The sequence below is a fragment of the Lissotriton helveticus genome, chromosome 12, assembly GCF_964261635.1.
Source record: "Lissotriton helveticus chromosome 12, aLisHel1.1, whole genome shotgun sequence".
Classification (NCBI taxonomy): domain Eukaryota; kingdom Metazoa; phylum Chordata; class Amphibia; order Caudata; family Salamandridae; genus Lissotriton; species Lissotriton helveticus.
Genome location: NC_136073.1, coordinates 510666 through 582373, shown reverse-complemented (window position 1 = coordinate 582373; position 71708 = coordinate 510666). Strand labels below are relative to the sequence as shown.

The 71708-nt window shown below is 50.0% G+C and overlaps 1 protein-coding gene across 1 annotated transcript; it reads left to right on the top strand.

Annotated features, from left to right (window-relative positions):
- The first annotated feature begins 40020 nt into the window (after positions 1-40020).
- SLC39A3 (solute carrier family 39 member 3) lies at positions 40021-61039 on the top strand. The gene is made up of 3 exons (XM_078671248.1): positions 40021-40154; positions 52006-52540; positions 59855-61039. The coding sequence occupies exons 2-3, from the start codon at positions 52334-52336 to the stop codon at positions 60608-60610; spliced, it is 963 nt and encodes a 320-aa protein (XP_078527374.1). The 5' UTR covers positions 40021-40154; positions 52006-52333; the 3' UTR covers positions 60611-61039.
- The last annotated feature ends 10669 nt before the right edge of the window (positions 61040-71708 follow it).

The following is a 71708-nucleotide window of genomic DNA, read 5'->3' as shown; positions in this document are numbered from 1 at the left end:
AGCTTTTCCTTAATGGTATTTGAAGAATTAGATATGCTGCTTCTTGAGCACTAATTTCTGTGCAGTTGAGGAATTTGTTTCCTATGTGTTTAAGTTGATCTTTGACATTACTATTGCTTGGTACCTCTTTAGCAGCTTGCGCTAGAAGTTTGCTAATTCCTCTTTGAGATTTACTGATATATGAGATAATGTAGACAGCACAAGCATAAGGGTCCAGTATAAACTGCAAGTCTATGTTTGCTCGCCAAGCTTCTAAAAGAATACTATTGTAGTTATTGATGAAGCATTCGGCTGGTGTTCGTTTAAAAAAAATCGTTGTTTTTTGTAAGCTAGTTTGTATTGAAGTAATATATTCATTATCATCCATTTTAATGAAGTCTAAAAATTCGTCAAAAGAAAGTGTATTAAAAGTAGTACTATTCATAGCTTCATGTATTATTTTAATATTATCTTGCCATTGCTTATTTGTCGCCTCAAGTGTTAATGGCTCTAATATAAGCGTTGTTGACATTGGGTATTTAGGATATTGATATTTGCATGTCCTTTGATGTTTACGCCTGCAATTTTTGGTATGACCATGCCTTTGTAGATTTATTAACGGTTGTAAACTAGGGTTCTCAGACTTATGACAAGTGATATATTTGTCAATGAAGCTATTGACTTCTTCCACTGGTGAAACACCATACAGTGGTGCTTTGTTTACCCAGAGTAATGCATGTATATGTGGAGAACCTCTTTGTTGGAATTCGACTCTGTAAAAGTAGTCTACTATTTCCCCAATAGGATTAGTGCCATTCATCAAAACACAATTAAATAATTTCCTAACTTGATAGTCAAACTGTCTTGCACATGTTATCAGATCTTCTTGTATTAATTTACTTTTAGTTTCCCAAGACATGTTTAAGAATTCTTCCTCTGTGCATTCCTTTAAGTTTCTAACTCTCAATAGTATATTTATTAAATGGTGCCATTTTGTTTCGGCAGCAGATAAAGTCAAAAAGAAAGTAGGTATGCCAAGTTGCCTTATCATTGCAAAAATATCTTTTTTGCAACCTTCCCAATATGGAGGTGAACTGCGTATAGTTTTTAATACTTTGTAACCCTCATTAAACTGTAAAACATTCTCAATATTATATTTTATGTCTTTAGCAGTTATTTTATTTCCATCTGTAAATTTTTTCCTGATGGAAATGTTGATTTTACCGTGGATCTGCTTAATATGTAATTTCTTCAGTTTAAAAAAGACATTACTAATAGATTTAGCGACTCTTCTATCATAACTTCTTAACTCTGTTTGGCAAATAGTACTATAATGTACCGGTATGTGCCTTTCCTTATTGCTTGGCCTTCGTTCACCACAAAAAATAGTAGGGAAAGCCAAAAACTCAGACTCTTTATCCTCATATAAACCTCTTGGCGTGTTATGTTCAGCTGGAGCTAAACTTAACACATTCACCGAATTAGTAGTAATAGTTTCATTTTTTAACATAGTATCCAAATTTCCAGCTTCTATGTTGTCTGAACTATCAGATGAATTGTTTGTCTCCGAAGTCTCATTGTGAGATTCTATTTCTGGAGGTATATACTCCCAGTCAGGGTTAATAGTAACACCATATTCATTAAACATTGTACTATTTTTAGCTAGCCATGTAGCTGCCTTTTTTACTGTATTTGGTCTAATATTTTCATAATGTGTATATGATTTATAGACTAATTTCCTTTTTAATTTCACTGGGATTGTCATGGCGTCATTAATTTGCCTTGGTAAAATGGTAACAGTTGTCATAACATCTGCAGGTACATTAACTACTGCACCTGATAACGATTTTTGAAAACCGCGTGGCAGAGTCCGAATTTGTAAGAATGGTATCCTAGGTGAAACTAATCGTTCTTCTAAATCGTATAATTCTAATTCAGCTGGTACATTTGGGAACCCCATGCCATTTAGAATTGAACATGGTGGTATTTTATCTTTGCGAATGTAATAATAGCAAGTCATACAAATTAAATTTGTTTTCTTCTTACTAATGTTACACTTTCTGAAAATTTCGGATTGGCTAACACTGCGTGTATTTTTCACCGTTGGTTTATGCCACAATTGATTGCAAAGAGTACAAATGTATTCTGGCCCATGCAATATTTCACGGTGGAATTTCCTAATAATTGTATGGATTTGTTTACCTCGTTTCTGCCTTTGACACTTCGTTAATTTTGCTCTGTTTTGATCAAGACCAATTTGTTTACTGTTGGTATTGTCTTCTTCAGCTGCATTAATTTGTTTCCCTTTTACAACTTTTTGTGGACATGTACTTGAATCCCTTTTTCTTTTCAGAGAGTGTTTCTTTGTTCCCTGTATAGATTTACTATTTCCTGGTAATTGTGATAAATTGCTATTGCCTGGCTTACTTTGATTCAGTAAATTATCTGAAGACATTGTAGTTGATGTTACAGTCTGATTAGGAGTACATTCAGTAGTATGTACCCAAATGTTTCTTTCTTGCGGTAGGTGACTATTTTTCTTGTGCACAGTAAGTGCTTTAGTAAAAGATTTCCTCTGAATGACTTTTATATCTATTGGTGTTAATTCAAATGGGACACATTGCTCAGCCTGATGTGTAAACTGATATGCTAGTTTCACAACATATTGAATCAGCCCTTCAAAAGAATGAAATGCAATTGTAACACATGTTCCGTTAGAATGAGGCATGCCTTCATCGTCCCTGCTATGTGAATCAAATACAAAGTATGTTTGCATATGTTTGAAAATTGCTATAACATATACATCCATACAAAGTATAACACCACAGTGCTTATTAAGAGTTACATTTAATGCTGTGCTAATATCTGGGTACGCTTTATCAAAACGTTTAAGGACATCACCGTAGTAAGCGTTCCGTAGCGTGAGTGAATATATCTCTTGATTGTGGTCTATATACCTTGGCAAGTCATCTGGATGCATAAGTGTTTCTTTGTTAATAGAATGCATTTGTAGATATAAAGCGTCCCCACGGTCCATGATATAATGCAGATCATTAGAGTTCCAAGTAGTTACTGGTTTGCATAAATTGTGCAAGACAGCAAAAACACTATTTGGTAAGCATTGCTTACCTTGTGATTTGCTATTAAATTTTCTATTCCCTTGATGGTAACTTGCTTTCAAGCATCTATGCATCTTAGATGTTATAATAAAAGTATGTTTGCACCAATTTTAAATTAAAAACCTTTTCCGAGTACCTAATTTATTGGGGGGACTGTAAGGTATAAACTTTTGACAATCTTTCCCCTAACTGGCAAAGTAGTATTTACCTTAACTTGTGTTTCTTTCGTTGTTGTTTTAATAATCTGAAAGGAGAAGAAAGAAATGTTGGTTATAATATATCTTTTGTAAGTCTTCACGTGAAGTACTTAACATTTTGTTAATGCAAATCTTTTAAAAGAAAGAGCGAAGGAATCTGTAAGCTGAGAGATGTGGCATAACAGAAGGCTTGGTAGTGCGGGCACTGCTGCTTGGGGTATCTGCGAGATTTGTTTAAGTAAATGGAGAGGGGGGAGAGATTTGGAAGAGAGAGTGAAAGAGGCAGAAACGTGGAGAGTAAAAGAAAGAGCGAAGGAATCTGTAAGCTGAGAGATGTGGCATAACAGAACGCTCGCTAGTGCGGGCACTGCTGCTCGGGGTATCTGCGCGATTTGTGTAAGTAAATGGAGAGGGAGGGAGAGAGTTGGAAGAGCGAGTGAAAGAGGCAGAAACGTTGAGAGGAAAAGAAAGAGCAAAGGAATCTGTAAGCTGAGAGATGTTGCATAACAACGCTTGGTAGTGCTGGCACTGGTGCTCGTGGTATCTGCGAGATTTGTGCTGTACCTGCTCTGTGTGTGAGGGAAGCTTGCACTGTTGCTGCCTGTGCTGTACCTGCTCCGTGTGTGAGGGAAGCTTGCACTGTAGCTGCCTGTGCTGTACTCTGTGTGTGAGGGAAGCTTGCACTGTTGCTGCCTGTGCTGTACCTGCTCTGTGTGTGAGGGAAGCTTGCACTGTAGCTGCCTGTGCTGTACCTGCTTTGTGTGTGAGGGAAGCTTGCACTGCTGCTGCCTGTGCTGTACCTGCTCCGTGTGTGAGGGAAGCTTGCAGTGCTGCTGTACCTGTTCCATGTGTAAGGGAAGCTTGAACTGCTGCCGCATGTGCTGTACCTGATATATGTGTGAGGGAAGCTTGTACTGCTGCTGCTGTTCCATGTGTAAGGGAAGATTTGGAAGAGAGAGTTAAAGAGGCAGAAACGTGGAGAGGAATAGAAAGAGCAAAGGAATCTGTAAGCTGAGAGATGTGGCATAACAGAACGCTCGGTAGTGCGGGCACTGCTGCTTGGGGTATCTGCGGGCTTTTTGTAAGTAAAGGTAGAGGGAGGGAGAGAGTTGGAAGAGCGAGTGAAATTTGCAGAAACATGGAGAGGAAAAGAGAGCGAAAGGATCTGTAAGCTGAGAGATGTGGCATAACAGAACGCTCGGTATTGTGGGCAATGCTGCTCGGGGTATCACCAAGATTTGTGTAAGTAAATGGAGATTGAGGGAGAGAGTTGGAAGAGAGAGTGAAAGAGGCAGAAACGTGGAGAGTAAAAGAAAGAGCGAAGGAATCTGTAAGATGAGAGATGTGGCATAACAGAATGCTTGGTAGTGCTGGCACTGCTGCTCGTGGTATCTGCGAGATTTGTGTAAGTAAATGGAGAGGGAGGGAGAGATTTGGAAGAGAGAGTGAAAGAGGCAGAAACGTGGAGAGTAAAAGAAAGAGCGAAGGAATCTGTAAGCTGAGAGATGTGGCATAACAGAACGCTCGCTAGTGCGGGCACTGCTGCTTGTGGTATCTGCGCGATTTGTGTAAGTAAATGGAGAGGGAGGGAGAGAGTTGGAAGAGCGAGTGAAAGAGGCTGAAACGTTGAGAGGAAAAGAAAGAGCGAAGGAATCTGTAAGCTGAGAGATGTGGCATAACAGAACGCTTGGTAGTGCTGGCACTGCGGCTCGTGGTATCTGCGAGATTTGTGTAAGTAAATGGAGAGGGAGGGAGAGATTTGGAAGAGAGAGTTAAAGAGGCAGAAACGTGGAGAGGAATAGAAAGAGCGAAGGAATCTGTAAGCTGAGAGATGTGGCATAAGAGAACGCTCGGTAGTGCGGGCACTGCTGCTTGGGGTATCTGCGGGCTTTTTGTAAGTAAAGGTAGAGGGAGGGAGAGAGTTGGAAGAGCGAGTGAAATTTGCAGAAACGTGGAGAGGAAAAGAGAGAGCGAAGGGATCTGTAAGCTGAGAGATGTGGCATAACAGAACGCTCGGTATTGTGGGCACTGCTGCTCGGGGTATCACCAAGATTAGTGTAAGTAAATGGAGATGGAGGGAGAGAGTTGGAAGAGAGAGTGAAAGAGGCAGAAAGGTGGAGAGTAAAAGAAAGAGCGAAGGAATATGTAAGTTGAGAGATGTGGCCTAACAGAAGGCTTGGTAGTGCGGGCACTGCTGCTTGGGGTATCTGCGGGCTTTTTGTAAGTAAAGGTAGAGGGAGGGAGAGAGTTGGAAGAGCGAGTGAAATTTGCAGAAACGTGGAGAGGAAAAGAGAGAGCGAAGGGATCTGTAAGCTGAGAGATGTGGCATAAGCGAACGCTCGGTATTGTGGGCACTGCTGCTTGGGGTATCTGCGAGATTTGTGTAAGTAAATGGAGAGGGGGGAGAGAGTTGTAAGAGAGAGTGAAAGAGGCAGAAACGTTGAGAGGAAAAGGAAGAGCGAAGGGATCTGTAAGCTGAGAGATGTGGCATAACAGAACGATTTGCAGAAACGTGGAGAGGAAAAGAAAGAGCGAAGGGATCTGTAAGCTGAGAGATGTGGCATAACAGAACGCTTGGTAGTGCGGGCACTGCTGCTTGGGGTATCTGCGAGATTTGTTTAAGTAAATGGAGAGGGGGGGGAGTTGGAGGAGAGAGTGAAAGAGGAACAAACGTTGAGAGGAAAAGAAAAGAAAGAGCGAAGGTATCTGTAAGCTGAGAGATGTGGCATAACAGAACGCTCGGTATTGCGGGGACTGCTGCTCGGGGTCTCGGCGCGATTTGTGTAAGTAAATGGAGCGGGAGGGAGATATTTGGAAAAGAGAGTGAAAGAGGCAGAAACGTGGAGCGGAATAGAAAGAGCAAAGGAATCTGTAAGCTGAGAGATGTGGCATAACAGAACGCTCGGTAGTGCGGGCACTGCTGCTTGTGGTATCTGCGGGCTTTTTGTAAGTAAAGGTAGAGGGAGGGAGAGAGTTGGAAGAGCGAGTGAAATTTGCAGAAACGTGGAGAGGAAAAAAGAGAGCGAAGGGATCTGTAAGCTGAGAGATGTGGCATAACAGAACGCTCGGTATTGTGTGCACTGCTGCTCGGGGTATCACCAAGATTTGTGTAAGTAAATGGAGATGGAGGGAGAGAGTTGGAAGAGAGAGTGAAAGAGGCAGAAACGTGGAGAGTAAAAGAAAGAGCGAAGGGATCTGTAAGCTGAGAGATGTGGCATAACAGAACGCTCGCTAGTGCGGGCACTGCTGCTCGGGGTATCGGCGAGATTTGTGTAAGTAATTGGAGAGGGAGGGAGAGAGTTGGAAGAGAGAGTGAAAGAGGCAGAAAAGTGGAGAGGAATAGAAAGAGAGAAGGGATCTGTAACCTGAGAGATGTGGCATAACAGAACGCTCGCTAGTGCGGGCACTGCTGCTCGGGGTATCGGCTAGATTTGTGTAAGTAATTGGAGAGGGAGGGAGAGAGTTGGAAGAGAGTGAAATTTGCAGAAATGTGGAGAGGAATAGAAAGAGCGAAGGGATCTGTAACTTGAGAGATGTGGCATAACAGAACGCTTGGTAGTGCGGGCACTGCTGCTTGGGGTATCTGCGGGAGGGTAGGCCCTATCACGTAGTTGGGTCATTCACATCACTACAGGGAGTTTTGTTTTCTTTAGCACAATTTTTTGATCCCCTTTACTTTTACGGTTGGCAACTGCTGATGATGATACAGTGGGGAGTCAAGCGAGTACCAGTTTGACACATCCTCCATGGTGGTTGCTCCCGTGAGGCGTTGCCAATCCCCCTCCCCCTTTTTTCACTAGAAAAGGGTTGAGGGACGGTGAAGTACAGCACCAGGGATTAATGGGCACACACACATATGGCTTTAGGAATGTATAGTTCAAAGTAAATGTGACAATAGACACTGAAACTAGTAGTAGGAGCTAACACATCCACTACTAGGCTTATCTCAATTTATAGAAAGAAAGGGATAGTTCACCTTGCAATAAGGTCAGGCACATTGTTCAGAGCTGCCTGTGCTGTACCTGCTCCGTGTGTGAGTGAAGCTTGCACTGCTGCTGTCGGTGCTGTACCTGTTCCGTGTGTAAGGGAAGCTTGCACTGCTGTTGCCTGTGCTGTACCTGCTCCGTGTGTGATGGAAGCTTGCACTGTTGCTGCCTGTGCTGTACCTGCTCTGTGTGTGAGGGAACATTGCCCTCCTGCTGCCTGTGCTGTACCTGCTCTGTGTGTGAGGGAAGCTTGCACTGTTGCTGCCTGTGCTGTACCTGCTCTGTGTGTGAGGGAAGCTTGCACTGTTGCTGCCTGTGCTGTACCTGCTCCGTGTGTGAGGGACGCTTGCACTGTAGCTGCCTGTGCTGTACCTGCTCCGTGTTTGAGGGAAGCTTGCATTGCTGTTGCCTGTGCTGTACCTGCTCCGTGTGTGATGGAAGCTTGCACTGTTGCTGCCTGTGCTGTACCTGCTCTGTGTGTGAGGGAAGCTTGCACTGTTGCTGCCTGTGCTGTACCTGCTCTGTGTGTGAGGGAAGCTTGCACTGTTGCTGCCTGTGCTGTACATGCTCCGTGTTTGAGTTAAGCTTGCATTGCTGTTGCCTGTGCTGTACATGCTCCGTGTGTGATGTAAGCTTGCACTGCTGCCGCCTGTGCTGTACCTGATCTATGTGTGAGGGAAGCTTTCACTGCTGCTGCCTGTGCTGTAACAGCTCCGTGTGTGAGGGAAGCTTGCACTGCTGCTGTCGGTGCTGTACCTGCTCCGTGTTTGAGGGAAGCTTGCATTGCTGTTGCCTGTGCTGTACCTGCTCCGTGTGTGATGGAAGCTTGCACTGTTGCTGCCTGTGCTGTACCTGCTCTGTGTGTGAGGGAAGCTTGCACTGTTGCTGCCTGTGCCTCACCAAGATTTGTGTAAGTAAATGGAGATGAAGGGAGAGAGTTGGAAGAGAGAGTGAAAGAGGCAGAAACGTGGAGAGTAAAAGAAAGAGCGAAGGAATCTGTAAGCTGAGAGATGTGGCATAACAGAACGCTCGCTAGTGCGGGCACTGCTGCTCGGGGTATCGGAGAGATTTGTGTAAGTAATTGGAGAGGGATGGAGAGAGTTGGAAGAGAGTGAAAGAGGCAGAAAAGTGGAGAGGAATAGAAAGAGAGAAGGGATCTGTAACCTGAGCGATGTGGCATAACAGAACGCTCGCTAGTGCGGGCACTGCTGCTCGGGGTATCGGCTAGATTTGTGTAAGTAAATGGAGATGGAGGGAGAGAGTTGGAAGAGAGTGAAATTTGCAGAAATGTGGAGAGGAATAGAAAGAGCGAAGGGATCTGTAACTTGAGAGATGTGGCATAACAGAACGCTTGATAGTGCGGGCACTGCTGCTTGGGGTATCTGCGGGAGGGTAGGCCCTATCACGTAGTTGGGTCATTCACATCACTACAGGGAATTTTGTTTTCTTTAGCACAATTTTTTGATCCCCTTTACTTTTACGGTTGGCAACTGCTGATGATGATACAGTGGGGAGTCAAGCGAGTACCAGTTTGACACATCCTCCATGGTGGTTGTTCCCGTGAGGCGTTGCCAATCCCCCTCCCCCTTTTTTCACTAGAAAAGGGTTGAGGGACGGTGAAGTACAGCACCAGGGATTAATGGGCACACACACATATGGCTTTAGGAATGTATAGTTCAAAGTAAATGTGACAATAGACACTGAAACTAGTAGTAGGAGCTAACACATCCACTACTAGGCATATCTCAATTTATAGAAAGAAAGGTATAGTTCACCTTGCAATAAGGTCAGGCACATTGTTAAGAGCTGCCTGTGCTGTACCTGCTCCGTGTGTGAGGGAAGCTTGCACTGCTGCTGTCGGTGCTGTACCTGTTCCATGTGTAAGGGAAGCTTGCACTGTTGCTGCCTGTGCTGTACCTGCTCCGTGTGTGAGGGAAGCTTGCACTGTAGCTGCCTGTGCTGTACCTGCTCTGTGTGTGAGGGAAGCTTGCACTGCTGCCGCCTGTGCTGTACCTGATCTATGTGTGAGGGAAGCTTGCACTGCTGCTGCCTGTGCTGTACCTGCTCCGTGTTTGAGGGAAGCTTGCATTGCTGTTGCCTGTGCTGTACCTGCTCTGTGTGTGAGGGAAGCTTGCACTGTTGCTGCCTGTGCTGTACCTACTCCGTGTTTGAGGGAAGCTTGCACTGTTGCTGCCTGTGCTGTACCTGCTCCGTGTGTGATGGAAGCTCTCACTGCTGCTGTCGGTGCTGTACCTGTTCCATGTGTAAGGGAAGCTTGCACTGCTGTTGCCTGTGCTGTACCTGCTCTGTGTGTGAGGGAAGCTTGCACTGTTGCTGCCTGTGCTGTACCTGCTCCGTGTTTGAGGGAAGCTTGCATTGCTGTTGCCTGTGCTGTACCTGCTCCGTGTGTGATGGAAGCTTGCACTGTTGCTGCCTGTGCTGTACCTGCTCTGTGTGTGAGGGAAGCTTGCACTGTTGCTGCCTGTGCCTCACCAAGATTTGTGTAAGTAAATGGAGATGGAGGGAGAGAGTTGGAAGAGAGAGTGAAAGAGGCAGAAACGTGGAGAGTAAAAGAAAGAGCGAAGGAATCTGTAAGCTGAGAGATGTGGCATAACAGAAGGCTTGGTAGTGCGGGCACTGCTGCTTGGGGTATCTGCGAGATTTGTGTAAGTAAATGGAGAGGGGGGAGAGAGTTGGAAGAGAGAGTGAAAGAGGCAGAAACGTGGAGAGTAAAAGAAAGAGCAAAGGAATCTGTAAGCTGCGAGATGTGGCATAACAGAACGCTCGCTAGTGCGGGCACTGCTGCTCGGGGTATCGGCGAGATTTGTGTAAGTAATTGGAGAGGGAGGGATAGAGTTGGAAGAGAGAGTGAAAGAGGCAGAAAAGTGGAGAGGAATAGAAAGAGAGAAGGGATCTGTAACCTGAGAGATGTGGCATAACAGAACGCTCGCTAGTGCGGGCACTGCTGCTCGGGGTATCGGCTAGATTTGTGTAAGTAATTGGAGAGGGAGGGAGAGAGTTGGAAGAGAGTGAAATTTGCAGAAATGTGGAGAGGAATAGAAAGAGTGAAGGGATCTGTAACTTGAGAGATGTGGCATAACAGAACGCTTGGTAGTGCGGGCACTGCTGCTTGGGGTATCTGCGGGAGGGTAGGCCCTATCACGTAGTTGGGTCATGCACATCACTACAGGGAGTTTTGTTTTCTTTAGCACAATTTTTTGATCCCCTTTACTTTTACGGTTGGCAACTGCTGATGATGATACAGTGGGGAGTCAAGCGAGTACCAGTTTGACACATCCTCCATGGTGGTTGCTCCCGTGAGGCGTTGCCAATCCCCCTCCCCCTTTTTTCACTAGAAAAGGGTTGAGGGACGGTGAAGTACAGCACCAGGGATTAATGGGCACACACAAATATGGCTTTAGGAATGTATAGTTCAAAGTAAATGTGACAATAGACACTGAAACTAGTAGTAGGAGCTAACACATCTACTACTAGGCTTATCTCAATTTATAGAAAGAAAGGGATAGTTCACCTTGCTATAAGGTCAGGCACATTGTTCAGAGCTGCCTGTGCTGTACCTGTTCCGTGTGTGATGGAAGCTTGCACTGTTGCTGCCTGTGCTGTACCTGCTCCGTGTGTGAGGGAAGCTTGCACTGTTGCTGCCTGTGCTGTACATGCTCCGTGTTTGAGTGAAGCTTGCATTGCTGTTGCCTGTGCTGTACATGCTCCGTGTGTAATGGAAGCTTGCATTGCTGTTGCCTGTGCTGTACCTGATCTATGTGTGAGGGAAGCTTGCACTGTTGCTGCCTGTGCCTCACCAAGATTTGTGTAAGTAAATGGAGATGGAGAGAGAGAGTTGGAAGAGAGAGTGAAAGAGGCAGAAACGTGGAGAGTAAAAGAAAGAGCGAAGGAATATGTAAGCTGAGAGATGTGGCATAACAGAAGGCTTGGTAGTGCGGGCACTGCTGCTTGGGGTATCTGCGAGATTTGTGTAAGTAAATGGAGAGGGGGGAGAGAGTTGTAAGAGAGAGTGAAAGAGGCAGAAACGTTGAGAGGAAAAGAAAGAGCGAAGGGATCTGTAAGCTGAGAGATGTGGCATAACAGAACGATTTGCAGAAACGTGGAGAGGAAAAGAAAGAGCGAAGGGATCTGTAAGCTGAGAGATGTGGCATAACAGAAGGCTTGGTAGTGCGGGCACTGCTGCTTGGGGTATCTGCGAGATTTGTGTAAGTAAATGGAGAGGGGGGAGAGAGTTGTAAGAGAGAGTGAAAGAGGCAGAAACGTTGTGAGGAAAAGAAAGAGCGAAGGGATCTGTAAGCTGAGAGATGTGGCATAACAGAACGATTTGCAGAAACGTGGAGAGGAAAAGAAAGAGCGAACGGATCTGTAAGCTGAGAGATGTGGCATAACAGAAGGCTTGGTAGTGCGGGCACTGCTGCTTGGGGTATCTGCGAGATTTGTGTAAGTAAATGGAGAGGGGGGAGAGAGTTGGAAGAGAGAGTGAAAGAGGCAGAAACGTGGAGAGTAAAAGAAAGAGCGAAGGAATATGTAAGCTGAGAGATGTGGCATAACAGAAGGCTTGGTAGTGCGGGCACTGCTGCTTGTGGTATCTGCGAGATTTGTGTAAGTAAATGGAGAGGGGGGAGAGAGTTGTAAGAGAGAGTGAAAGAGGCAGAAACGTTGAGAGGAAAAGAAAGAGCGAAGGGATCTGTAAGCTGAGAGATGTGGCATAACAGAACGATTTGCAGAAACGTGGAGAGGAAAAGAAAGAGCGAAGTGATCTGTAAGCTGAGAGATGTGGCATAACAGAACGCTTGGTAGTGCGGGCACTGCTGCTTGGGGTATCTGCGAGATTTGTGTAAGTAAATGGAGAGGGGGGAGAGAGTTGGAAGAGAGAGTGAAAGAGGCAGAAACGTGGAGAGTAAAAGAAAGAGCGAAGGAATATGTAAGCTGAGAGATGTGGCATAACAGAAGGCTTGGTAGTGCGGTATTGCGGGCACTGCTGCTCGGGGTATCGGCGCGATTTGTGTAAGTGGGTGACTGAAGCAGAGTGGGTGAATATATATGTCTGATGCTTGTGGAATTCTGATGCTTGCATGTCTGCTGGGGTGCAGGGTCAATACAAGTCAAGCTCTAAGTTGGTGTGTGTCAGAACTGGTTGCCTCGGGGCCAACGAAGTCTGTTGCGAGGCGTGGGGGGCAGCCTTTGATGTGCGAGAGAGCTGCCGTGAAAGAAGTAAACAGCAGGCATGTAATTAGGGGGGAGGAGAAGTCGCGCTGGGGTGAATGGAGGGAAGGCAGAGAAGGGGAGGGGGGATGAATGCGAAACGGCGGGCAGGGGAGGGGGTGAGCGGCATGAGGGTGTGAAAGCAGCAGGGGCCTGGAGTGCGGCTAAGATAACTGAAGAAACGCGACACGGCAGGCAGGGGAGGGGGCGGAGCGGGGGTGTGGGAGGAGTGCGGCTGAGGGAAAATACATGCAAGCAGGCGGCTGGGGGCATGTGCACGCGCTTTTAAGCTCAATGCACATGCACATTAAGCTTGTATTTCACGGGCACTGCAAGGAATCGCCACGATTCCTTGCAACTTGGTTAAAGACTGTTTAAGCCCCAATAGTCTCGCAAGCTCGATGCGCATGCGCATCGACAGGCGAGACCTAAAAATGGTGTATAAAAGTAGGAGCCCTGCTCCTTGTAAATTGGATCCTGTGTGCGCAAAGAAGAAGCTCTGCCTGAAGAGAAGGACCCTGGAAGCTGCATGGAGAAGTACTGACTCTGACCCCAAGAGACTGGCCTGTGGTGGGTGCCTTGCTGCTGAAGGAGAGCAGGAGAAGAAAGACGGAAAGACTTTGCTTTTATTCAACTTGTGCCAAACTTTTACCAAGATCTCCAAGGGCTTGCTGTGGAACTTGCCCCCTGAACTGCGCCCCAGGAACAGTAGGCGCTACCCCCCCTGGAAAGAGAAGCTGCCGTGAGATCTGCATCTGCCTGGTAACCCTCCTGTGGAAAAGCTGAGTGCTCTGTGAAGGAATCACTGTGCCCTCTGAGAGGCCCTTGGCACCCCCGTCCCGTCGAGCCCCGCATCTGCTTCCTGGCAGGCCCCAGATAACATCGCCAGGACCAGCCTCGCTGGCCCCAGCACCGTGCCTGTCGCCTGCCTAACTGCGGACTGCACCGCAAGACCGGACTCTGCCTTTTGCCCGCCTGTTCCTGAAGGAGAGAGTGCCTTGAAGCCCCAGCCGCCGCCGTTCGTGTGCAGCAGCGGCGTGGGGAGAGAAGGAGCACTCCCTGTGCTTTGCCAAGGCTTGTTTGTGCCTCACTTTGCTGTCCGGGGCGCCGCCCCCTCTTTCTGGGATCCGAGGCGCTGTGCCCTGCTGACCCGACCCGACCCGCAACGTCGACCTCCCGAGCCGAGCCGTCGCTCTCATCAGCCCAGCAGAGGAAGACACCGCGACGCGGGATTGCCAGCCGACCCCTGCATGGTGACCTCGACCCCCTTCAAGGATCTCTAAGGTACTGTGATTGCCCCCGCGGTGCGAGCGTCCTGCCTTCCAAGCTCGCACCGCCCTGTGTGACCTTCTGTGCCCCGGGAGCCTCACAGCTGCAGTCTGCACCTCGGTACGAGCCCCCCTCTCCAGGAAGGCTCGCACCGCTCCTGGGCCCCCAGGCCCCCCTGACACTCCCCGTGGCCGGCGCCCCCTCCGCATCGAGTCCCACACAGCCGTGTGACTCAGACTGAGAGCCAGACCCGGTCGTGCCTTTCGCTGCTCACGCGAGAAGCGTGAGCTTTGGCAGGCCGGGCCCGATTTTCTCGCAGGAGGTGCACAGAGGCGCTGGGAAGCACACAGAAGCGCTAGAAAACACAGTACTTGGTGGAAACTGGGCAGAAGGCCCCTAAGAACACATTTTAATGACTATTTTGAAACGCTGAACAAAGAACTGTGGCAACCTAATTACAAGTAACTGGAACCATTTTTTTGTACAAAGACCGTATTTACAAGCCTGCTTAAAAAATATATATAAAGAAGATATTTTTCCCAGAATACAGTCTAGTGTCATTGTGTGGTGGGTTGATGATTATTGTGTGTGATGTTGCAAATGTTTAACCCTATGTACTCCAGAGTTTAGCCTAGACTGCTTGCGCCACACTACCTAGAGGGTGAGCAGGGGTTATTTCTGGGAGTAATCCTTTGCCCTGACTTAGAGGAGAGGGTCCCTGCTTGTCGCCAGTGCTGCACTGCGCCAACCAGAGACCCCCAATTCTAACATTCCCCCCCATACCCTTGATTCCTCGGGTTCTGAGGAACATTCGCCAGGACCGGGCCCAAGTCATATTGGTCGCCCCAGATTGGCCAATAAGGGTGTGGTACACGGACCTACTCCACCTCTCCTCTCACCCGCCGCTCCGTCTCCCTCTCAGGGTAGATCTCCTCTCTCAGATGGAGGGGCAGGTTCTACACCCCCACCTCCAGACATTACACCTTCATGCCTAGAGATTGAACGGGGCAACCTGATTTCCTTTTCTCTCCCTCACGATGTGGTGGATGTCATTCTTTCGGCCAGTCGTGACTCCACCAAGTCCATCTATTCGTATAGATGGTCTAAATTTGTTGTTTGGTGTAGGGGGAAGGCTGTTGACCCTTTGAGGGCTCATCTGTCTGATATTTTGCAGTTTGCTCTCTCTTTGGCACAGCAAGGATTTGCTGTTGCCACAGTCAAAGGTTACCTTTTGGCGTTATCGGCATTTCTCTGCTTGCCGGACCAGCAGTCTCTTTTGAAATCTCCAGTGGTTTTGAGGTTTCTGAAGGGCCTCACAAATAAGTTCCCTCCTTCTCCATTTATCGTTCCTCAATGGGACTTAAATCTGTCTTAACTTTCTTGATGGGTTCTCCCTTCGAACCCTTACACAAGTGTCCCATGAGGCTTTGTCTTTCAAGACGGTCTTCTTAGTTGCGATCACCTCGGCAAGGAGGGTGAGTGAGCTTCAAGCTCTTAGTTCTAAGCCCCCATTCCTGACCATTCATCCTGTGCATCAAGATTTGCTACTCCATGGCGGGTAAGGACCCTCCTGAGGGTATAAGAGCTCATTCTACCAGGGCATGGTCTGCTACTTCTGCATTGTCTAGAGGTGTACCTGTTGAGGACATTTGCAGAGCCGCGACTTGGGCCTCCCTCCACACTTTCGCGAAGCATTACTGCTTGGATACCGAGGTGAGGAGGGACGGCCACTTCGCGCGTTCTATCCTCCAAGATTTCCTGGTATAGCAGAGTGGACACCCTCCTCCGGGAGTGGGGACTGCTGTGGGAATCTATTCACAAGGTGAGGAATCCACAAGGCAGATGTATCTATCAGAAGAACAAGTTACTTACCTTCGGTAACGCTTTTTCTGGTAGATACAGTATCTGCCTGTGGATTCCTCACTGACCCACCCGCCTCCCCGTTGTCCACTCTGCTATTCCTGGTTTTAGTTGTATATATATTGGGTTTTTGATACCTTTGCTGCGCACTATGTGTGCTTTTCTGATGTGTATGTACTATGTACACTGTATATATGTATTTTTGCTGTCATTGGTCCGTCCGGGTGCCTCGAAGGCACGGAAAAAAGGGCGGAACTGATGTCATCACGCCGACGTGGGCCTAATAAGGAGTCGGTGACGTCAGACGGAGTCGCGCGCGATGCCGCGTTCCTATGACGTCGTTCACACCGGCGTGCTACGAAGAATTTTCCGAACGTTGCTGACGCAAGGGGGATATTCACAAGGTGAGGAATCCACAGGCAGATACTGTATCTACCAGAAAAAGCATTACCGAAGGTAAGTAACTTGTTCTTTTCGTTCCCTCCGCCATCGTCTCTTCTGTATCTTGTTATCTTCTCCACTCTCGCCTCATTTTCTTTATTTTCTCTCCCTATGCTTATCCGTCCTCATCTCCTTCGGTTCTCCCCACCCCTCTTTCTCATCTTCCGGTGTTCTTTCCTCGCCTTGCAGCATCCTTCTTTCCCTCTTCCTACATAAACCCCTTCTCTTCTCCACATCTGTTTTATTCTCTCCCTGCTCGTCATTTCTAGCATGTTTTCCGTCCCCATCGCCATATGTTCACCTCCTCTCTCCCCTCTCCATCCGCCCTTCTCATCTCTTTCTGGCCTCACCCCGACCTCGCACCTTATTTTCTTCAGGACAGTCTGGATGCTTCACAGCTTCTCTGGCCTCCCTGCCCCCTCCCCCCTGATCTCTTTCTTGCTCCTCTCCTTTCCTGCCTCCTTTTCCTCTAGTCTCCTTCCACTCCCATCCCTTTTGAGTCTCTCTCTTCCACCTACATCCTTGCCCCTATCTCATCCACCCTCTGCACTCCACCTTCTATCCTTTTCTCCTGGTCCTTCTATCCCACTCTTTATCCTCTCACCCCCATCTCTTTCCTGCCCGCTCCCCATGCTTCTCCATTTCTTCTATTTTCTTTTTTCTCTCCTTCCCCAGCTTCTGATCTTTCTGTACTCTCCCCTCGTCATCCTGCCTCATCTTATAGCCTTTTAGTTCTCCTCCGTCCATCTTCCACTTTTTCCATCGATGTTCACTCATCTCGCCGCACCCTTCTCTCATCTTTAGATCCCATGCCATCTCCCACTCTCCTTCCCCATCTCTAGTCTGGTGTTTCCTATAACTCGCAGGTATTCAGAGGGTAGGAGGCTTCTGAGTTTCTAAAAGCACTTTGCACTTCAGGAGGTCTAGCCCACACAAGAACAGTCATCCCCCTTGAAAATCATCCTTCATGTGCTGAATCGCGACTCTCCAGTTCAGGCGTTTGTGCTCTCTAGGGCCCAAGCATGATTAATTGTTGGCAAACTGGCCTGACCCCTACCTAGGCTAGTGACCACTCTGTGGCTAAGAGCCATGCCTTGTGGACTACCAGATCCTGTACACCTGTGCTTGCATACATGCAGTTCATAGTGGGCACTTCACACACACACACACACACACACTGCACCCTCACACATACTGCCCCCTCACACATGCACCCTCACACTCACTGCACCCTCACACACACACTGCACCCTTACAGACACCGCACCTTCACACACACTGCACTCTCACACACTCTGCGCACCCTCAGTCTGCGCACCCTCAGTCTGCGCACCCTCACACTCTGCGCACCCTCACACTCTGCGCACCCTCACACACTGTGCACCCTCACACAATCTATGGCCCTCACTCTGTCTATCTATCTATCGCCATCACTCTACCTATCAATCGCCATCACTCTATCGATCGCCCTCCCTCTATCGCCCTCCCTCTATCTATCGCACTCACTCTATCTATCGCATCACCATAGCATCACTATGCGCTACCACAGCATCACTGTACGCCACAGCATCACTCGTCGCCACCACATCACTCCGCGCCACCACAACATCACTCAGCGCCACCACAGCCTCAATCTGTGCAACCATTCAACAACAACTGGTTCAAATATGTTCTCTCAATGTTTCAAGCTTTATTACAAATGTCACAAAAAGATGTTAATATTTCACTTCTGTTCTTGGATTTTTGTCACAATAAAATACAATGAACATAATCTTCACAAAAGTATTTTACAAAAGCTATTGCCATTATAAATTACAATAACTTGTTTAAGTATTAATTATTTAAAAAAATAAAAGCCATTTTTATTTGTAATATCAATACATCTAAGTCACGTAAATAAAACACATATTGCATTACAAATGCTATAGGTGTCACATTTGCGAAAGTTAAAACTATTGGCATTGTAAATGACAAAACTATTAATTTCGCTATTTTCACAACCAACACATAAATAAACAAGCATTGGAAATGCAATAGGTCTCGCAGTAGAAAAGTTGGAGCTATTGGCTTTGTAAATGACACATTTTTAGGTCTCGCCTGTCGATGCGCATGGAGCTTGCGAGACTATTGGGGCTTAAACAGTCTTTAACCAAGTTGCAAAGAATCGTGGCGATTCCTTGCAGTGCCTGTGAAATACAAGCTTAATGCGCATGTGCATTGAGCTTAAAAGCGCGTGCACATGCCCCCAGCCGCCTGCTTGCATGTATTTTCCCTCAGCCGCACTCCTCCCACACCCCCGCTCCGCCCCCTCCCCTCCGTGTCGCGTTTCTTCAGTTATCATAGCCGCACTCCAGGCCCCTGCTGCTTTCACACCCTCATGCCGCTCACCCCCTCCCCGCCGTTTCGCATTCATCCCCCCTCCCCTTCTCTGCCTTCCCTCCATTCACCCCAGCGCGACTTCTCCTCCCCCCTAATTACATGCCTGCTGTTTACTTCTTTCACGGCAGCTCTCTCGCACATCAAAGGCTGCCCCCCACCCCTCGCAACAGACTTCGTTGGCCCCGAGGCAACCAGTTCTGACACACACCAACTTAGAGCTTGACTTGTATTGACCCTGCTCCCCAGCAGACATGCAAGCATCAGAATTCCACAAGCATCAGACATATATATTCACCCACTCTGCTTCAGTCACCCACTTACACAAATCGCGCCGATACCCCGAGCAGCAGTGCCCGCAATACCGCACTACCAAGCCTTCTGTTATGCCACATCTCTCAGCTTACATATTCCTTCGCTCTTTCTTTTACTCTCCACGTTTCTGCCTCTTTCACTCTCTCTTCCAACTCTCTCCCCCCTCTCCATTTACTTACACAAATCTCGCAGATACCCCAAGCAGCAGTGCCCGCACTACCAAGCCTTCTGTTATGCCACATCTCTCAGCTTACAGATCCCTTCGCTCTTTCTTTTCCTCTCCACGTTTCTGCAAATCGTTCTGTTATGCCACATCTCTCAGCTTACAGATCCCTTCGCTCTTTCTTTTCCTCACAACGTTTCTGCCTCTTTCACTCTCTCTTACAACTCTCTCCCCCTCTCCATTTACTTACACAAATCTCGCAGATACCACAAGCAGCAGTGCCCGCACTACCAAGCCTTCTGTTATGCTATGTTATACTATGCATAGATTAGTAAATATGACCATAGTTAGCGTGGAGTGGGTGTCATGTATTCCTATAGGTTCTGAATCGATCCCCCTATTCCTGACCCTATTCTGGTTAAACTAACTATCAAGTTAACTAACAGTCAGCCCATGAGGCAAGAAAAACCCCCATGATGCAGATACCGTTATCTGACGCAGTCACACTACGGCACAGGAACGTGTTATCTGATTAGGTCATAACGCTTGAGATCTAATTAGACAAGCGATATTCCTCCAGCCCCTGATAAGGCATACGGAGTTCTCATAACAAATCAAACCTATGACAACCTGGAAAATCCGTGCGGACATTGTTTTGATTTCACAGAGAACTTCAGTAAAAGAATGTGCTAACGAGCAAGTCGTATGACATCTTTATTGACGTATCTATGTCCATCCTTACGTCAATCTCGGCACCTTAAAGGTATAAATATTACCGATCTTGCCTTATGCAAACGCACGCGTGGTGACGAGACGGAGCAGCCATACTTGCGGAAGCCCAGAGCAGAGCAGACCCCGCTGGCAGCAGCCCCGCCTTTCTGACGCGCTGAGAGAAGCTGCTTTCTCCTGCCGAGAGACCCAGCACCGGCGCTTCCGGGTAGCCCTCGCAGGCAGCCTGGAATATCGAGACCAGAGAAAGAGATACCATTCCTCATTCATCCTAACTTCCAGGTACAGAACTGAATAACCCCTCACAGAGAATTCTTTAGTTATTCACTTGGCAAAAACCAACTTAACTTAAACTGTAACTTTCTATTCCCGCCCACGTATTAGACTTAGGTCAGGTACACGGGGTAGGCGTATCTAGAAACACCAGTTGAGTACGTTTAGTCTAATGTATATGTGTATGTAAATATATTTTATTCATTTTAAAACATCTTATGGCTTAGAAACCATATCAATGTTTTTACAGTATTATTTTATACTATTGCTTTTAATGTATGCACTTTACTTAACTATAAGTATTGCAATAATATCGATCCATTTCTCATGTATGAGAAAAGAGACTGATCAATAAATACCACCTTTTTATTGAACACGCCCGTCTCTTCCTTTTCTCTACAAACTGATGAGACTGAGAATGCACGTACTGACTGAGTAAAATAAATTGCCTTTTGTTCACACGACTCTCGAGATTTACTCTTGATTAGGGGAGAGCAAAGTTGTCATGTTCTATGGTTGTCAGAAACTAAATCCCTTCTTGTCTAATCAGGGAAGTTAAGTCCTCCTTGAACATTCGAGAAAGTTTCTAGTGAAGTCTGAGCTAAGCTGGCAAACCCAAAACTTTAAGTCTAGTATCGACAGTAGTAGACCTAGTTAACGTCTGGCCTAGGCCTTTACTGCTGTAGGTATTATTCCAATGCGCAGAGCCTATTGGGATGATAGGAGCTACACTACACTACCACACCAACCACATCAATCACAGCCCTAATGGACACAATAGGGAAGTACGCAGCAGCCTCTGGATACAAGCTCAATAAGGAAAAATCGGAGTGTAAGCCAATGAACGTACACACCACAAAAGAGGTTCCGGGGGACTCGGGTCTTGCTTGGCAAACAAAACCGCTTAAATATCTAGGCCTACTCTTCGGCAGAGACCTAAAGTCAACACTAGAACACAATGAAGAAGCCACCTTGAACAAGATAAAAGGAAAGACGACCTTTTGTCACCCAAATACATCAGCTGGTGGGGCGGGACTGAAACAATCAAAATGATGGTCACAACAGCCATCAACTACACACTCAGCATGCTACCCCTGGCAATGACAAAACTTTCACAAGAGACTGGACAAAATAATAAACAATTTTATCTGGAGAGACAAAAGACCAAGAATCAACCGACAAAAGTTGAGACTAACAAAGAACCTGGGAGGTCTCAACCTGATGAACTTCAAGAACTTCCAAACAGCATGCTTAGCAAAGCAAGCTATTTTTAGGCTGACTAACACGCAAGACTATGAACCAGAGTGGATGAAAGTAGAAAAGAATATCCTGGGGGGGCTCAACCCCATAGCACTGCTCACAGCAAACAAATATCCTCAGAGACTCAGCGAACTGTGGCGGTCAGCGACAACGAACAAAGTCACGCCACAACTGGCACAAACAAAATTCTGGCTCCTTCATAGGGCATACTGGACCCCGGCACAAGAGGCACGGAGACATGCTGGAACCGCGAAAAAGAGACCGGAACCCTAGAACACCTCATTTTCGAATGCCACAAAGTTAGGAAATTCTGGGCGAAAGTGAGCAATTTCATTAATGACATCACCAGCAAGAACATAACGATCAGTTCCGTGAGCCTCGCAACGGGCTTCATGACAGAATGCCTAAAAAACAAAGAGGAGAGAGACGTAGTGGACATCCTACTAACGGCAGCATTAAAAATAATTCTAACGAACTGGAAGAACACAGCCAGAGCGAATTTCAAAACTTGGATAAACTGGGTCACCTTCCTCAGAGGCGCAGACAACATTACCAGCAAGTTCTCGAAGGAACATAATGCCAAAGACGGAATGCAGGAACTTCTCGACACAAACCTGGAATCACGCCAGACGTAAGCCCCCCCCCCCCCTATCTTCGCATTACAATGTACTGTATGTAACTTCTGATGTGAAATTTATTTTTTAATAAAAACATTTGAGATAAAAAAAATTAAAAAAAGCACACACTAAAAGAAAAGGATCAACCCGAGTGATCCCAAAGCCTAACCTACATAGGTCGTGGCCGGGGCATAGCACAACAGCTATGCCTCTGCACCTCCCTAGTCCCCTCACCCGAAAGAGAAAAACACAGAAACCATCCCGAGAGGGGATGACTCACCACGAGCGAACGAGACACCGTCGCCAGACCAGCCAGGCCACTGGCCGAAGCACGCAAGCACACTCAAACGGCGTCAGGGTGAGGGGACAGCGGACAAAGAGGCCGCTCGGTGGGCGGGGGAGGAATATATCCTCTCCCACACCAGGCCGGAAGTGACGCGCGGGACCCTCCGGGGTCTCAAGGCGCTGGGCTGCCCCGTGTGCCGTCTTGTGGCACTACGGTGGCCGCCCTCTTACTTGTGTCCCTTGCGGGGACGTGTCGGTCAGCCTGCAGAGTGGGCCGTGTCTAGCCATTTGTATAAGTTCTTTACACGGTGTGGGACCTGCATTCTTGGACCTTGCAGCACGCAATCAATGTTTGTGGTACTAACTGGGAGAGCAACAGTAAAAAGTGGCCCACCAGAACCACAAAACCAGTCCACAAACCGCCCACATACTGCCCACATTCAGCCATTGCGGCCCTGAGCAAACTTCAAAGAGAAGTGATGTACAGGACGAGCAGCAGGAGAAGGGAGCAGGGGTTCAGGGGGGAGAAGGCGAGCTGCACCGGGACAGAGGGAAGTGTTGACCCGGGGAGGATTGATGGCTCGAGGGTGCCGTGCAGAAGGAAGAGGAATCAGAACGAATGAAACTAGACCCCTCCTTCAAGTGCAAAGCTGGTCAAGCCTCACCTGCCTGGCCTCGGTTTCCACCAGAGCGCTGCACGGGTCTTGAAAGCAAGCCCCACTCTCCGTGTGCACCTGGGCGTTGATGGAAGCGCCCCCTTCTGGTGCATGGCAGCAGCACAGAGCCCCCACCACGATCAGCCCGACTGCAGGTCTGGACACAGCAACCCTCCCGCTGTAGGAGGGCAGAGGTCAGCAAGGCCCTTCCCATTGGTCAACCAACTTACTTGAAAGCTCCTTTCTTGAGCTCGAAGGCAGCGCTGCGAGAAGAATGCACATTTTAACAAACATTTGCAACGCAATAGCGCTCGCATTTACGAGAGTTGGAGCTATTGACATTGCAAATAACAAAGCCTTTTATTCTTGGTTGTGTTTTAAAAACAACTACAAGGCATGGTTATCTACAATGCCAATAGCTGAAACTCTTGTAAGTGAGAGACCTATTGTTTTGCAAATGCTTGTTTATATGTGTAACTAGTCATGTGGAGATCAGCGAGGGCCTATGAAGAGAGAGGCAACTCTCTGTGATGCACCGACGCGTGCTCCAGAGCACGAGGGCTAATAACTTCTGAAGTGGCCCCCTGTTACAAGATCAACCGCTCACACCAATGTGAGAAACACCAGGGTTTCAGCTGGACTTTTTTGCAAAACATTTTTAGTAGCTGTATATGAATGTGTAATTGAGCTTGGAAACGACTGAAAGGGACAACAATTACGAACCGCATTAAAATACATTTAGAAACTGTTTTGCAGAATAAATGGCGCAGATCCTGGCTCAAGATAACCACACACCACTCCGGAAGCAGGGCCCGTAATGCTACTACGGCTCTAAACCCTTCCTGGTTTGTTTATCATTTTTAAAAGCTACATAGATGTTGTCCCCCATCCACCTAATTGGTTAATTGACCTGATTAACATTCCGTCCGCTCTTCTTCTTCAATCCTAAACTTTCCTTTGACAACCGAGCTGATGCATTCTGGGAGCTGTAGTTCGAGCTCACTTGGAGGAGCAAGACTGACCGCAAGACTAACATTAGTTGGAGCAAAAAAATATTGAACCCAATCAAAAAGAGAGAGAAGAACCGCTGATGAGTAACACTAGCCGGTTATCACTAACGTTTTAACCACACGTGTCACACTTCTCCCTCCGCATCCAGTAAGAGGACACCACACACCATCAGTGCACACAGGATAATTTATTTACAAACTATATACAAACAGGCAGCACACAGAGTGCGGCGGCTTCACCAGTCCGGCGGGATGGGTAGGAGGGTGACCCCTACCACTCGGGGGGGCAGTCCCCAGGCCTCATCATAGAGCGGCCCAGTGTAGGCGCAGGTCCCGTGGCGCCTGAGCCGGCTCCGGAGTCCCTGGGGCACCTGGAATGGAATGGAATGGAATGGAATTAGATTTCTTAAGCGCATGGCTGCCCAAGAGCGTCCCAGCGCTGATACACACAGCTAGCTTCCAAGATCCTCACCTCCGCGCTGTGCGCCACCACCAGCCAGCAGCTCCGGGCCTCCGCCTCGGTGATCACCCCTCCGGGGGCGCTGGCCCGAGCGGCCCCCAGGATGGTCAGCAGGGGGGCCCGGACGGCCTCCACGTCCTGCAAGACCTGGGGGTTGATGCAGAAGAGCACAAAAAATGCCTCTGTGCAGGAGGCCTCGCCCAGCGCCAGGTGGACCCGCTGCGGGGTGACGGTGCCGCTGGCGTCGGTCAGGTCGGCCTCATAGTGGCCCTGCAGGTGCAGCTGGGGCCGGTGCTGGTCCCGCAGCAGGCCCTCCAGCTCCAGGCACACGGAGCAGGAGAAGTAGTCTGCGGTGGCCAGCAGGGTCTGGAGCCGCCGCTCCCGTGCCACCGCCTGCTGTGCGCTCCGCGCCACCCGCTGGACACTGGCCAGCTCCAGCCTCTGCAGCAGCCTCTCGGCCAGGGCGAGCCGGGCGTCGGGGGGCAGCAGCTGGCAGCCGCAGGCCCGGAGCAGCAGCGGGGTGACCTGGGCGGCCAGGCGGGGGGCGGGCAGGCGGCGCACGGCCTCCAGCAGCTCCTGGGCCGTGCGGCGGAGGGAGGCCTCGCCCTCCGGGCTGAGGGGCGCAGCAGCATCAGTGAGGCGGCAGAAGACCCTGCGGCAGGCCTCCTCCAGGAGGCCCCGGACGAAGGAGCGCACGGTCAGGGGGACAGCGGGGGTCGCAGCTGCGGCCATGGCAGGGTCAGGGTCAGAGCAGAAGAAGCAGAAGCAGAAGCAGGCTTCGCAGCAACTTGTGGCCACAATCCGGGTCAGCTGGGCCGGGCCGGACCGGGCCTTTATCCACCCGGAGAGCGCCGCTCACAGCTGAGGCTGCTTGGAGGAGGTGCACGCCAGCCTATGCAGCCCTGCCATGTCTCACCGGCCACACTCGGCCCTTTACACCCCAAGCACTCTTCAATGCACCGCGTCAAAGGGGCCAGGAGGTGGCATAACGGCCGGACCGGGCCTTTATCCACCCGGAGAGCGCCGCTCACAGCTGAGGCTGCTTGGAGCAGGTGCACGCCAGCCTATGCAGCCCTGCCATGTCTCACCGGCCACACTCGGCCCTTCACACCCCAAGCACTCTTCAATGCACCGCGTCAAAGGGGCCAGGAGGTGGCATAACGGCCGGGCCGGGCCTTTATCCACCCGGAGAGCGCCGCTCACAGCTGAGGCTGCTTGGAGCAGGTGCACGCCAGCCTATGCAGCCCTGCCATGTCTCACCGGCCACACTCGGCCCTTTACACCCCAAGCACTCTTCAATGCACCGCGTCAAAGGGGCCAGGAGGTGGCATAACGGCCGGACCGGGCCTTTACAGACCCAGAGAGCGCCGCTCACAGCTGAGGCTGCTTGGAGCAGGTGCACGCCAGCCTATGCAGCCCTGCCATGTCTCACCGGCCACACTCGGCCCTTTACACCCCAAGCACTCTTCAATGCACCGCGTCAAAGGGGCCAGGAGGTGGCATAACGGCCGGACCGGGCCTTTATCCACCCGGAGAGCGCCGCTCACAGCTGAGGCTGCTTGGAGCAGGTGCACGCCAGCCTATGCAGCCCTGCCATGTCTCACCGGCCACACTCGGCCCTTCACACCCCAAGCACTCTTCAATGCACCGCGTCAAAGGGGTCAGGAGGTGGCATAACGGCCGGACCGGGCCTTTACACACCCGGAGAGCGCCGCTCACAGCTGAGGCTGCTTGGAGCAGATGCACGCCAGCCTATGCAGCCCTGCCATGTCTCACCGGCCACACTCGGCCCTTCACACCCCAAGCACTCTTCAATGCACCGCGTCAAAGGGGTCAGGAGGTGGCATAACGGCCGGACCGGGCCTTTACACACCCGGAGAGCGCCGCTCACAGCTGAGGCTGCTTGGAGCAGGTGCACGCCAGCCTATGCAGCCCTGCCATGTCTCACCGGCCACACTCGGCCCTTTACACCCCAAGCACTCTTCAATGCACCGCGTCAAAGGGGTCAGGAGGTGGCATAACGGCCGGACCGGGCCTTTACACACCCGGAGAGCGCCGCTCACAGCTGAGGCTGCTTGGAGGAGGTGCACGCCAGCCTATGCAGCCCTGCCATGTCTCACCGGCCACACTCGGCCCTTCACACCCCAAGCACTCTTCAATGCACCGCGTCAAAGGGGTCAGGAGGTGGCATAACGGCCGGACCGGGCCTTTACACACCCGGAGAGCGCCGCTCACAGCTGAGGCTGCTTGGAGCAGGTGCACGCCAGCCTATGCAGCCCTGCCATGTCTCACCGGCCACACTCGGCCCTTTACACCCCAAGCACTCTTCAATGCACCGCGTCAAAGGGGTCAGGAGGTGGCATAACGGCCGGACCGGGCCTTTACACACCCGGAGAGCGCCGCTCACAGCTGAGGCTGCTTGGAGCAGGTGCACGCCAGCCTATGCAGCCCTGCCATGTCTCACCGGCCACACTCGGCCCTTCACACCCCAAGCACTCTTCAATGCACCGCGTCAAAGGGGTCAGGAGGTGGCATAACGGCCGGACCGGGCCTTTACACACCCGGAGAGCGCCGCTCACAGCTGAGGCTGCTTGGAGCAGGTGCACGCCAGCCTATGCAGCCCTGCCATGTCTCACCGGCCACACTCGGCCCTTCACACCCCAAGCACTCTTCAATGCACCGCGTCAAAGGGGTCAGGAGGTGGCATAACGGCCGGACCGGGCCTTTACACACCCGGAGAGCGCCGCTCACAGCTGAGGCTGCTTGGAGCAGGTGCACGCCAGCCTATGGAGCCCTGCCATGTCTCACCGGCCACACTCGGCCCTTTACACCCCAAGCACTCTTCAATGCACCGCGTCAAAGGGGTCAGGAGGTGGCATAACGGCCGGACCGGGCCTTTATCCACCCGGAGAGCGCCGCTCACAGCTGAGGCTGCTTGGAGGAGGTGCACGCCAGCCTATGCAGCCCTGCCATGTCTCACCGGCCACACTCGGCCCTTTACACCCCAAGCACTCTTCAATGCACCGCGTCAAAGGGGCCAGGAGGTGGCATAACGGCCGGACCGGGCCTTTACACACCCGGAGAGCGCCGCTCACAGCTGAGGCTGCTTGGAGGAGGTGCACGCCAGCCTATGCAGCCCTGCCATGTCTCACCGGCCACACTCGGCCCTTTACACCCCAAGCACTCTTCAATGCACCGCGTCAAAGGGGTCAGGAGGTGGCATAACGGCCGGACCGGGCCTTTATCCACCCGGAGAGCGCCGCTCACAGTTGAGGCTGCTTGGAGGAGGTGCACGCCAGCCTATGCAGCCCTGCCATGTCTCACCGGCCACACTCGGCCCTTCACACCCCAAGCACTCTTCAATGCACCGTGTCAAAGGGGTCAGGAGGTGGCATAACGGCCGGACCGGACCGGGCCTTTACACACCCGGAGAGCGCCGCTCACAGCTGAGGCTGCTTGGAGGAGGTGCACGCCAGCCTATGCAGCCCTGCCATGTCTCACCGGCCACACTCGGCCCTTTACACCCCAAGCACTCTTCAATGCAGCGCGTCAAAGGGGCCAGGAGGTGGCATAACGGCCGGACCGGGCCTTTACACACCCGGAGAGCGCCGCTCACAGCTGAGGCTGCTTGGAGGAGGTGCACGCCAGCCTATGCAGCCCTGCCATGTCTCACCGGCCACACTCGGCCCTTTACACCCCAAGCACTCTTCAATGCACCGCGTCAAAGGGGTCAGGAGGTGGCATAACGGCCGGACCGGGCCTTTATCCACCCGGAGAGCGCCGCTCACAGCTGAGGCTGCTTGGAGGAGGTGCACGCCAGCCTATGCAGCCCTGCCATGTCTCACCGGCCACACTCGGCCCTTTACACCCCAAGCACTCTTCAATGCACCGCGTCAAAGGGGCCAGGAGGTGGCATAACGGCCGGACCGGGCCTTTACACACCCGGAGAGCGCCGCTCACAGCTGAGGCTGCTTGGAGGAGGTGCACGCCAGCCTATGCAGCCCTGCCATGTCTCACCGGCCACACTCGGCCCTTTACACCCCAAGCACTCTTCAATGCACCGCGTCAAAGGGGTCAGGAGGTGGCATAACGGCCGGACCGGGCCTTTATCCACCCGGAGAGCGCCGCTCACAGCTGAGGCTGCTTGGAGGAGGTGCACGCCAGCCTATGCAGCCCTGCCATGTCTCACCGGCCACACTCGGCCCTTCACACCCCAAGCACTCTTCAATGCACCGTGTCAAAGGGGTCAGGAGGTGGCATAACGGCCGGACCGGGCCTTTACACACCCGGAGAGCGCCGCTCACAGCTGAGGCTGCTTGGAGGAGGTGCACGCCAGCCTATGCAGCCCTGCCATGTCTCACCGGCCACACTCGGCCCTTTACACCCCAAGCACTCTTCAATGCACCGCGTCAAAGGGGTCAGGAGGTGGCATAACGGCCGGACCGGGCCTTTACACACCCGGAGAGCGCCGCTCACAGCTGAGGCTGCTTGGAGGAGGTGCACGCCAGCCTATGCAGCCCTGCCATGTCTCACCGGCCACACTCGGCCCTTTACACCCCAAGCACTCTTCAATGCACCGCGTCAAAGGGGTCAGGAGGTGGCATAACGGCCGGACCGGGCTTTTATCCACCCGGAGAGCGCCGCTCACAGCTGAGGCTGCTTGGAGGAGGTGCACGCCAGCCTATGCAGCCCTGCCATGTCTCACCGGCCACACTCGGCCCTTCACACCCCAAGCACTCTTCAATGCACCGCGTCAAAGGGGCCAGGAGGTGGCATAACGGCCGGACCGGGCCTTTACACACCCGGAGAGCGCCGCTCACAGCTGAGGCTGCTTGGAGGAGGTGCACGCCAGCCTATGCAGCCCTGCCATGTCTCACCGGCCACACTCGGCCCTTTACACCCCAAGCACTCTTCAATGCACCGCGTCAAAGGGGTCAGGAGGTGGCATAACGGCCGGACCGGGCCTTTTTATGTGCTGGTCTTGAAAATAGCAAAATTAATAGCTTTGTCATTTACATTGCCAATACTTTTAACTTTTGCAAATGTGACACCTATAGCATTTGTAATGCAACATGTTTTGTATGTACGTGACTTAGATGCATTCATATTACAAATACAAATGGCTTTTAATTTTTTTAAATAATTAATACCTAAATAAAAGTTCTTGTAATTTATAATAGCAATAGCTTAAACTATTGTAAATAACTTTTGTGAAGAATATGTTCAGTGTATTTTATTGTGACGAAAATCCAAGAACAGAGGTGAAATATTAACTTATTATTGTGACATTTGCATTAAAGCTTGAAACATTGAGAGAACATATTTGAACCAGTTGTTGAATGGTTGCACAGAGTGATGCTGTGAGGGTAATAGAGTGAGGGTCGATAGAGTGGTCGATAGATTGATAGAGTGAGGGTCGATAGATTGATAGAGTGACGGTCGATAGATTGATAGAGTGAGGGTCGATAGATTGGTCGATAGATTGATAGAGTGAGGGTCGATAGATTGATAGAGTGAGGGTCGATAGATTGATAGAGTGAGGGTCGATAGATTGATAGAGTGAGGGTCGATAGATTGATAGAGTGAGGGTCGATAGAGAGTGAGGGTCGATAGATTGGTCGATAGATTGATAGAGTGAGGGTCGATAGATTGATAGAGTGAGGGTCGATAGATTGATAGAGTGAGGGTCGATAGATTGATAGAGTGAGGGTCGATAGATTGATAGAGTGAGGGTCGATAGATTGATCGAGTGAGGGTCGATAGATTGATAGAGTGAGGGTCGATCGATAGAGAGAGTGAGGGTCGATAGATTGGTCGATAGATTGATAGTGAGGGTCGATAGATTGATAGAGTGAGGGTCGATAGATTGATAGAGTGAGGGTCGATCGATAAAGAGAGTGAGGGTCGATCGATAGAGAGAGTGAGGGTCGATCGATAGAGAGAGAGTGAGGATCGATAGAGAGAGAGTGAGGGTCGATCGATAGAGAGAGTGAGGGTCGGTCGATAGAGAGAGTGAGGGTCGGTCGATAGAGAGAGTGAGGGTCGGTCGATAGAGAGAGTGAGGGTCGGTCGATAGAGAGAGTGAGGGTCGGTCGATAGAGAGAGTGAGGGTCGGTCGATAGAGAGAGTGAGGGGCGATAGAGAGAGTGAGGGGCGATAGAGAGAGTGAGGGGCGATAGAGAGAGTGAGGGGCGATAGAGAGAGTGAGTGCGATAGAGAGAGTGAGGGCGATAGAGATAGTGAGGGTGATAGAGAGTGTGGGGTTGTGGGTGTGGGGTTGTGTGTGGGGGGTTGTGTGTGGGGGGTTGTGCGTGGGGGGGGGTTGTGTGTGGGGGGGTTGTGTATGTGTGGGGTGTGTGTGTGTGTGGGGTGTGGGGGGGTGTGTGGGGTGGGGGTGTGTGTCTGTGGGGGGGTTGTGTGTGCGGGTTGTGTATGTGTGGGGTGTGTGTGGGGTGTGGGGGGTGTGGGGGGGTGGGTGTGTGGTGTGTCTGTGGGGGGGTTGTGTGTGTGGAGTTGTGTGTGTAGGAGGGGTTGTGTGTGTGGGGGGGAGGGTTGTGTGTGTGTAGGGTTGGATTATCATTTAACTTGCAACCGAGCAGCTTCTGTTCACAAGCTTGAAAGCAGCAGTTACATAAATCGGGAGCTGCAGCATGCCTATGGCTTGCCAGTGCATGTTGCAAGTGAAACTAAGCATAATGTGTCCCGTCGCACCTTCTTGTTTCAGAATACAGCAGTGCACGATGTAATAATTAATGCTGCTGTCTGAAAAATCATCCATCTAACATAGAATGTGTGACAATAGATAGGTATAAAAACTTTCATAAATAGATTATTGATTTGAACAAAAGATACAAACTGTAAGTTATATGTTAGAACTACACAGCACTGTAATGTGTCCCGTCGCACCTTCTTGTTTCAGAATACAGCAGTGCACGATGTAATAATTAATGCTGCTGTCTGAAAAATCATCCATCTAACATAGAATGTGTGACAATAGATAGGTATAAAAAACTTTCATAAATAGATTATTGATTTGAACAAAAGATACAAACTGTAAGTTATATGTTAGAACTACACAGCACTGTAATAAGACCGCTGGAGAGTCTCCTTGCCTGCTGTGTACATGGTTACAACCTGCAGTCCAAAGATCAGGGAAGTGGAGGAGCAAAAACGAGAGAGAAGGAATGGAAGAAGGAATGGCAGATGGAGCTCAAGTGGGAGAATGAGTGACAGAAGAGACAGCGAGAGGAGAGAGATTAAAGGGGAGAGAGTCAAAGAAGGGGATAGAAATAGAAAGAGAAAGGGGGAGGAGAGAGAATATAGGGGGGAAAAAGAGAGATAGAGGAGAGAGAATGAAGGAGAGCGAGAGAAAGAGAGATAGAAAAAGAGAGGGGGCAAAGCTAAAACAATGGCAACATTTTTTTTCAGGGACATCATATGTAGGAAATAAAGAACCCAAACGCACACATTTGGGAACCCCGAATATTCCTAAATACTGCCATGTAAAATGCAGCTCTGCATGTCAGCGCCTACTGACGGATCACGCGCCTGTAAAAGCTCACAGAGGGGGTGAATAGGCGCCACAGAGAGAAATTAAACGAAAGGACGCAAACAGATAACCCAGGCTTTTGATAGAGGGGGGCAAAGCTAAAACAATGCGCCTATTGCCTGTCTTTGTGAGATGCGCCGTCTGTTGTTCCTGTCTGTGAGATGCGCCCCCTGTTCCTGTCTATGTGAGAACGAAGTGGGCATCTCCCAGTTTGCACATTGAAAGTGTTCAGAACTGAAGCGCTTTGCAATTTCTAGCTCTAAAGGTGGGGAAGGAGGGCACAGTGAGGTTTTGCGAGCTGTGGGGATGCCACAACTCCTAATCAGCAAAATACCTTTTTGTAGGCACATGAGGTGCCACTGGAGATTAGAGAACAGTGAGGGAGGTTTAAAAAGGGAGCAAAAGAAGGTCCAACTATTGGTACTCACTGCTCCGATCTCTTGGCCCTACTCTCGGTTTGAGAAGGAAAGGGCTTTTACAGGTTATATTGTAAGAAAACAAATGCTAGGTTCCATTTTTCCTGTTAGCACCACCTAAAACAAAATCGAAAGTGGTGCGAAAATGTGGTGCAATGGCCAGAGCTGCCGACCTGGCAGCTTGGGAACGAGGCTCGACGTCAGTTCAACATAGCAGCTGAAATCAGTGGCTAATTTGCTTGTATGAGATAAGCTCTTTGACTCAACCCATAATCGAAATGTCTGCCTGTTGCCTGTTCCACTCATCTGCAGCAAGCCAGCGTTGTTTTAGGGGCCAAAGCAGAGGAGTCTCGTATGCAACTACGAGACTAGATGGCTTGAATAGACAGTTCCCGCCTTGCTGGTGTTCATGCAGTGGGGAGGTGGGGAGGAGGGGAGGAGGGGAGGTGGGGAGGTGGGGAGGAGCAGTTTAAAAGATATACCACGATACTCCGAGAAAAAAAACACCCAAGCCACATGAAGGGCGCCGCGTAGATGGGGGAGGGAGGGGAAACAAATGAGGAAGCGTAATATATGTGAATGATTAAAAAAACAAGTTGATTGAGCCGCGGCAACGCAACTCGTGGCTACCATTATTCAGTATGTAACCGGATTTCTTTATTTAAGATAGAGCCTGCCTTGCGGTCGTCGGTGTAGCGGGAGGGGAGGGCGGAACTGAGTGTACTTTAACGATGTGATGCGATGCTTCGGGTAAAAAAAAGCAAGCGGTGACACCAACTAAGGAGAAAGTAAGCAACATATTTCTGTCCTTCATCTTTTTTAAACTGTGTTGAAAAACAGCAGCTTATAGTCACTGAAGGGCAGGGGTTAGTAGAAGCACTTTTCACTTGAAAAACATATCATAGGGTAATGCAATCGGGCATTCTTTCCTAGAAATACATATGAACAAAAATTTCAGCATGGAAACGTTGAGAAGACGTGGACTAACGGATAGAGCTGCCGACCTTTGAATGGGGGGGGGTCGCATTCGAGTCGTGGCTTTATCTCAACGTCCCGCAATCCTAAACAAATCCGTTAATCTCTATGCCTAAAACAAGGGGGCAGGGAGAGAACAGACGAGTGGAGGGAGGGAAGGGGTGTGCGGTGAGAGAAAGGGGAGAGCGGATAACTCAGAGGTAAGGGACAGAGAGAAGTAGAGAACGGAAAAAATATATAAAGGGGAGAAAGAAAGGAGTGAGACATATAGTGAAGAGAGTGAGGCGGGGGAAAGGAGGTAACACGGGGAATCGAGAGGGAAAGAAGAGATGGCGAGGCAGAGGGAAGGGGAGAGAAAGAGGTGAAGTAAGAGGGATAGGGAGAGACAAAAGGAAGACAGACTGCAACAAACAAGACGGAGGGCATTAATGTGGGGAGGGGGGAGGAGAAGTGCGACACGGCCGCAGCAGGGGGCGGAGCGGGGAGAGCGGCGAGGAGGGAGAGACACGGCCGAGTGTGAAGCAGCAGGGGCTTTTGAAGCGAAGCTAAGCTTCACTTCAAAGGAGTGGGAGGAGTGCTGCTGGGGAACAGATGGCGATTTGATGATGTGCACGCGCATTTTAGGTCAATGCGCTTGCGCACGGGCACAGCATCAAATCGCCAGTCTAGGCAAACCTTGGGTAAACCTTGTTTAACCCCTTCCACGCTCATGACGAGCTGGGCTCGTCATGAGGTAGCCTCCTCGCACGCTCATGACGAGCCCAGCTCGTCATGAAACATGGGAATAAGTAAATCCCAGCACAGGAGGGGAAAATGCATAGCATCGATCTGGTTAAGCGCCTATAGTCTCGCTCAATGCGCATGCGCATTGAGAGGCGAGACCTAAAAAGGTGTTATTTACAATACCAATAGCTCAAACTTTCCTAATGCGAGACCTATTGCATTGCAAATGCTTGTTTTTTCTTGGTGTTCTGCAAATTGGTGATTGATGGCTTTCTCCAGGACCTCAGCATAGACGGGGCGCAGCGAGATGGGGCAGAAATTCTTGAGTTTGCTGGGGTAGGCGGAGGGCTTCTTCAGGAGGGGGTTTAACCTCTGCGTGGTTCCATGCGTCTGGGATGGTGGTCGTGGTGATGGATGAGTTGAGGATGTTGGTGAGTTTACTGCTGATTTACTTCTGTCCCAGGTGTAAGATGTCACACACCCTACTGACTAAGTACTGAACTGGATTTTGCATCCATAAGAGGAGTAGCGCCAGGACACCCGGAGTTGCACTGTCAATGAGGAAATCAGCACATGAAAGGAGTGGCTACAACATGCAGCGTGTTTGATATGACAATTTACCTGAACTCTAGCAATAACTTTAGAACAAAGCAGTGATGCGAGGACAGCAGCGTGGAGCACTCTAGTCTGAGTCAGGTAGCGTGTGCTCTAGCGCCCTCTCTGCATCCAGCGAGGCTCAAGTGCCTTCTCTGCATCCAGTGGCGCTGCAGCGGTCTCTCTGCATCCAGCGAGGCTGCAGGGCTTCTCTGCATCCAGCGAGGCTGCAGGGCTTCTCTGCATCCAGCGAGGCTGCAGGGCTTCTCTGCATCTAGCGAGGCTGCAGCGCCTTCTCTGCATCCAGCGAGGCTCAAGTGCCTTCTCTGCATCCAGTGGCGCTGCAGCGGTCTCTCTGCATCCAGCGAGGCTGCAGGGCTTCTCTGCATCCAGCGAGGCTGCAGGGCTTCTCTGCATCCAGCGAGGCTGCAGCGCCTTCTCTGCATCCAGCGAGGTTGCAGCGCCTTCTCTGCATCCAGCGAGGCTGCAGCGCCTTCTCTGCATCCAGCGAAGCTGCAGCGCCTTCTCTGCATCCAGCGAGGCTGCAGCATCTTCTCTGCATCCAGCGAGGCTCCACCTAGTGTGACCAACTGGCTGGGTGCAAATTCAGGACGGTCAGTGTAAACATTCAGGACAAAGGGTCAAAATTCCGGACAAAAATTCAGGGCAGAAGGTCAAAATTGAGGACAAACATTTGGGATAAAACACGTTTTACAGACATGGAGGTCGCACAATAGTGTATAAGTAAATAGACCATCAAAATAAGTACAAGTCAAAATAAGTTTATATAAGGTTGAGACAATCGTGCACTTCAGTTTTTCAGTATGCGCGCAGCTTTGCTAAGCGACATCAGGCCCTTTCTGCAATCCATATTTGTGCAGAAGACACACCACATGCTGTCACTATAATAGGGCCATTGTCATTTTATCTGTGATAATCGTCTGCAGTCTCAGAACGACAATAGGCCAGCCCCCAGTCTTTGCGAGGTCCAGTAGGGGCTGCTGCAGGCAGCCTCTGTCTACAGATTAAAAGATGAGAGGCCCAGAGAGGAAACTTTTAAACTCACTGGGCCTCTCGCAGGGGAACACCTTACTTTCCTGAAATTCCCCAATTTTATTTTAGTGTGATGTCTGTAAGCTGTACTTAATTTGGGGACCCCAAATTACGGATGCCTTACAGCCATTTATTTATTTGCAAAGTTTTATATAGCGCTGACTAGACCCGGGGGTATCAGAGCGCTTTATATGAGGATCAGAGAGTTACAGGTTCCATAATTATATAGACAAGTATAGACATAGGAGAAAAGGAAAAAAAACAATGAGATTACACAATAACGTGAGAATTATTAGCGCGTAAACACAAGCCTTATGCGGACTAAAATAACAGACGGTCCATAACATTTACAGATGGTTTGTCACCCTAGCTGCAGCGCCTTCTCTGCATCCAGCAAGGCTGCAATGCCTTCTCTGCATCCAGCGAGGCTCCAGCGCCTTCTCTGCTTCCAGCGAGGCTGCAGCGCCTCTCTGCATCCAGCGCCTTCTCTGCTTCCAGAGAGGCTGCAGCGCCTCTCTGCATCCAGCGGGGCTCCAGCACCTTCTTTGCATCCAGCGAGGCTGCAGCGCTTTCTCTGCATCCAGCGAGGCTGCAGCGCCTTCTCTGCATCCAGTGAGGCTCCAGTGCCTTCTCTGCATCCAGTGGGGCTCATGCGCCTTCTTTGCATCCAGCGAGGCTGCAGCGCCTTCTCTGCATCCAGCGGGGCTGCAGCGCCTTCTCTGCATCCAGCGGGGCTGCAGCGCCTCTCTGCATCCAGCGGTGCTCCTGCGCCTTCTCTGCATCCAGCGGGGCTGCAGTGCCTCTCTGCATCCAGCAAGGCTGCAGCACCGTCTCTGCATCCAGCTAGGGTAAAGTGCCTCTCTGCATCCAGCGGGGCTCCAGCGCCTTCTCTGCATCCAACGAGGCTGCAGCGCCTTCTCTGCATCCAGCGAGGCTCCAGCGCCTTCTCTGCTTCCAGCGAGGCTGCAGCGCCTCTCTGCATCCAGCGCCTTCTCTGCTTCCAGAGAGGCTGCAGCGCCTCTCTGCATCCAGCGGGGCTCCAGCACCTTCTTTGCATCCAGCGGGGCTCCAGCGCCTTCTCTGCATCCAGCGAGGCTGCAGCGCCTTCTCTGCATCCAGCAAGGCTGCAGCACCTTCTCTGCATCCAGTGAGGCTCCAGTGCCTTCTCTGCATCCAGTGGGGCTCATGCGCCTTCTTTGCATCCAGCGAGGCTGCAGCGCCTTCTCTGCATCCAGCGGGGCTGCAGCGCCTTCTCTGCATCCAGCGGGGCTGCAGCGCCTCTCTGCATCCAGCGGTGCTCCTGCGCCTTCTCTGCATCCAGCGAGGCTGCAGTGCCTCTCTGCATCCAGCAAGGCTGCAGCACCGTCTCTGCATCCAGCTAGGGTAAAGTGCCTCTCTGCATCCAGCGGGGCTCCAGCGCCTTCTCTGCATCCAACGAGGCTGCAGCGCCTTCTCTGCATCCAGCGAGGCTCCAGCGCCTTCTCTGCTTCCAGCGAGGCTGCAGCGCCTCTCTGCATCCAGCGCCTTCTCTGCTTCCAGAGAGGCTGCAGCGCCTCTCTGCATCCAGCGGGGCTCCAGCACCTTCTTTGCATCCAGCGAGGCTGCAGCGCTTTCTCTGCATCCAGCGAGGCTGCAGCACCTTCTCTGCATCCAGCAAGGCTGCAGCACCTTCTCTGCATCCAGTGAGGCTCCAGTGCCTTCTCTGCATCCAGTGGGGCTCATGCGCCTTCTTTGCATCCAGCGAGGCTGCAGCGCCTTCTCTGCATCCAGCGGGGCTGCAGCGCCTTCTCTGCATTCAGCGGGGCTGCAGCGCCTCTCTGCATCCAGCGGTGCTCCTGCGCCTTCTCTGCATCCAGCGAGGCTGCAGTGCCTCTCTGCATCCAGCAAGGCTGCAGCACCGTCTCTGCATCCAGCTAGGGTAAAGTGCCTCTCTGCATCCAGCGGGGCTCCAGCGCCTTCTCTGCATCCAGCGGGGCTCCAGCGCCTTCTCTGCATCCAACGAGGCTGCAGCGCCTTCTCTGCATCCAGCGAGGCTGCAGCGCCTTCTCTGCATCCAGCGAGGCTGCAGCGCCTTCTCTGCATCCAGCGAGGATGCAGCGCCTTCTCTGCATCAAGCGAGGTTGCAGCGCCTTCTCTGCATCCAGCAAGGCTGCAACGGCTTGGTGTCCGGGAGATCCAATGACCCCCGGCGCACGTCACACACCGTGGCAGCCCGGAGTACTGCAGCCTTGTGAGGGCCAGTGAGTCCCACCAGACCTCTCTCCACGGGATGGGCAACCCTGCAAAGTGCCACGCATTAGACTAACGCATTTCAGTGCGGTGTGGAAATGGAAAGTGAAGCATTATAGTGCCTCCTCAGCTGTCAAAGCGGGAGCGCTGCTGTAATGCTGCATTACTTGCTGAATTTACACTGGAGTGAAAGCTCACTGTCACAGTGCATGCTGCTGAGTGCTTCCGATTTGGGGGCAGGCTCAGCCGGTTACAGCTTTGGGTGGTCGTACAATGTAACACATTCACTTGAAACAACGCGCCAACACATTAATATGGACACAATTGAGTGACGTCTTTAAAAGCGCTGTGGGTCGTGCGCTGCAGTAGTTCATGAGGAAGTCTTGGCTACTGGCAATGAATGAGTGCACCTTGCACCGTTAAATCTAATAAGGAATACCCACAACTGGCCCTCCGAGTAGACCCCACGCTTGCAGCTGAGAGATCCTGGCCACAGAAGTGGATCCTCATCTGAGATTCTGCCTACTTAGAGCATACCAGCAGCCCTGAAAATCAATCTTACCCGGGCCATGGTCAGGCCCAGCTGCAGAAAGTCTGAACTTGCGGTCAGCAGCTACCAGCAGGAGCGTTTCCCATGGCTCGCTGCAAGAAGTGAGTGCCTGGAGTGATGTTTGTACTGATATACTATTTTATCCTTAATAAAACATAGTTTTAGCGCGCGATCATGCTCATCTATGCTGCCACCATGCCTGTGCTTAACCTTACAGTATGTTTGTCATAGTCCAGAGTGGCATGGCTATAACTTGTTTTTGCATAGGTGAACGTCCGCCCACTGCTGGTCACTGAGCTTTACTTTGATGATTACAGCGCCGATCTGTGCTACTTCCGTCACTTCAGTCGAGCCGGCGCTGGCTGTACTAGCTCCTTGATATGCTGGCTCCCCCCCCCCAACTCTTTTTCTTGTACCACTGCAATGTGTATGTCTATTTTGGACATCCACTCTGGGCATATACCTCTTGATTGCGAGAACTGGATGGGCAGGTGTTTCCTGATACACATGCTGCCTCTGCTGCCAAGGGATCACCTGAACATGTTCTATTCTTTTGCCGCTTATACTCCTTTACTTTATACTTTCTGACTTAAATGGATTACCCCCCTTCGTAGAAATCTGGGAGTAAGGAGACACAAGGAGGTATATAGATTGTATTCTATATAGCAAAGTTCCTAATGGCTGCATGGATCAGGCTTACTAAGTACTCTTCTGAAAGTCTTGAGGGTGTAGCTCTTATGGCGCACATTATGAGGCCCCATAAAGTTATGTAGAGATTTTATCGTGGGTTGTGCCCTATTTCATTAGCACACAGATTTTTTAATTCCTTTCAAAAAAAAATCTCAAGCAGAGTTTTTTTTTAAGTGTTAACTTATATTGCTGTGATTGTAAATGGGCTGTGAATGTCTATATATAATGTTATGGTCTATTTTTTCTTTTAAAAGAACATAGTCTTAAACATATGTCATTGCTTTCTTTTAGGTACTCTGTAATGAAGTCTATAAGTGTAAATATTGATGCAATTTTTACACTCATGCTGCTATTATACGGAACTCTTTTTTTTGCAAACACTGACGCACTTTGATTGGCCTATCTTGCTGTGACTGTAAAGAAGCTGCGACTATGATGAAATGTTTTATTTGTCTTGTGTGTTTGTAATTGTCTTGTTTTATGGTGCACTTTTATGATCCTCAGAGATGGAAGTGAAGTCTTTTTGATCGATTGGTTGATTCTCCTGCGTGTTGCAGCGGGTTCTGTTCTGCCTCAACTGTACTCTGGACCCCTCTCCTAGCACCAAGAGAGCTCGTGGACCTCGGCCGGCTCCACGGTGGATCTGCGGCTCAATGACGCGGATCTTGTCCGTTTCTTCGGTTGGAGCGCGTGTCCGGGTGGCTGCCGTTGAAGCGTCATCTCGTGGCCTCGCGGTCATTGGGTCTCTGTGTGAGCGCGAGGCGGCCTCGGGGCCCGGGCCCCATGGAGGGAGGGAGGGCGGGGATCGGGCCAGCACTGTCCCCGCCGCGCCCGAGGGCCCCTCACCCGCCAGCGCCCCTCAGGGCGGCGGCTACTGACAAGAGAGTTGAGAGGTCATAGGCACCGGCGAACTCCACAGCCAATGAGAAACCGGAGCACTCCAGGGCCGCACTCGGATTGGCTGGGATCCCCCAGTGCACCAATCCCTGGTTTACGTAGACTCAGCAGCACGCTCAGAGTATGCTCAGCTGTCCCCGGGATTGGTTGTTAGGCGACCCGGAAGTACTAACAATACGGACAAATGACAACATCCGTGACATGTCTAGCAGCGGGTGACGGAGGAGAGGCTGAAATCACGGGAGCCCCGGAAGCGGGTGAGTGAAGAGACGGAGGGGCCGGGGCGGGGAGAGGGGGGTGGAGAGAAGGAGGGGCGGGGGGAGCGAAGGGGTAGAGAGGGGGAGGGGGGAGGGAAGGGGTAGAGAGGGGGCAGTGAAGGGGCAGTGGAGGGGTAGAGAGGAACTGAGGTGGAGATACAGGGGAGTAGACCGGTATCTGCTACCCACCAGAGGATCGACCTCCAGTGCTGCATCCTCACTCACACACACATTTAGACTCCAGGCTGCGTTCTCGCCAGGGCACAAGTCCTAAAAAAAAGAGGGAGGGAGGAGGGGGGGGATGCTGACGTCACGACAGGAAGTGACGTCACGAAGGTGGCTTGCACCATCAGACTCATTGCCTCCCCTCACCCACCCCTTAGGTGCGATTGCATCAAAGAGGCCAGCGCGTGAGCAGCGTCTGAATGGGCTCCGATCTTGCCCCAGAGAGGCCAAAGAGTGAATGTGTGGCTCCATTTGCTCGCTCCCGGTAAAATAAGTGGGGGATGCCGTCCACCCGCGTGGTACCCCAACTCGAGCCCTGGTTCTCGTTTGTGGTGCTCATTGCTGGTGGTGTAACAATGTCCCGTGCACAGGTCACAGCCCGGATGACAGTCCTTCACTTCCCTGGCTGGAGAGTCACATCCCTGGCTGGAGAGTCACATCGCCAGCTGATTTGCAATGCAGGGAGTTCATCAGGCTGGTTTGGTTAGCCCACCCCACAGGTGCTCGTCTGGAACACAAGTCGGTTGCCCCTGTGTTTCTCTGCCCGTTTTTTTGCCTTCTGTTCCCTTGTTGCCCCGTAATTCGGTGCCCTTCTGCTCCCTTTGTCGCCCCTCACTGCTCCCACTGTAAACCCGCCCCCCTGACCGCCCATTCGCTGCCCCTGCCTCCCAGCTGCTCCTCCCTCCCACCTCAAACCCCCTAATATATGGTGGCCGCTGCACGACCGGCCGCTGGCAGGCCCAAGGCAAGCCTGACCAGAACCCCTGGTCCCTGCACCAGCCACGACCACCGCTACGATGCCAGTACTCTCCACGCTCTCAACTCCGGACGGACCCACACCTGCTTCAAAGCCGCCCCGAAACACACACACGGCCCCTTCACCCGCCGGAACTGCAGCTACACCAGCCTCAGAGCCGACAAACCACCCGCCAAGAAAGACCCCAACCACCTCCGATGCATCCTACTGAACACCCGCTCTGCACACAGGAGGAGCAGAAGGAGAAGCGTGGCTCAGTGGTTAGAGGCGGCAGACCCGGAAGCTGAGATCGACCGTGGACCAGGGTTTGATTCCCCGCCTCGGCGGGTCTCGGGCTTAAAATTCCACAGACTCGACAATTCTCGCTCTGGTGCCTACTCAACTCACGGGGTCACACTCTGCGACTCTGGGCAATAGCTTGCTTAATCTCCACTACAGCCCCTCGCGGCGGGATGCCTGGCTTTCACCTTGTGGACACCCTGCCGGGGTTTCTCACAGGGGAATACCAGGATGGGTTCCCTAAGCAAGCGCCGGGACGCTTACGGGCAGCTGTGCGCTTTACAAATCCAGCACATTTACATTACATTTACACAAACATGCCGTTGAGCTCTGGGACCTGCTCGACACTTCATCTCCGGGCTTCGCCTTCCTGACAGAGACCTGGATGAACAACTCCTCCGCACCCGACATCGCATTTGCCATCCCAGACAGCTACAAGATCACCCGCAGACACCGCACCAACGGAGTCGGAGGAGGAATCACAATCGTCCACAAGAACAGCATCAGGGTCTCAACCAGCACCGACTACACTGTCAGCACTGCCGAACACATGCATTTGCAGATACACACAGACCCCCCCCAACTCCACCCTCAGAGGCAACTCCACCACCCTGATCGATAACCTCGCCAACCGACTGAGGCAACTCGTCACAATGCCGGCCACACGCTCGACCCCATCTTCTCCTCAAGCTCCCACGTCTCCTTCAGCCACACCACAAACTCCTCTGGACAAACCACCGCTGCATCCACTTCATCTTCCAGAAACCCACAAAAAACCCTGGCACCCAACAGATCCCCCGCCGCTGCTGGAGCAAAATTACAGAAGACCAACTACACGCAAATCTCGCTCTCTGCCCACCCACTGAACCCTCCAACACCGACGCTGCCCACAGCCTCACATGCTGGATCGACGACTATGCCAACACCTTCGCCCCGCTGAAGAAACTCCAACAGAGACACCAGCAATAGGGCCAGCTGGTTCATCCCAAAACTCCTATCCTCCAAGCGAGCCTGAATGAATGAATGAAATATTATTTATTTCCGCGCAACTATGCCCAATGGGCGTCAAGGCGCCTAACTCCAAAACTAGCTGACGGCAAACAGAAACCAGGAGCTCACTGGTAGGCTTTAATGAAGCACCAAGTTTTCAATGCCTTCCTGAAGAGATCCAGTGAAGGCTGTGATTTTATCTCTAAGGGGAGAGCATTCCACAGTTGTGGTGCAAGAATGGAGAAGGCTTTGCTCCCCCATCTCGCCATCCTGGCGCGCGGGACTACCAGTTGGTTAAGCTCGAGAGAGCGGAGGCATCTATTTGGGACATACCTAGTTAACAAAGACCCCAAAGCATCATTCGGGCCTGCCCTCAGGGCGCTGTAGGTAAGGCAAAGAAGCTTAAACGACACTCTGGAAGGGATGGGCAACCAGTGGAGACTCTTCCTTGCCAAGGTTGCAGAGGACCGCCACGGGAGGGCCAAAACAAAACGTGCCGCGGCGTTTTGAATCACCTGCAGGCGTTGTAGAATACCCTTGTTGGCCCCGGCATAGAGAGAGTTGCAATAATCAAGCCTTGAGCCAACAAGGGCAACCACAACCTGTTTGCGTGCCTGTGGGGACAGATAGTGAGCAATTCTTTTCAGAATTCCAATGACCCCCCAACAGGTGGCCACTGTCCTATTGACCTGAAGCTCCATGGAGAGCCGAGTATCAAAAATGACGCCTAGGTTCCTAGCAGATTCGGTGGGAGTGGGGCAGATGCCTAACGATGAGGGCCACCACTCACCTGACCACATACCCTGGTCTTTGCCGAAGACCAGGACCTCCGTTTTGTCACCGTTCAACTTTAGTGAGTTGAAGACCATCCATTCTGCAACAAGTTGCATACAGGCTTTAAAGCTGGACGAGGTGACGTTCACGGAGTGGGTCAGGGACACCATAATCTGCGTGTCGTCGGCATACGACACTACCTCCATCCCCTGAGATCTTACTAGCCTTGCAAGGGGGGCCACATAGATATTGAACAGGGTCGGACTCAACGCCGACCCCTGTGGCACCCCACATTGCAAAGACTTAACAGGGGAGAGGTAGTCCCCAAGCATCACTCGCTGCTCTCTCTGATGTAAAAAGGAGTTCAGGAGACTCAGAGCCGGACCTGCTACCCCTGCCTCCCTTAACCTAGATGTTAACGTAGAGGGAGACAGGGTATCAAAAGCCGCTGTAAGATCCAGCAGGACAAGCACAGTGGTCTGCCCAAGGTCGACTTTCCGACGGATGTTATCCGCGACCTTAGTCAGGGCCGACTCCGTGCTGTGCAGCTTTCTGAACCCATGTTGGGACCCATCCAAAAACCCTGAGGCGTCCAAAAAATTGGACAGATGACAGTTCAGATGAGCCTCCAACATTTTGGCAGGCGCCGGCAGCAGAGAGATGGGCCTAAAGTTCTTCAATAGACCAGGGTCAAGGGTGGGCTTTTTAAGGAGGGGTTTTACAATAGCCCTCTTCCATGCCCCTGGGAAAACACCCTGCTCCAGAGCACCATTCATAATTTCCAACATTGGAGGAAGAATAGTAGCCCTACAGATCTTTAGTATTCTCAACGGGACCGGGTCCACAGGGGAAGCAGATTTTGTTTTATCTAATAGGCGATTAAGACCTTCCAGAGAAAGCATAGGAAATTGATTAAAGACTTGGGGAGCAGCCGCATCCCCAGATTCCAAAAGTTGGACTCTAGAAAAGTCCTCCTCCCCAAGTGAGTTCCTCTGAGATTGAAGAGCCACATAGATATCATCTATTTTTTTATAGAAGAAATCTGAGATGTTATTGCATAGCTCCTGTGAAGTGGCCACAGGGTCGGGCAGCTGGAGTGAGCATAAGGAGTCAACGATCTTAAAAAGCTCTTTAGATGACGTAAGAGAACAGGTTAAGTTGGTGAAGTAGTCCTGTTTCTCCTTGATTACTCTGTTCTTATAATCTCGTAGCAAGCCCTTGTAGACCTCACGGTCTTTGGGATCCCATGATTTACGCCAGCATCGTTCCTTCCTTCTACATTTTTGTCTGAAGGATCTAAGTTCTTCCGAAAACCATGGGGCTGTCGGCTTATGCCGGGCCACATGTTTGAGTGAGGGGGGGGCCAGCTCATCAGCTGCTTTAGTGATGGAGTCTGCGAGTTCTTGGGCCGATTCATCCACAATCCGCAAAGATGTAATATTCATACTTTGAATAAAAGGGGCCAGTGTTTCATTCGTAAGGTTCCTAAAGCTTCTTTTAAAACACTTCCTGTTTATACCCGGATTCGCCTCTAAACAGGAAGTATCCAGGGACAGTGGAACAGCAAAATGATCAGACCAGACTATCGGCACCGGCAGGCCGACCGTTAATCTGGAATCATTAGAGAATATCCCATCTAGGATGTGGCCAGCCTTATGGGTCGGATGGAGCACTCTTTGTATAAAGTCACAGGCTTCCAAGGGGTTAACTAGGGAGGATGTGTCCTTAGACTCCAGATTCTCTAAATGGAAGTTCATATCTCCCAGAATAGTAAAATGCGATCTACCAAAATATGGTTCCAGAATTCTAAATAGCTCAGAACAAAAATTAGTTCTAGATCCTGGGGGCCTGTATATAAGAATTCCAGTGAAGGAGCTTGAGGGGGCATTCCCGATGCAAAAGTATAAAGCCTCACATGGGTCTGCGGGGACCGATAGAGATTTTATAATACAGGAGAGTGCGGACTTAAAGATGATAGCCAGTCCACCCCCTCTGCAACGAACTCTATCAAGCCTCTGAAAGGCATATCCTTCTGGAATAGCCAACAGGAGGTCATGACCAGAAGTCTCCGAGGCCCAGGTCTCAGTAACAAAGACCCAGTCGGGTTGTCTTAAGGTCACAAAGTCGTGGAAGTCAATATTGTGTTTGACCAACGACCTCGCATTAATCAGAAAGCCATGTTTGGATTGGAAGGTGCGCGGGCCTAAGGGAAAAAGACCCGACTTTGGGACCGCCTGCGAAAATATATTCAAACAGGTTTTACACGAGGGACAGACCCGCGCCACGCAAAGGACCTCTGGAGGAAGCCGATGATGGCAGAGAAGTGCTGGGGGTCTGAGGGACAACAGGACGCGAGCCAGATCCCTACTAGAAGACTCACCAGACCACACAGGAGTCCCAGCGTCCAGCCCCTCCTGCAGCCCGTCCTCAGCGCGGACGGGCGCAGACGGGCTGAACTCTGGCGTAACTCCGGCGTCAGTCCGGCGTCCCCGCTGCGCGTAACCGCTGCGCGTCAGCATGACTCACATTAAGTACACGCCTAGCGTCCTTCTGACGACTAGCGCGTGAAGCCTACCTGCTGGCGCCGAAAAGCGGCACCAAGTACTTCCAATATGGCGCTGCTGGAGAGAATTACGCCGGGAAGCGGACCCGCCCAACAGCGGTGTGGTTCCCAAAATTAGAGTGCAAGTGAGGGCCAGGCGCGAGTAAAAACGGTGCAAAATGCAAAGAAAACCAAAATAAAATAAAACGAGGTAAGTTTTAAAAACGAGCAGCAGCTCAGGTCCTGAAGCGCACAGAGCGCATGCACAGGTCGGAATAACAGCTAGCAAGCCTCCCGGAAACTAAAGAAGAAATGGAACAGTGAACAGACTCCTGAAAGCCACGCAGCCTACAAGGACGCCATCCGCAACCACCATCACCTCATCAGGACCGCCAATAGGACCTCCTTCAAAGACCGCTTCGACAACAACACACACAATAGCAAGGAGCTCTTCAACATTGTGAAGGAACTCTCCAACACCAACGACATCCCGCCGTCGCAAGCCCTGTGTGACTCCCTCGCCACTTTTTTCCAACGCAAGATAGCAGACATCCACGACAGCTTCAACACCCAGACAGCCCCAACATACATCAACACAACAGACTTTCCGCACACCATCGACCACGACCCCCTGCTAGCCTGGGCCAATGTGAGCATCGATGACCCCATCAAGACCATGAGCACAATCCACTCCGGCTCTCTGTCAGACCCTTTCCCGCACCACATCTTCAACAAAGCCAGCAGCTCCTTCGCACCCCATCTGCGCAACCTCATCAATCTCTCCCTCGAGTACGCGACCTTCCCAGAGAGCTGGAAACACGCCGAGATCAACGCCCTACTAAAAAAAAAAAAACTCCAGGACCTCTCCGCCGCCTTCGACACCCTCTGCCACCGTACACTATGCACACGCCTCCACGCCATAGTGATCCGAGACAAGGCTCTGGATTGGACCACCTCCTTCTCTGGCAGAACCCAGAGCGTCCGCCTCCCCCATTCGGATCCGAAGCCTCCGAGATCATCTGCAGCGTACCCCAGGGATCTTCCCTCAGTCCGCCCCTGTTCAGCATCCACATGGCCCCGCTCGCACACGTCGCCCAACAGCACGACCTCAACATAATCTCCTACGCCGACGACACTCAACTGATCCTCTCCCTCACCAAGGACCCCATCACAGCCAAATCCAACCTCCACGAAGGAATAAAAGTCGTCGCCGACTGGATGAAAATCAGCCGACTGAAGCTGAACACGGAGAAGATGGAGGTCCTCACCCTCTTCTCCAACCCTTCAGCCTGGGACGACTCCTGGTGGCCGACAGCACTGGGGGCAGCCCCGACACCCACCGACCACGCACGCAACCTGGGAATCATCGTCTACTCAACTCTTTCCATGACCAAGCAAGTCAACGCCGGCTCCTCCTCTTACTTAACACCCTCTGCATGCTCCGCAAGATCTAAAGGTGGATCCCGACAGATACAAGAAGAATTGTCACCCAGGCCCTCGTCAGCAGCAGACTCGACTACGGAAACGCCCTGTTCGCGGGAGCCCCGACCAAGCTCATCAAACGACTGCAACGCATCCAAAACGCCTCTGCACGACTGATCCTCTTCGTACCACGCCACAGCCACATCACCCCCCACCTGAGAAATCTACACTGGCTCCCTGTCAACAAGAGGATATCCTTCAAGCTCCTCATTCATGCACACAAGGCACTCCACAAGACCAGCCCAGCCTACCTCAACAGACGACTTTCTTTCTACATCCCCAACCGCCAGCTCTGCTCCGCAGACCTCGCACTCGCCACTGTCCCTCGCATCCGAAGAACAACCAATGGCAGGAGATCCTTCTCCCACCTTGCCGCCAAGACCTGGAACACCCTCCCACTGAGCCTATGACAGACCCAAGACCTGCTGACCTTCAGGAGGCTACTCAAGACCTGGCTGTTTGACCAGTAGCGTTTCTGAGACAGCATACACTTGATGATTTAAATGTTTTATTGTAAAATCACCTTAAGTGTACTTTAATACCAATTGTCTGTTTTAATTTTGAGTCACTTGCAGACTGTCCCTCCTTGCCTCTTATTTATATGTACGTCATATGTTTTCACATATGTGGTAGTTGGACACAGGTTGTGTCCCGCTTGGAAATTGTCTAATAACTTGGCTACATATAATTATACCTGTTATTAAAATCTGTCCGGCTGGACAGCAAATATAGATTTTAATCTTGGTCTATATTCATTTGGTTTTTCCATCATTCCTAAATGTTTGAGACCACTGTCTTTTGAAACATTATATACCCCAAGGTCCCAGACCGATAGCTACTTTGGGTTCCCTTGTTCCTTGTAACAATATGTTTGACCAGTAGCGGCACCCTCCTCCCGGTGCCTGAAGACCCTCGCGGGTATGTAGCACGCTATTCAAATGACTGACTGATTGATTGATTGATTGATTGATAGAAGGCAGAGGTGAACGTGATTCTTTTTATTCTTGCTCGTACCCTTTCTCAAGCATGCCAATCTGCCTTTGTATGGGGCCTGCTGAGGAAGGCAGCCTAGGCCTGGTCAGGATTTTACAATACATAGTCTTACCAGCTTCCGTAAACACGACCGCCTCTAATGGTTGCATGTGGTCGGATGAGGCAAAAAACTGCTGCCCACTGCCTCTCTGATGTGTTAGCCACTGAGGCCCTGCTTAATCACATAGGGGCAGGTGCCTTACCGCAACCGGCAAAACAACAACAGGTGCCGCTCCTGGATTTATAGGACGGGCTATACTTCTGTAACTGGCAGCAAGTCCAGATTGCTTTGTTTTCATCACAAGCGCCTGCACTTGACAAAGACCACGTGTTACACTCGCTGCTGGGCTGGGTAGCTCGACTTCATCTGCCTTGAATGGGAGTTTAATTACTTTCCTTGAACCATGGCCTGGAGCATAACTTCATTTAATCTATGGAAAATTATTAAATTAAGATTGAGGCGGCAACTTCTGTGATAACAGAGTAGGCAGCTGGCAGCGCACTGCGTTTGCTACTTTAAATGCATTACAGCCTCCTCTAGTACATGCGTGCTCCTCGGGGTGGTACCTGGGGTGCAGTGACGCGTGACTAATGCATTTTAGTGCAGTGATGCGGACACCAGTATTAAAATGTGTTATTCTTACCCCTGATACCTGGTACTTTGCAGGGCTGAAAGAGGGAGTGAAGGGAGAAGGAGGGCTTGGGCAAATGTAAGGTGAATCCTAACTAACAAGCCCAAGGCAAACCAGGAACCGTGCCCTAGAACCAACAACAATTAGCACTTCACTCCACAGGAATACTAAATCTTAGTCGTCAAACCGAAAACAGGAAATCCAAAGTGTTAGAAAAGCGAACCCGGGGGAGGCAGAAGGTGTCTGACTGACCACCCCTAGGTCTACCCCTCCTTCAGAGAAGGGACCGAGCGATGTCGAGAGGCCTCCGATGGGAGGGCCCTCTCCTAGAATCGTACAGCAGAGTAACCACACCACTCCAAATATACACCACACGTAGATAGAGTTTTCAATCTTTATCGGGCAATAAGTATCGTTTCAATATATACAGCAGATCCAGAGATCTGGAAAGTCTCGTAGCAAGGGGCCAGGTAGCGGGACAGTCTTATAGATGGTCGGTTGCGATGGGACCCTACGCACAGCTCTCAATCCTCGAGCTGGGGGGTTCCGGAAGGTTGGTCCGCGGCAGCGCCAGCAGGCTCCAGGATGGTTCGGCGAGCGTGGACCGCGGCAGCGCCAGCAGGTTCCGAGATGGATCAGCGAGTGTGGACCGCGGCAGCGCCAGCAGGTTCCGAGATGGATCAGCGAGTGTGGACCGCGGCAGCGCCAGCAGGCTCCAAGATGATTCAGCGAGCGTGGACCGCGGCAGCGCCAGCAGGTTCCAAGATGGTTCAGCGAGTGTGGACCGCGGCAGCGCCAGCAGGTTCCGAGATGGATCAGCGAGTGTGGACCGCGGCAGCGCCAGCAGGTTCCAAGATGGATCAGCAAGTGTGGACCGCGGCAGCGCCAGCAGGCTCCAAGGAGGTCACAGCAAAGATGGACCGCGGCAGCGCCAGCAGGCTCCAAGATGGTTACAGCGAAGATGGACCGCGGCAGCGCCAGCAGGCTCCAGGTAGAACAGCAAGGTGAATTCGTCTCAGGGTCAGCCGCGACAGCGTCAGCAGGGCTTCTCGACTCCGGGATACAACTGCCGTCCTACTCCGGGGCTGGCCCAGATATAGGTCTGGCGTCCTTTGATGTCCGGACCCTCTCGCCTGGGGATCAGAGGGGCCGGGATGATGGTGTCCAGACACCCAGCAGGGGGGTGGAGCCGGAGCCCAGGGAGGCCGGAGGGTGATCGAAACCAGGCATCCGGGGATGATTGGAGAGCCATCGAAACTCCCCTCTCCTTGTCTCTGGTGGAGTGGCCACTCGACCACCCGGAGGGTTCTTGGTGCCTCGATGGCGGGCTCACTGGGGCCGTGGCAGCGGCTGGTCCGGGACCACGTGTCTGTGACGTGATGGGCCCAAGATGGCGTCGGCCTGGAATGAGGGTCCGAGGTGGGCACCGGACCGGTAATGCTGGGGCGGCCCGAGGGTGTCGTGTCAGTGGTTGTGGGCCGCCGGGTGGCGGATCTGGTGGTTTGGAGGGCGTGCAGAGGTGTGCCCGAGGCCGACCCGAGCTGGATGGAGGGCCGATGTCGTCTGGGGCCCGCCAGGCGGGAGGGGTAGGACCACGCCACGAGGCCGGGTCCAACACAAAGCAAATCCAAAAACAGGTTCTGAGTCAGCTATGGCAAATCATTTGATGGTGACTGAATCAATGTAAAAAAACAGTAGCCTAGATAAAATACCAAGCTCTGTCCAAAAACAAATACAGCAGTCAGTACCTGATACATCAGGCGATGATCAAGGGAACTGATAAAGCAGTACATGAGTCATGCACTCATTGAGCACCCCAAGCCCAGCAAAGCCTAAGAACCTGCTGGAGAGGCAACAGAAATGCACATGAACCTCCATAGTTTTTAGATCTAAAACATCTTTAAAGAAATAATCCAGCACAGGGAGGAATGTTTAGAAAAGAGACCGGATGTCCGAGCAGACCACCCATGAGGAGAGTCTCTTCCTAATAGTAAGTTGTGGCAGGTGTCTGGGATCTGATAGATGAGAGGATATCAACATAAAGAAAGGACTGGTATTGTGTGCTGTGAGGTATTGGAGAAGAGAAACTGGAGAAGGCCCTAAAAGATCATTGCATGGATGGAGACTGTCAGATTACAGAACTCTATTATATACTTCCTTCTGACAGTAGGCAGCGTTTCTGTGGTTGTACTAGGCAGAGGAATGGGAGAGTGGACGTGAATCCTCTGATTAAAGCACCTGTGCCCTACTCTTAATTCCTAGCAAGCTTACTCAACCTTTTCTCGTCACTGTCAATATGCATACCATCGAGATTGACAATACAGCCATTTATTTGGAAATGTCAGTCGCATGCAGTACAGGGCTCAAAAAATCTACTCACCCACTCGCAATTGCGAGTAAAATGTTATCAGGTCGAGCTACTTTTTTAGCACCTATTAGTCCCATCTGGTGAGTAAACTTAAGCTGGAAAGGAACAGGTGTTCTGTTCATTCAGAAAGGGAATGAGCAATAAAGATGCCATTAAATCTTGTTTTTATCTTGACACATTTTCTGTCTTGAAGGAAAGAGGTCAAATGACAGTTTGCCTTCAAAATAATTGCTGCTTGAAAAATGAGGTTTAATTTTCTCTCTTACAAGAGTGAGAGGTGTCTGTCAAGTTAGCTGTCTGAAAATGTCAGTTATTTTGCTCTAACACACAACATTTAAATAAATAGCCTGTAAATTAATATTAGAAATATTTCGAAATATATCAGGAATTACAAAAGCATTTTTTAAATTAAGAAGTGTGATGCAAACAAAGAGTTCAATAGGAGCAAAACAAACCAGTAGCACTTTACTTGGTGATGTGCAAATGACACATATTTGCAGAAACTCTATTCCCAAACATTATTGTTTGTAGACTATGGGCCTGATTCTGATGCAGTTAGGAAGGCCTGGATTACCAAATTACTGGGTTTTTTTTATTGTGATGCATTTGTTTTCCTTTTCTAGAGATATACATTTCTTGTTGTTGTAACCCCTATAACTTTGTTTAACATGCCCTTTTCTTGTAATAGATAATGTTTGAAGTTTATACCTTTAGTAGGAATCCTGTTATCCCACATTAAAGTCATTTTTCTGTCAACTGTTTCTTTCCAGAATGAAAATGATTGCCTGAAACTTGATGTTGCTCTTTGAGTATGTTTTGTGGCCCCTGGGCACAGATGAAACAACATATGAAACAAAGCATTAAATGGATGCGCATAGGGGTCCATGACGCTGCAATTTTATTAACTCCACGTACATGGACTGTGTCTGTGCTCTTCGTGCCCCAGATTTCAAGCATCGCCTTGCTTCAGGCATCTGGAGGAAGAAGGTTCTGGTCCCACTGTGCACTTTCTGAAGATTTATAGTGCAAGTTTCCACATGTTAAGAAATTGAAGTGGAGACATTCAAGTACTGACAAACGGCAGAGTACACTGTAAAGATGAACATTTTAATTGCCAAGTTGCTGTGCCTTTTCGGCATGCTCTTTCTCATGATGCTTGCGTCCCTGCTGCCTGTTAAGATTATAAAGGATGACTACGAGAAGCCGTTTCGCTCTGGGCGAACTCTCACCCTCTGCAATTCCTTTGCAGGAGGGGTTTTTCTGGCCACCTGCTTCAATGCTTTGCTGCCTGCAGTTCGCGATAAGGTTGGTGAAAAGCGTGTCTGCTGTTTCTCATATATGTGCCTCTGTTGTTAGGCTGTTTTAATTTCTCTGTTGATATTAAGTGAAATGTTACTTGCTTTTTGCTGTGCAGTCTGCATGTGTTAGGTTTCATGACTGCAAAGCTGTCCTCAAAAGTTCTAGAGGACATGGCTGTCGGCCCACAGTGGTTTACACATGCAAGGATAATATGTTCATGTTCACTATTTAAAACTCGAGCACTAGACCCATAATTCTTTTTTTACGCTGGAGCACAATTCGCAAACCTCCCCCCCCCCCCCCCCCCAAAAAACAAACAAACAATTGAGAGCAATCCCGCAAGCCACCGTTTTAGGTGTTGGACTCCGCTGTCATTTAGTTAATGATCGATTTGTGGCTTGTAAATGGTGGAAAGAAATCCACAGCTAAGCGGAAGCACTATAACAAATATCTCCCAGCATAGCACAGAGGTTGGAGACCTAGGGGGTGTGCCCAACACAAGGCTGATTGCAGTGGGTTGTGTGCAACACCTCGTTGCAACCCAGGCCCCAACCCATTACAGTGCACAGCTGAATGGAGTTAGCCCACAGGGGTTGGTGCCAGGCCCTTCAGCCAACCGCTGATGTGGTTGGTCAAAGGCAGTGAGCAGTTGGGGGTTGGCTGCAGGCCATGCCCTATGGTCCAAACGTGCTGGACAGCTGGGGTTAGAAATTAACATCATTAAAAAAAATCACTGAAAAAAAAATTATGATTCTGAGTTTAGCATGCAAGAACAACTAACCTTGCCAGTTATGGTTACCACCACATGCCACAATTCTTGCCATCCACCATGATCAAAGACCGGTTTGTTAGCAATGGTCTATCTGCAGAACATAGATCTGCAGAAGTTGGAAAGCCAAAATCTCCTCAGTCCTCCTCTACTCCCTTCTCGTTGTATCCGTGGATTTCAGGACCAAAACCACGAGCAGAGGAGTAGACTAACGTTCGATTCTACAAACACAGAGGAGCTGCTGCTGCAAAGCCTTGCTTGCTAGGAGCGCCGGACTCAGGAACTCACTCACTAGATCCCAGTAGTAACTCTCCATTACATAGGGATGTCTTAATGTATTCAATGCTACATTAAAGGAGGGTGTTATCTACCTCTGTACGGCATAGCTGTAATGAGTCCACGGCCAAGAACGAGTGCACATGTAAATGTCAGTAATTAAGGTGTATTTTTAATTATTTAAAGGGACTGCTTAATAGTTGGGACCCTAGTAACAGTGAGCACTGTCTGCCAGTTGTTGAGCTTTGAAAAAGGGGATTAGATAAAGAGGAGCTTGGCTCTGCTTCCTGTGAGGAGGGGACCTTTCATTACAGACTGCACTGAGTCAAGTGTCTGGTGATTAGATTTTCAGTGGAAGTCTCTGCAAGGCCTTTTTTGAAAAAATATAATGTAAACCCCTTTATACCATTCCCTTGACTGCCCCACTTTCACATTTTGGGTTGAACCTTTTATTGAATATCATTTCAGTTCCTTTGTAAAAGAAGGAAAGGTTACATACTTCTACTCCCAGTTCTTTGTTGTGTGCTAATCACAGACTTAGTAAACAATGCTTCCGCTTCTGCAGAAGACCTAAGGAAATGGATCAGGGATTTGAGAAACTAGCACAGGTACAAAGGAGTCTGTATGAACTGCCTGGCCGTTGGTGAGACTTTGCTTCCAAACCCTGTAGTTTGTCACTTTTACCATTTAAGGAAAACTCACTGAAAGTTTTCTAAATCCTTCCAAGTCCTCTTATTTGGGTATAAAAGAAAGTAAGTAATAGAGGTTTAGGTTTCAGTCGTGTTTGTTTGGCGCTGTATGAATTACAGATAAAAAGAATTGAATGCCAAAAAAGAGTAATCGTTCAGTAACCTTTTCACTAAACAAGCATGAAACCATCTTCACAAATGAGCTCAGAATTAACAAAACGAAAAATGCCTAATGTGGACCATGGGAGAAATAAGGAATAGAGATGTGTCCACCATTATGAAAACTCTGACTTCATGCCTGCACTACCCCCCACTTGCCCAAAATGTAATTGGTCAGGTAATCAGACAGCCTAATTAACACAACCTCCAAGCAGATCACAGCTCCAGACCTGTCAAATACTGTTTCCGTTGGCACACCTTGATCTACGATTTCTCCTAGTTTATGAAGTTTCACGCAGTCTGTGGGCGTGTGAAGCAAAATTACCTTCCTGCCCACAGTCAGGCGGATGCACCTGGCTTCCGGGCCGCCGCGCAATTGCAGTGGCCGCCTCCTTTTCCCTCCTCCTCTCGGTGCAATGCGGGGTGGGCACCCGCCAGTCTCAAGGTAGGGGCGGGGTGGGCACCCCATTCCGTAAGCGCATTAGAGCGGGGTGGGCTCCCGCACATTCATAAAACAAGGGCAAACGCGGGGTGGGCACCCGCTGCTCCAAACAAGCACAAATGCAGCACAAATGTGAGGTGGGCTCCCGCCTCATCAGCAACACAGGGGAATCCCTACGCCGGGGATTCCCTCCTCCACGCGCAGCTCAATGCTGCGGAACCCACGCATTGCTCTTCTTGGGCTAAATTAAAAATATAGCGCTCACAAGGCGCTAGATGCAGCAACAGTCCTGGGAGATTAAGGGGGCAATGCTGGGCCCAGGGAGGCCAGTCCTCATGGCGGTTCCTCCTGGGCCCCAGCAGCAGTGCGCCCCAGCAGGATCAGGAACAGCACAAGCACACACACAAACATGGGGTCACAGCCGCTATACTTATACCACTTCTTCCTTTGTCTGCAGTGCAGGGTTTGGGGGAACCAGATGCAACTGGTTCAGGAGGGAATTGGAGCACTTTGTTTTTCAAGCTCCTCTTCCCCTTTGTCAGGTGGGGGCTCTAAGATCAGACACACCACAAGGGGCGGAGCCATCATTGTCCAGGCTAGGCACAGATCTATTCAGGGTCAGGGGATTGCTCCTCCCACTACTGCCAATGCAGATGTCCCATTCAGCCTAGTGCTGACTCACCCTGCCCCTCCTGGAGTCACACACACACCTCCCAGCCTCTGTCACTCACAAGTCAGACATGCAATTCACATCAGGCAGGCAGCCACATAGCACACAGAAATGTCAACTTCTAAAAGTTGTATTTCCCAAATAGTCATAATAAATCTGCACCCACCATTGCGCAGCATTTATTATTACAATTCTAAATATACTAAACTCGACCACGCTGCTCCTCTTGTATCAGGAATTACCTCTGACACACTGATCAGGGAATTCCCAATGCATTCCTATGGGAGGGCAAGCCAATGTTACCAAATGTACACAGAGAGCACACACACTTTACACTGGACAGCAGTGCTAAAGTGCCCAGAGGCCTAAAACCACCAACACCATGTCAGAAATAAGGCGGGGAGAAAGGCAAAAAGTTTAGAGATGACCCCTCAAAAAGGGCCAAGTCCATCAGACAGCCTAAGTCGCACAACCTGTAAGCAGATCACAGCTCCATTCCTGTCAAATGCTGTTTCTGTAGGCACACCTTGATCTGCGATTTCTCCGAGTTTATGAAGTTCCACACAGTCTGTGGGTGTGTGAAGCAAAATTCCTTCCTGCCCCATTTTTTCAGCAAACTAGTCCTTGTATCTTCCTTTTACTCCTTTTTTGGGAGGCAAAAGGGTTTGTGAACCTCCGGGTGTGTATTTGGGGCCCCAAACCCAGCACCTCAGTTTATAGAAACTGCTGGAACAAGCGTCCGTCTTTGGGTTCATGCCGTGGTGGTATCCCTAAGATCCTTGGGGTTTTATGCTCAGCCCCCATCCAGCTTCTCCACCTCTTTCCATTCTTATCGATGCTGGGATGGTGCATTCTCTGGCAGTTTTATTCTTTTGGAAAGTTTCCCTCTGCTCCTCTCTTCGGTCCTCTAGCTTTGCTTCTCCATACCACTTATTTTGGCCTTGGTCTGTCTCAGTCTGTGTTTCAACTCTTCTAAGTTGTTCTCCATTCAGGATACCCTTTTCTTAAAAATGTTTAGTGGCGGGCCCTAGATCCTGCAGACGGTCCCCCAGCAAGTATTCCAACTGGGTCATATTAGCCCAGTGAGCATCCTGATTTCCTATCTCATTGATAGGCAGAGGACCTCTGCTGGTTAAAAAAAGTCCTTCTCCCTGGCTTCCTTGCCTTTAGTTTTTCTGAAGGGCATGATGTGGTGATACTTCAATAGCCCCAAATATATATCTGGTACAGTCGCCAGTTCTGTTATTGAACATGTAGGACTTGTCTCAAGTGTCACCAGTCTAATGAGGCCACGGTCGCCAAGCTGCATTTCCTAGGCTCCTCACCCTTCCACAGCCTGGCTCAGACATTCTTACCACACTTGCCAGCAGAAGGTATTCTTGACACTTCTTGGGGCTGGTTCCAAGAAGAGACTTCTGTTTTGCACTGTTGGTTTCCTCCAACCCCACTCCAGGTCTCCTCACCTCAACCTCTACCACCAACAACTACGAGACACAAAGAAAAAGGCCCTTACCTCCAGACTCAAAGCCAGCTCCAACAATGGCAAAGAACTCTTCACCATCGTTGGGGAGTACTCCAATCGTGTAGCTGCCAACAATGAAGCCATTTCATCCCAAGCACTCTGCAACGATCTCTCAACCTTTTTAGAACGGAAGATTGGCAAGATCTACAACACATTTGGTCCACAGCATACCAATGCAAACTAGCCTGGTCAGCCGGACACCACCTTCATCGCCAAACAGCAACTAAGCAAATGGAAGCCCCACTTGAACGAAGCAACCACCGCCCTGATGAATACCATCCACTCAGCAGCCCCCTCAGACCCATGTCCCTACTTTGTCTACAACCTTGGAAGAACCATCACCTCCCCCATGCTCATCGCTATCATCAACACCTTCATAACCACTGCCACCTTCGCTTCTTCCTGGAAAACTGCAGATGTCAATGATTTATTAAATCAACAGCGGGCCCCAAAACCCTCAGCAGCTACAGACCCATCTTGCTCCTGTCCTTTTCCATCTAAAGTAACGCAGAAAGCCATTAATATCCAACCCTCAGACCTCAAAGAACTTCATAAACCCCTAGACAGCTCTCAATCAGGCTTTCGCACCAACCACAGTGCAGAGACCACCCTCATTGTGGTCACCAATGATGAAAGAAGCATCCTCGACTGAGGAGAAACGGCCCATTTATCCTCCTTAACCTCTCTGCAGCTTTCAGTATGGTCACTCATCAGAAAGATTCAGCACTTCAGTATCTGCGGACTCTCCCTCAAGTAGATATCCTCTTTCCTCACAGACATAACTCAAACAAGTTAGACACCCACCCCCCACCCACACACACACCTCAGAGCCCAAGAAACTCGTATGCGGAGTCCCTCAAGAATCGTCACTCAGCCCAACTCTCTTCAACATCTACATGAGGCCCCTCGCGGACACCGTCCGAGCCAACAGCATCAATATAGTACCTTACAGCGATGAAACACAGCTCATTCCTTCCCAACTCAGCCAGCAACGCCAAAGCAAATTTAGCCAACTGCATGAGCAACATCGCTGCTTGCATGAAAAACAACTGCCTCCACCTCAACACAAACAAAACTGAAGTCCTAATCTTTAGCAACAACCACTCCCTAGGACTCCTCTTGGTGGCCCTCTGAACTTGGCCCCCCACTCACCCCTGCGGATCATGCTAAGAACCTCTGGATAATACTCAACACCAATCTCTCCATGGGCAGACAGATCAACACCATCTCCTCATCATGCTTTCACATCTTGCAGCAGATGAACTGTCACCCATGTTCTTATCACAAGTGGACCTGATTACGGAAATCCCCTTTACATCGGAGTCGTAGCCCATTTAATAATCTGCCAGACTCCTCCTGAACATCCCATGAAATAACCACATCTCTCCACACCTAACCAATCTCCACGGACTCCCAGTCCAGGAAAGATGCAAATTCAAATACTCGCCCACACCTACAAAGCTGTCCACAACACATGTCCAGCTTACCTCAACTTCTACCAACCCCCCCAGACACCTTTGAGCTGCGTCCCAGGCAAGAGCACACCCCCATTGCCGCATCAGGAAGACCAGACGCGAAGGACGCTCCTTCTCAGACCTTGCAGCCAAAACCTGGAACGATCTCCCCGAACATTTCAGAATCTCCCTCATGGACTTATGAAGGAACCTACTTCGCACCTGGGCACCCTCACAGGTGAATAGACTCACTCTACAAATTAACATAACCCCTTCCGATGCGCTGCATTTTTACTACCTGTCCATGCTGCGGACCCTCAACGAGACGGTGCGGGCCCTTAACGAGACGCTGCGACCAAGTCTAGGGACCATCTTTTGGAATGTTTTAGCTGTAGAGGGTGATTTTGTTGCAGCTCTGGCTTCTATGGCCGTACGTTGGGTCAGGCAGCATTGTCTGCTTCAGACGGATCTCCTCCCATTCCTGCACGTTGTGACCCTCACCCATGTTGTAGGTGCTGTGCTGGAGCTCCTCAGAGATCATTCCACCCAACACCCCTCTCCACAGGAATGCACTTGTAAAGAGGAACTTTAGGACTTTTTGCTTTGTAATTGGTTTGTCTATCCTACACACGCGTGCGGGTTTTCTGTGCTTGATTTTAAATCGAAATACACATATTGTACTTTGGAATTCATTAACGATGCCTTTGGGTACACACATTCTGGGTTTTAATTCATCAAGGATGGCAGTGATTCCAGATATCCATGGTTTGAAATCAATAAAGATGTCCATGGTCCCAGATACAATGCTTATGGGTTCAGGGAGGAAGAAGGTTGCATTCAATAATTTGCCTGTCGGAGTGGAAGCTCTGTGCTTGTAGGGGGTGATGGGCAATGCTGTTATGAAGGGGTAGGATGGGTGTCTGCCGTGCCTGTAGAAGAGTAGTGTCTCTGTTTAGCAATGGGCGGGGGGCGGCTCTGTCTTTTGTGGGAAATGTATCTGTTGTGCCTGTGGAATGACATGGAGTATGCTTGTATAAAGACGGGGTTGACTGTGGCTGTAGGTGGCTGTCTGCTATGGCTGTAGCATGAGCCACTGTCAGTGAACAGTTGTGTCCCCAGCTCAATAATTCTTCTGTTCTTGTGGGATGGGTAGCTGCAGTGTCTGAGGGATGTTTGCTAGCTGTGTAGTTAAGGGAGTGCTGCTGTACCTTTTCTATTGGGTTTTGGCCCTACTTGGAGAAGCAAGCAGCTGTGCCTGTAGGGTAGGCAGAGGCTTCAATGTGCCTGTCCTGGTTTTCTGCTGTCCATTGATGCACCTGTGTTTTTGTTCTCATTCCAGCTCACGCAGCTGTTGCTTGACAGTAACATCACTACAAACTACCCCCTTGCTGAGACCATCATGCTGGTGGGCTTCTTCCTGACCGTCTTTGTGGAGCAGGCTGTTCTCGCCTTCCGGAAAGAGAAGCCTTCCTTCATTGACTTGGAAACTTTTAATGCTGGGTCAGACATTGGCAGTGACGCTGAATACGAAAGCCCTTTTATCGCTTCGACTCGCGGCCACAACTTGTACGACACTGGTCGTGGCCACAATTCTCACAGTCACAACCTGAACATCCAGGAGTTGAGCCGGTCCAGTCCGCTGCGTCTCATCAGTTTGGTCCTTGCTCTGTCTGCACACTCCATCTTTGAGGGTCTCGCACTCGGGCTGCAGGAAGATGGGACCAAGTTGCTAAGTCTGTTTATCGGAGTGGCTGTTCACGAGGCGCTTGTGGCCATGGCGCTAGGCATCAGCATGGCGAAGGCATCCCTGTCCCTGAAGGAAGCAGTCAAGTTTGCTATCCTGGTGAGCCTGATGAACCCTCTGGGCATTGGGATTGGGATTGGCATTGATAGTGCCCAGAACGTGGCTAGCAGTGTGGCCTCGGTTTTACTGCAGGGCATCGCTGCTGGCACCTTCCTCTTCATCACCTTCTTTGAGATCCTCGTGCGCGAGCTGGATGACAAAAGAGACCGTCTTCTCAAAGTTTTTTTCTTAGTGCTGGGGTATGCGATCCTTGCCAGCATCTTGGCAGGCCTGCTTTTTTTAAAGTATTAAATCTGGAAACCAAGGCAACAAATGTTTCTATTCCACGGGGAACGATTGCCGTTTTGTGGCAGCTTATGTTGTCCGTTACTGCTGCAAGTGACGCAGATGGACTCTGGAAGGCAGAGTGCAGTGGTGGGTTCCTTGGTGACCCGCAGCATCCTGGTAGATTCGCACTGGTCTGTTCAAGGAATGAATGGGAGAGAGAGAATGATTGTACTGTACATAATGTTACTGTAAGTCTTGGTACTGGTTGAAAATGCCCTCTTTGTGGACTCTACATGGAATTTACCTGGTGTATCTCCCTCAGACTCTGCCCTCGTCTGGGACTCCGAGCTTATGTGCTCTCTTGTTTTGCACATGTTTGCTTCTACTGCTGAAAAGAGGGCACAGTGAAGATCCATGGGTGGTCCTGGAGCGGGGCCCTTTCACTGTGGACCCTTCCTGCACTCGTGTGGCATAAACACAAGAGGGTTCATGCCCTTTTTGCACTGATGGCATACATGTGACCAAATACACAGTCGTTGGGTGTTGTAATTTAGGCTGATAATGTTGAGCATGTTCGACTCCTTTCAACTTGTAGTGACGGGGACATAGACCCACAACAGTCGATTCATACAAATCAGAACACAGAGGGTACTTATGCATCCTGGCCCCAACCACTCTTCCCACAAGCCCAGAGTGGGGGCACATTTATACCTCAACTGGAGCTCTACTTTTATAATACAACCCGCTGAGGATCCAGGCCGCATCATTGGGACCAGTGAACCGGAGTGTGACCCTCACTGCATTTATTTATTTTATTTATTTTGAGAGTTTTATATAGCGCGAACAAGGTCTTTGCAGATAACAGAGCGCTTTACAAAGGCAGGTGGAGGGCAGGGGAACAAGGGGGCATAGTGGGGAGGTAGCTCAACATGATCATGTACATAGCACCAATACAGTATATAACATAGTACCAATAAAACGTATAGTACAGGTATGAGGTAGCAGGCATAGTTGGAGCGTAAGTCTGAACTGCATCAGGGGGCTTTCTGATTTACTTAACACAGTGATGGTTTGTAATTCCCAAGCACAATGTTTGTGAAAGTGAGCTAAAAAAAAATCACGAGCAATGAAGGTTAAAGTTCTGCCTCCTACATTTTTGTGTTTACAATGTCCAATAGACTGGTTTGGAGGGGTGGCGATTCATAGGCACGATATGAACTTTTTATTCCAAATTCTATGAGTCTGCAGGAATGTGTGGGCGCCTTTTGGGGTGTCTATCTAATGAGGAAGGCACAATTGCCTCCATTTTTTGTCACGAGGCCTGAGGGTTGCCCCTTTTTTTTTACTGGTAGAACTGTGAGGTCATGAGTCCCTTCTTTCCAAGTTTCCGCACATCTCTCGGTGGTGGTCTTGAAAACATATCATGTTTGTTTCTATTTTATTTTCAAGTCCAAAATGTAGATAAGACCAAGAACATGTAAATAAAAATGTTTCTGTGAAAAAGAGATGTTGACTTCATGCGAGCCACAGCACCTGCTGGATTCACCTCTGTATGAATATCGCGTGTGTTGTGCGGTGGTGGTTTTGGGAGCGCCAATGAAGGAGATCCTGCTGTCTCATCATTGGAGCCAGAGACCGCCTTGCAGGGCAGCATTGCATTTTCCCTGTTAGTAAATTATCATTTTGTGATTAGATTCTAGGATTTCATTGGTTTTCACCAACTGTGCTATGAAAGTACAGTGCTTCCCTCAGTAAGAAAGGGGTACATCCTTGGCAATGGAATTTCTGCCATCAGCTGTTGTATAACTTGTGTCTTGAAGATGAGCATCCAGACCCTTTCTTGGAACTCAGGCTCTTCTTCTTAACTACTGTAACCCCCCCACTCCTCGCACCCACTTATGAGCAGTTGATGGATTATTAGCATTTTAGTATATACACCGCTTCTTCAGCCCAGGGTCCATCTCCCTCTAGTTTCTGCCTCATGGTCCGTTTCTTATTAAGCAGATGGTCAACAGTCCTTTGTCTTGATCAGCACCGCAAGTCCGTATTTACCCGGTTTCTTCTTCCATGTCAGTAGGGGTTTGAAAGTTGTCCAACTTCTGCATCCTTGTTAGCTGAGGATCAGCAGGACCCCATTTCTTTCTCATGTTTAGCACATGGTCAGTATTTCTCTAGCTTCTACTTCCATATCAACAAAAGGCCAGACCTCCCGTAGTTTCTGTTTTCTGGTTGGCAAAGTGTTTGCAGGCCTATAACTTTTTACCTCCTGTTCAGCAGAGGGACGATTGTCCTCTATTTTGACCCTCTTGTTTAACATAGGGTTCTGAAACAACCAATCTGAATTTGCTAGGAATTTGTAGATGGCTGTGATACCTAGTGATATCCTGTTTATTTCCAGCATCCCAGCCTACTGCTTTGACCCTGCTAAGAAGAGAAGATTTGTAGGGTACATAACTTACCCACATAAAATTGAAAACTTTCCCCCACACACATACTTTCTCGTTCTGGAACACTTAAAACATGTTCAAATAAGAAAAAAACTGAATAACAATTGAGCACAATCAATCGCGTCCAGTATAGCTGGTGCATGACAATGGACTTTCTTTTGATATACTTGTGGCCACTTCACCCCACCTGGAGACCACCTCCCCACACTGACTCTTAAATGACCTTGGCCGTTCACTCTCTTTAAGAAATCAACCTCGCCAAATAGGGGTTACAGATAGCCGAGTTCAATGATGCCTGAGTTTTCAGTAATGGTTTGTTGATGGTGATGGGTCTTCTCCATGAAGCGTTTGGTCTCGTTGCATACCTAAGTTCATGGGAAGGCTTTCCATAAAAGGATTGAGCCAAAAGGTAAGAGAAACACCCTCTTGTGGGTGAATATGGGTGTTAGTCCGCACAACCTTCCCAGGTGTTCTCTTTTTACTCTCACCTGCTACTTTCTTCAATGCATGTACTTACCAGTGGCAAAATAACCAGTGCCGAGGTGCTGTGGTTGGGTCCATGCTCAGAGTTAGTTGCCACACTGCATCCAGGAAACAATTTGAGGTGTAGTGCTCCCACCTCTTGCTACTTAGCGGGCTGAAAGAAAAACTATAGAAGTGATAATTGAAAATTGAATCACTCTTAAAAATATTTTTGTGATTTCTGTTCACAAAACTGAGTTGTGAAGAGGTCACAAGCACCCAGAGAAGTGTGATGGAAAAGTGACTTTATTGGATAAACAGAAACCCATCCCCAGTCTCAGCTACGACAGAATGCAAGTCGAGTTCCAGAATTTGGATTTAAACCAAGTGAGAGAAGGCAGTGCCATTCAACCCACACAGTTCACACACTTAAATAAGCCAGCAAGACCCAACTCAAATTGTAGACCACTGCCAAGAGTACCAAACCACAGGCTCTTCTCTCTCTGCTGGATGATGGCTTTGGTCACTATGCATACGTTTTTTCTGAGCACATCACGGTGGTGTCTTTTCCACTGCCAGGATTTTCAGGTCTACGGTGATCCTCTGATGCAGATTACTAGGACTGTGACCTGTGGGTTTCATCGTTGAACTAACACAGACTGAGTAATGAGTGTTTTAGCTCTTCAGTGGTTGAGAGGTCATGAAAAATGACAACTTAAACCGTGCTTGATCTACCGGACCATCCACTCCTGATCTACAGGACCGTCCAGTCCTGCATCTACAAGACCGTCCACTCCTGGATTTACCGGACCATCCACTCCTGGATCTACAGGACCGTCCACACCTGGATCTACCGGACCATCCACACCTGGATCTACCGGACCGTCCACACCTGGATCTACCGGACCGTCCACACCTGGATCTACAGGACCGTCCACACCTGGATCTACAGGACCGTCCACACCTGGATCTACAGGACCGTCCACTCCTGGATCCACAGGACCGCCCACCCCTGCATCTACAGGACCGTCCACACCAGGATCTACAGGGCCGTCCACTCCTGGGTCTACAGGGCCGTCCACTCCTGGGTCTACAGGGCCGTCCACTCCTGGGTCTACAGGGCCGTCCACTCCTGGATCTACAGGGCCGTCCACTCCTGGGTCTACAGGGTCGTCCACTTGCGGATCTGGATGACCGCCCACCCCCTGATCTGGAGGACCATCCGCAGGTGCATGCACTGGAGTAACAATGCACACCTGAATCTATGGAACCAGATGCAAGGGTGCACTCCGGAGCATCGTCCAGGTAAAGCCTTCGTTACCCTGGCGTCCTGCGTCGCACAGTAGTTTACACTGTCCTACAAGAACCTGGACGTTTTCAAGCACCCTTTTAACATCCCCATTCCCATACTGTCAAGCAGTAGAACTCTGTTGTAAAAGAGTAGAGCACCTGAGTCCAAATCGGAAAAAGACACTACATTTGCAGGTCTAATTTGAGATCTGAAAGTTAAGAGAATCAGCCATGGCTTTGCTGCCTGAAAAAAAGATGGTGGGTGGCATGTTGGCAGAGATTTCAGATCTTTGGTGTGCACAAAAAAAAGTAGGAAGCGTAAATGGCTATTATGGGTGGGTAGTCTGAGTCAGGTGTCAATGGGACTTGTGAGGTTATGAGCTGTGCAGTGGGAGGGGTGGTGTGTATGTATCGCTAACAGTACCTTGCAAACGTGGCTGCTTTTTAGTCTCTACATTGTAATCATAACCTCCCCTATAAAGTACTTTTTTGGGACATTTCTTTGAAGTTTTTATGTGTGGTTTTTATGAAGGATTATACCTTCCATTGAATAGTGATGATTCAGAAAAGGGGGTGGTGATGAACAGAGTGCCTGAATTAAGCAGACCACTCTTACCCAGTCCAATGATCGGGGCTTGATCCATCACCGTTTTTTAGCTCACTGCACCATCCCAGCTCAGAACTTGGCTATATGCAAATTAGTCTGTTCCTGTCCCAGTGCATGATGGGAACAGGGCAAACCAAACTACCAAGCCAATTCTTATACTGGGAAGGAAACAAGCTTCCGGGGACCGGTTTCTGCCATTTCAGGCGTCGTCGGCCCGGCTTGCTTGAATCCTGATGGTGCAATGAGCAAGGGACTCACATCTGAGTATACCCTTCCACGCTTATGGTGGACAAAATGATTCAGAAAAGGGGGTGGTGATGAACAGAGTGCCTGAATTAAGCAGACCACTCTTACCCAGTCCAATGATCAGGGCTTGATCCATCACCGTTTTTTAGCTCACTGCACCATCCCAGCTCAGAACTTGGCTATATGCAAATTAGTCTGTTCCTGTCCCAGTGCATGATGGGAACAGGGCAAACCAAACTACCAAGCCAATTCTTATACTGGGAAGGAAACAAGCTTCCGGGGACCGGTTTCTGCCATTTCAGGCGTCATCGGCCCGGCTTGCTTGAATCCTGATGGTGCAATGAGTGTAAGAATTGGCTTTTGTAGTTTGGTTTGCCCTGTTCCCATCATGCACTGGGACAGGGACAGACTGTTTCTAGGCAGCCCCCCTCTTTGCCTACGGTGTCGCGTACAAGGCTGCCAACCGTCCACCACCTCCGCCCCATGACACTTCAGGGCATGTAAACAAAAACTGCTGGTGGTACTTTCGACTGTGTCCTGCTAGCACCTTAAGTCCTAAAGCGGACCCCTGAGAACTGTTTGTAACTAACAAAATGCAGTATATGGCTTTCTTACCATAGAAAAGCATAAACATGTAAAAACACATTTGAGTGATGTAGGAAAGCGCCTCTTTCGACATGGATACCTCCCACTTTTTGCCTGGTATCTGGTGCAACTGTGACTGAAAGTGTACTGGGTTCCTGCTAACCAGGTCCCCAGGACCAGTGTCCCTTCCCTAAACTGTACGATTGTGCCAGAATTGGCAACCCTTTAGGATCCTCGTGAATCCCTAGTAAGTTGTACCCCTGTTACCTAAGGCCTTGGAGCTAAAGAGGGCCCCTAAGGGCTGCAGCACGGATTGTGCCATACTAAGGGACTCCTCACAAAGCTCACGCAAACTGCCATTGCAGCCTGCGTGTCTTGGTGCAGATTTAAACGAAGAGTCGACCTGGTAAACACTGCATATGGTATAGGTAAGACGCCCTTACAGCAGGCCTTACAGCCCAAAGCCAGGGTGCACTATACCCATGTGTGGGCACATCTACATGAGTGGATGTGTCCCTGTAATACCCCCTTGGGTACCACGAGTGCACAGCGAAGCCCCAACGAGTACATGGGCTGGATACTCCTGATTGAGTTCCCCAGCTACATGATGGCTTCACTGTACCCCAAAGTGCTTGGTAGCAAGCACCTCGTCTTGATCAACCCACACGGATGCCAGTGCTGGATTTAATAATAGATGCACCAAGAGATCACCTTAGAACTGCCCCCTGAAAACCTACTGACTACTACTGTATTGACCGACCGGTCTCGACTAGCCAGCTACCCTAGACTGGTTTCTGACCTCCTGAGGTGAGAACCTTTGCTCTTGGAGGTCAGAAACAAAGCCTGTTCTAGACTGAGGTGTTCACACCTCCTCCACGCAGGATATGCATTCCAGGGTGGGAAGCTACTACGGCCCTGCCGCCTTGGTATGCGACCCAGCCCCCTCCAGATGGTGGAGATGCCCACCCGCCTGTCCTGACCCCACTTGTTGGCGGCAAGACAGGACGGAACTAGCATTCTCTGGTCAGGGTTATGCCCACATCCCACAGGAAGTGATCATATAGAGTGTGTAGACACCCTAAAGATAATAAGCCCATTGGCTACTACCTGTCCCTCCCATTAACACCCCTTAATTGAGTATTTAAGTGGCACCCCTGAACCTAAGAACTCAGATTTAACAGATCGAGAGAAGGACGAAGAAGAGTCGCTGCCTGGCGAGAACTGCAGCAGGCCTGTGGACATTGGCGTAAAACCCTGCCATCCTCAACCCTCTCTGCACAATTGTAACAATGAATCGTCCTGCAAGGTGGAGAACTATCAAAGCCTTGGGTAGCCTGCCAGCACTTTTAAAATCACCTTGGATTAGAGGAGCTACTTCTCTGCAGCCCGCAGGCACAGACTAGCAGTGTCCGGTCCACCACCTTGCAGCTTTACAACCGCAGCAAATGACCAGGAGAAGGTACTCTTGCTCTGGAAGGTCAGATCTGTCTCCCCACCGAGTGTGAAGACACCAGGCCCAACCGGAATTGTGCAGCACCAACCCCTGGGGGACCGAACTCCCTGCCCAAACACCAACAGTGAGAGTCCAGTCCGGATTCTCTCTTTACCAGGACCAAGCAGCCATAGAGGGATGTTAGCATCACTGAGACCCACTTTGTGAGTGGCCCAGCTGCCTTGATTTTGTCCCTGACAGCCGTTTGTCACTGACCGCGTGGTGCCTCTCTGTGGTGGTCTCCCTTCCCCGTAGCACACCAGCTTCCAGCTTCACCAGCACCCTGCTCCCGGTAGAACCCAGGCGGTACCTGAAGAACTGCTAGTAGTACTTTGAACCTTGACCCACTATGACTCCGAACCCTGGAAGTGAACTACTGAAACTAACTGTACCTACCTTTATGCATCTTTGACTTTTTCTTCCCGTAGGATTGCATTTTGCATGAAAGTACTAGTTTGAATATTTTACTTACCTGTGAATATTGCTATTGAAAACAGTACTTGCCTTTGAACGAAGTTATTGGTTTTGACATAATATATATATTTATATATTACCTACTGGCTGTCGCCAGTATGTAGTTCTAGTTAGGACATTGTTTCTATTCAAAAAGCGTTTTTTTCTTTTGCCAATATCTTTGGCGCAGTTTGACGAATGTTCGCGAAATTCTCCAAACTAATCACCAGCTCTGGTCAGCTCCTGTCTTGAAAGTTTGGGGGTGATTCATCAAACGGGGGCTGAGAAAAAAGGGGTCCCAAAACGCGTTTTCCCTATGTTCATTTCCATAGGAATTTTTGGAACCGGCTGCAGCCCGAACTGCTGAACGGAAGTACACCAAATTTGGCAAAACAGTAGCTCTTGGTTCATAAAGCACTCTTTTTTTATTTTTAAAAGGTGTAAATCTGTTCAGTAGTTCCTGAAAAGTTCTAAAAATATCGTTATCTGAGCATTGAGAGGGAGACGCAAATCCTCCAGAGCACGAGCTTTATTCTTATTGGCTGTAGGCCACCAGTCCGGTGTCCATAAGAGGGGGGCTTCTCCCATAAGCATGACCTCTGTTTTGTCTACGTTGCACTTTTGAAAGTTGTTCCGCATCCAGTGCGAGATGGCCCTTATTCCATTAGAAAAAGCCAGTTGTACCTGGAATGTGAATTTATCAAAAGGGAAGAGGAGCTGAGTATCATCTGCGTAGGAAATGGGGATGAACCCAAACGACCTCATGAGGTTGACCAAGGGAGCAACGTATATGTTAAAGAGAGTAGGGATCAGACATAATCCCTGAGGTACTCCCTTGGTCATACCCAGTGGCTCAGACTGATAGGGGCCTAGTTTGACAATTTGGAAGAGATCCGTTAGAAAGCTCTTCATCCATGCCAGAGCTGAATCTCTCAATCCCGCTTCCTCCAATCTCCTTAGCAAAACATTGTGGGAGATCGTGTTGAATGCTGCGGAGAGGTCCAACAGCACCAGAATCGCCGAATGACCCTTATCTGGGGTCATTCTGATGCTATCAGTTACAGTAAGTAATGCTGATTCGGTGCTGTATTTGGGCCTGAACCCGGACTGGGAAAGATCTAGACATCCAGATAGTTCGACGTGGTTGGACAGATGGGCGTTTACGTGTTTCTCCGTTATTTTGCTCCAGAAAGGGAGAAGTGAGATGGGGCGGAGGTTGGGGAGATCAGTCCATGGGATGTTAGGTTTCTTGCGGATGGGTCTGACCTGGGCAAATTCCCATTCCCGTGGGACGTGTCCTTCTAGGAGAGAGAGGTTGATAGTGAACTGTGCCGCGGGAGACAGCTGGTTCTTCAAGGATGGAATCCGCTTAGCTGGGATGAGATCCATAGGGGATCCAGATTTTATTCTATGGATCAAGATTTTTGTTTCTGCTAAGGTGATAGGAGGAAAACAGTTTAACTTGATCTGATTGATCATATCCGAATGGTTCGGAATCATAGGAATCTCTGATGGTGAGACGTCATCTGCGATTATTTTCTTATATATATGTTCAATCTTTTGAGCAAAGAATGTGGAAATATTGTCACACAATTCTTGGGATGGGGTCTCCAGGCTTTCGCAAGCTTCTGGATTGGTGAATGAGTGGAGAATTTGGTATAAAGTTTTTGAGGAATTACCTGCCTGCGTTAGTTGAGACAGGAGGTGGATTTTACATGCTAATCTTATGTTTTTGTGGTAGCTCGTCATAGTGGCACAGTACTTTCCCCTGTCCGTCTCATTATGTGAGGTGCGCCAGATTTTTTCAAGCTTCCTGCAAAGTTGTTTCTGTTCCCGTAGGAAAGGAGTGAACCAAGCAGCTTACGGGCGATAGAGGCGGCTCTGAAAGAATTTGAGCAGCGCGAGATGGGCAATGGTTATGATCACTGCTGTGTTAAATTTTGATAGTGCATCTTCAATGTGGTCTGTTGTAAAAAGACGGTGGGTTCTTAAAACTGCTTTGAAATTTATCTGCAGTTACCTTCTGCCATTGCCTCCGCAAATATGGTGTAGTTGGAGTAAGATTTTTAGGTTTTTCCAAGTACTGAATATCAAATTCAATAACAGAGTGGTCTGACCAAGTGAGTTGTTGGGGGGGGGGGGGGGCGTGTTTACACTTTACCTTTGCGGAGTTAGAGAAAATGATATCCAGAGTGTGACCTGCAATGTGGGTCGGCCCTTCATTAAGCTGGCATAGACCTAGGAAAGATAGGTCCGTCAGGAAGGCCTGGACGTCAGGGTTGGAATACCATTCACTGTGGACATTAAAGTCTCCTAGTAGTAAAAAGTTGCTGCCCTCTTTCACGTGGGGGCAAGGTATTCCACCAGTTTAAGGGAGTAGTCTAGTAGGGGTCCTCGGGGACGATAGACTAGTGCCCCTTTCCAGACATCCTGCTGTGGCAGGTCAATTCTAAAGATCAGTATCTCTACTGTCGCGTCGCAGCATTGTTCTACAGCAGAGACATTAATACTATCTTTATATACAATAGCTAGGCCCCCTCCGGTTTTAATTGGCCTGTCTGATCTAATAATTTTATATCCCTCCGGTATGCCCAGGGTTATAGCGTGAACCGAGTGGGGATTCATCCATGTTTCGGTAAAGAAGCCAATCATGGGCTGAAGAGAGGAAATGAGGTCCCAGACCTCAATTGAATGTTTTGGTAGGGATCTGATGTTACATAGCATGTTTCCCCATACTCTATGGGGGTTCTTCATGTGAGAGTCGTGGGGACAGCTACTTTGGTCAAAATTAGTTTGGAAATGGCAGCCTCGCGCAAAAAAGGCCCTTCAGGAAGTGGCCAAGGTGCAGTCTTACAGTTGTGAGATGGTTTGGTATATAGTTTCAATAGTTCCTGTCTGGTGTATGATAGCGGTGTATTGGGGGTATACTCTGTAGAGGGACGGCCAGGGTCCCTGGCGGCGGTCTGGCGCAGACGGGCTTGCCTTTGGCGCGCCTTGTGTGCGCCATCGGCGCGCCCATTGCGCGCGTCCGCAGCGCGCTACGGTCTCCATGCCCCTTTTGTAGCGAGGCTCAGTCTAAAACTAGACCGCTAACTAACTGCTGCCCGGAAGTTGCCTCTTCCCTCCACACAAATGGGATAGAGCCCGCGGTGGACCGGGGAAGGGAAACCGGCATGGAATCAATTAGAGTAAGGTAAGGTAATACAATCAATTTTAAAAGTTTTTAGGATTTGTTAAAAATGGATGTCAGCATACACAGCTAGCGCAGGAAAGTATGATGAAAAGATAGCCACCCTCAAACGTGTCCGCTGCGCGCCGCAGTCTCCATGCCCCTTTTGTAGCGAGGCTCGGTCTAAAACTAGACCGCTAACTAACTGCCGCCCGGAAGTTGCCTCTTCCCTCCACACAAACGGGATAGAGCCCGCGGTGGACCAGGGAAGGGAAACCGGCACAGAATCAATTAGTCAGGTAAGGTGCACAAGAATAATACAATCAATTTTAAAAGTTTTTAGGATTTGTTAAAAATAGATGTTAGCATAC

Bases quoted from the DNA above. Each gene is read 5' to 3' on its own strand.
- SLC39A3 (XM_078671248.1), top strand. From the start codon at position 52,334: ATGAACATTTTAATTGCCAAGTTGCTGTGCCTTTTCGGCATGCTCTTT. The intron at 52,541-59,854 runs GTTGGTGAAAAG...TTCTCATTCCAG, and splicing joins TGCCTGCAGTTCGCGATAAG to CTCACGCAGCTGTTGCTTGA.